Source organism: Salvia miltiorrhiza, chromosome 6 (assembly GCF_028751815.1).
Source record: "Salvia miltiorrhiza cultivar Shanhuang (shh) chromosome 6, IMPLAD_Smil_shh, whole genome shotgun sequence".
NCBI classification, from domain to species: domain Eukaryota; kingdom Viridiplantae; phylum Streptophyta; class Magnoliopsida; order Lamiales; family Lamiaceae; genus Salvia; species Salvia miltiorrhiza.
The window spans coordinates 27540563-27612651 of record NC_080392.1 but is presented as its reverse complement, the minus strand read 5'-3'; the positions used below and the strand labels follow the sequence as shown (position 1 = coordinate 27612651).

Below are 72089 nucleotides of genomic sequence, written 5' to 3'. Positions count from 1 at the left end.
TATCCTTGGGCTCTGTTGATGATAAGAAACATCTGAAGTTCTTATCTTCGTTGATGCAATTTTGGTTGATATCAAAGACGAGGTTGCACATTGATCTTCGAGTCTTGACACCGTCTGATGGTTCTCCAATGATGTTCTCCTTTGAATGGAGTTCAAACCATCTTCGATACTTCTTGATCTCTTTTGGTGATGGAGGAGGTTCTTCTGTCAGAATGGTTCTGAAGTGTTGAGCATCTTCTGGGGCAGGGGAGAGTTGAGCTGGAGCTGGTTCGGCATGTTCAACTCGTTCTCGGCAACTGGAGTTCCCCCTTGACTGATGCCATCTGCATCGGCTTCAGTCTGAGCTTCAGACCTTTGGCTGATCTTCTGATACTGAAGCTTCTCAATATCTTCATCTTTTCCTGGTCCCCACACCAAGACAGTAGATGGTTCGGTGTTGTCGATTTCAGTCTTGGAAACTTTAGTATTCTCAACACTTCTTTCAGTTTCCTGTTTCCTGAAATCATCTGCAGACTCATCAAAAACAACATGTGGTATTTCTTCAACACAAAGAGTTTGAGAATTAAACACTCGATAGGCTTTGCTGGATCGTTCTGTTCCAGAGTATCCAAGAAAAATTCCTGGATCAGCCTTGCTATCAAATGTGTTTAACCTCTTTTTATCATTGTTGTGGATGAAACACCTAGAACCGAAAACATGAAAATATGGAATTGAAGGCTTCCTGTTCTTCCATAGCTCGTACGGAGTTTTTCCATGTCTTTGAGTGAGGAAGGAGCGATTTTACGTGTAGCATGCGTTGTTGACTGCTTCGGCCCAAAACTTCAAGGGAAGTTTTGATTCCGCTAGCATCATCCTTGTTGCTTCCTTCAAAGACCTGTTTCTTCTTTCTGCAACTCCGTTTTGTTGAGGAGTCCTTGCTGCAGAAGTCTGATGACTGATTCCATGTTCCTCACAATACTCACGAATGACAGTATTAAGGAATTCAGTCCCACGATCTGATCTGATGCTGATGATGTTGACTTCCTTTTCAACGCTTAGTCTTCTCAGCAGCTTTGGAAATTATAGCAGTGTCTCTTTCTTGGTGTAGAGAAAGATAACCCAAGTATATCGTGAATAATCATCCACAACAACTAAGGTGTACTTCCTACCGTTGTAGCTTCTTGGAGAGATTGGGCCAAACAGATCCATGTGAAGTAGTTGTAAAATCCTTTCAGATGAGTGTCCTGACTTTGACTTGAATGACGTCCTTGTCTGCTTTCCTCTTTGACATGCTTCACATTCTTGCTTCTTCTGGAACACAATAGAAGGCAAACCTTCTACCAGTTGATGTTTAGCAAGCTTGTTGATCGTCTTGAAATTAAGGTGGTTGAGTCTCCTGTGCCACAACCAGTTGAGCTCCGAGCTGCTTTTGCTGATGAGACACGTTTCTGGAGGGTTGTCTTCCCATGAGATGACGTAGAGACTTCCTTATCTGAATCCTTTCAGAACCACCTTTCTTTGATTGTTTCTAACAGTGAATTCATTCTTTTTGATCTTCACTGTGAAACCGCTGTCACAAAATTGACTCACAGACAACAAATTATGTTTAAGACCAGAAACAAAGCTAACATTACTGATACTGGCGTTACCCATGTCGAGCACACCATAGCCTTTTGTTTGTCCAATTGAGTTGTCTCCGAATACAACTTTGGATCCAGCTTTCTCAACATACTGAGATAGATATTCTTTGTAGCCCGTCATGTGTTTCGAGCAGCCGCTATCCAGATACCATGTTCTGATTGGTGCTTTAATTTCTTCCTTCTTTTTATGTTTCCTATTTTTGACCCGCAAGGAAGGTTATTTTAGGTACCCAATCAAGATTTGGGTCCTTCAATGTTAGCTCGAGTTCCCTTTGGAACCCATATCTGCTTGAGAACTGGTCTTGTTGATCTTTTGCGCTTTGCTGGTCGTCTGACTGAAGTAGTTGGCGCTTCAGTTGGCACATGAGCATTCTTCTGTTGAGCTTTCCTTTTGAAGGCCTCACTCTTGTAGGAGTTCTGTCTAATGAGTTGTTGAGGTCTTCTTTGCTCGACGAAGTATCTTCCTTGAGATATTCGAGTCATTCCAGACTGATGGAGACTTGACTGATGTCGTGGGACATGAGTCATCTGATGTCCAGTCGCTTGTCGTCGTGGACGTAGCTTGACTCATCTGGACCCATCATTGCTTTGTCTCCATGGATGTTGTTCTTTCTGAAACTGAACTGATTTCAGTTTCTGACTGATGTTGTTGTTCTTCCCCCTAGACTGATGAGGAAGATTCTTCTTGATTCCTGATGTTCCTTCCCCGATCTTTGACTGAAATCTGCTTTCCAGTCTTCTCAGTGGAATGATCTGGTTAGGGGCCTCATTTGCTCGTCTGTAGCTTTATGGAGGAGGAACATTTGTTCTTGCCATCAGTTTGCATTTGCGAACTTCATCCATATCATGATCTCTTGATTCTTCTGATGTGTTGTTTTCAGAAGTATCGTCTTTTGCATTGATCATGACATTCTTTCCTTTATCAGTAGCAGCAACCTTTCCTCCAATGCTTTCAACGAGGCCTTTTGATGGAAAGTTGCTCATCATGGGAGACTTCATCATGAAGTCCTTGACTGTTTCTTCGAGTTTATGATTAAGCCTCTTGATTTCATGAGATGCTCTGTCACATTCTGAGTTGGAATTCTCTTCTTCGATTCAAGCTTTGGGGAGGTTAAGCTTTTGGCTGAGAAACTATTTTGGCAGAGTTTCAGCTTATGTCGTTGAATCGGTGAAGATTGAAGTGATCCTCGAGCACTACTTATAGGAGAGATCTTGAATAGATCTGTTGGTGGATAACGTCTTCAAGATTTCTTCCGTTGGAGAGCTTTTTGAATTTGGGCTGATGCTTCAATCTTCGAGGTTCCTTGTTTGGTGGGAACGGCTATGTTGAAGAGCAGGAGATGTGACGTCTCTGATAAAGTAGCCTCCAAATAGGAATGACCTCTGCAGAGAGAGGAAGATCCTGAGATCTCTGCATTTAATGCGGCTGTACTATGTGAGTACGTGGCTTCCTTTGAACGTTGGAAGTTCAATCCGAGGAAGAATGTTTAAATGATACTTGACTTTAGTATCAGTCCGCTAAGTCCACGCGGCACGCTTTAAATAATCAGCTCCGAACTGATTCTTCAATTGATACTTCAGTTGGTATCTTCAGTCTTCAGTCTTCAGTCCTTCGTCCTTCAGTCTTCAGAACCGCAAACTAAACTAGAAACGAACTCTAACACTTGAGTTCAAACAGTTCTAGTCTATTACAATTAAGACCTATGGATTTTGGTATCATCAAAACAAGGATTATGATATTCCACAAGGTTCCCAACACCTTCGTTACATTTGGCTATTAATACTCTTTTTTTCAAACATAATTTGCTTAACACGATTCAATACTTATTAATTTTAGATATAAGTAATTCTTTTTTGGGTAAATATCATGAAAACCCCTGAAGTATATCCGCTTTATAAAAAATACCCTGAAACTTTCAAAATGTTCTCTAAACCCTTAAACTATTAGGTTTTTACAAATATATCCCGCATCTATTTTTCGGCCACCAAAAACGTGATGTGGCTCGCCGCATGCCACAATGTAATTCATATTCTATTTTTTAAAAATGCAATGACAAAAGCGACGTCGTTTCGTACCATATCATTTTTTAAAAATTCACTTTGAAATTTAAAATTCACTCCTATCGTGTTTGAAATTCACGCTAATAACCTAGAATTAGGGATAAACACGATAGAATATGGTACGAAACGAAGTCGTTTTTTTTCATGTCATTTAAAAAAAAATAGAATATAAATTATATTGTGACATCCGGTGAGACACATCACGTTTCTGGTAACCGAAAAATAGATGCGCGATATATTTGATAAAAACCTGATAGTTTGAGAGTTTAGATAACATTTCGAAAATTTCAATATATTTTTGATAAAACGAATATACTACATGGATTTTCATGATATTTACCCTTCTTTTTTTAATAATTTTTTTTTTTTACTTGCAAATTAATAAGTCTTGAAAACACTTGATAGACATCGTCCTGATATGACCAACTGATAGAATCCCCTTTTCTTGTATTTTTGTCATGAACGGTGGGCTCCAAATTATTCCCAACCACAACGTGTCTAAATCTTCTTTGGCATTTGTGGTCCATGTATATAGTTTGACTTAAAAATGGGATTATCATATAAAATGTATTTTAATGAAATACTATAAATTCCTTATGAAATATTATGGATTCACTGTAAAATATAATGAATTCAAATAAATATGTTCTTTTGCCACTTATAAGATTTGAGCTACAAATTTATTTGACAAAATAATAAACACCGTAGATCGTGATTTAAAAAATAAAAAGGTTCATACTGTATAAAATATAATATACCTTAACTCCTTTAATCATTCCAAAAAGGTTCTAGCTAATCACAATCAATCGGAAATTTAATGATAAAACTAGTCATAAGAAACCAGCTTGATCAAATGTAATATTACGTCATCATGACATCTCAGGTGCTATAAAAAAAAAGGTAAATGTCACTTTATGTCTCATCATTTGGCCGAATTATCGATTGATTCGATTATGTCCCAACTTTTCGATAATATATAATTGGTACTCAACCTACCAACATTTTCTTAATTGTGTCCCCTTAAAATTTTCAGACGCCCTGAAGATGACGTGGAACGCCGAAAATTTATTAGGTGGATTTATTAATCCACTTGGAATTGCCATCATAATTAAACTTTAAAAAAATAAAAAACAAATATCTATATAGCACGAAAGAAGGAATTGCAGAATGAAGCACTCCAGTTGACGATTTCGCTTCATTCTATTCGAATTTCCAATAACTTCTTCAATTTGTTCTTTCTACCGGTTGCAAGCACCGAAGAGTACGAGAGTTCTTTTCAATGACTTGGGTATTTTTTCAATTGGATACATTCGGTATTAGGTTTTGTGCCTCATAGGCATTTGTTTTTTTTATTTTTTCAAAGTTTAATTATGATGGCAATTCCAAGTGGATTAATAAATCCACCTAATAAATTTTCGGCGTTCCACGTCATCTTCTGAGCGCCGAAAAATTTTAACGGGACACAATTGAAAAAATGTTCACTACTACAAAAGTTTACATACATAACAGTGCATAGATAACGGTTTTTTTCAAAAACCGTTATGTATGAGCGCACTTTTAGGAATAGATAACAGTTTTGCAAAAATCCGTTATCTATGTAATGTTGTCTATATGCATAGATAACGGTTTCAATTAATTCGTTATGTTTTTGCGTTATCTATTAGTTACATACATAACGGTATTACAAACCGTTAAGCCGACCGTTATCTATGTGCGTATTTTTGAACTCTTAGATAACGATTATTGAAACCGTTAACTAAAAGTGTTATGTATGCTATTATTTCATTTAATTTTTTATTTTCATAATTAATTTATTAATTAAATAATTTAAAAATATTGTATAATTCTATCTCTCATCTCTTCCCCAAATCTCTCTCTCTCTCTCTCTTCGCGATCTCTCCCTCTTTGAGAGATAGTCGCCCCCGCTGCCGAGGCAAGTTCCGGCGAATGGTAGCTATTCGCGCTCTTCCGGCGACATCGGTCGCCGCGACCTCGCCTCTCCATTTTTCTCTAACATATAGCTAGGGCAAAGGTTGAGCCCTAGTTCTTCTCGCTCCCACCCACCCTGCATCGCGTCGCCTCTGACGCCGCTCTTCTCACAGCAGCAGATCGGGCGGCGGAGCACCCTTCTCCCCTCCACCAAGCACGAGCAGACCACCCCTCTTCTCCACCGACGCCGCTCTTCTTGCAGCAGCAGCAGCAGCAGATCGGGCTTTTTGCTTCTCCGCCTGCCACCTACCGCACCCATCTCTCTTTATCCGTCCGTTAGCCCTAGCAGCTGCCGCCGGTCGAGCTCTCAATCGCAGACCCTAGGAGCCGCCGCTGTCGCCACCGCCTTCTACAATAGCCACCACCAAGGTAGAATCCCTAATTATACATCCCTTACGCAAATCTCATTCCAAATCCCTAATTTTTGAACTTTGTTGGTAACAATATGATTTAGATTAGGGCTTTTGCTCGAATTTTTTAAATTATCTGAAGCTATTTTGCTCAAATTTTTTAATTTTGTGAAGCTATTTTGCTCAAGTTTTTGAATTATCTCTCTGTTATTGGATTATCCTCAATTGTAAGAATGAAACACATTCTCATACATAATTCTCCAACGGTTATTGGATTATCTCTCACATTCTCTATTGTTTATTTGCTAGGGGATTATCTCTCACATTCTCTATTCAACAATATAGAATGAATTCATTCTTACGATTTGTTCTACTAGCATTGGAGTGATAAATTTCAATTTCCTGTGAATCACTTCATCAAAACTTAATGGCATATCCTTTCCAGGTTTATAGTTGATTACTATAGTTCCTCCGCGTCTTGGTTTTGAATCTTTTGATCAGTTCTTAGATTGTTGTTTGTTCTATATTTAGCTTTTATCAAAGACTCAATGAATTGGGTGTTTGTTGTTACTTCTAGTTACTTATTCGAAACTCTCTGCACAGCTAACTGTTTGATAATCAAAAGACAATTATGCTTGTTTCTTTTCCCCTTTATTTGACATTGATTGTAAGCTTCATATGGCTGAAAAGTTACTCTTAGGTCCTTACAGTGGGAGCTCTACACCAGGCTGATTCTGATGCTTTGAGGATTGCAGCTTCTGCTTGGCATGATGAGATGGCACTCTTGCCTAAACCCTTACTTGTTGTTTCCATTGGAGATCCTATAAGTAAGTTACGCATTTAATTGTTCTGGACACTTAAAACTTTTTGACAGTGTTAGTAGGAATCATTGATCCATTACCCTGATGTCAGCATGTACACCTCTTCACATATAATTTCAATAATGTACTGGCACATTTAGAAGTTATCAGAAGACTAAATGCCCATTCTTTTAGATTGTAACAGCTTCAAAGAGAAGGTCTGATTGCTGGGTCATCCGGGGCCATCTTTCCCTTCTTACTTAGATATTAATTAGAAAGTATTTCATAATTTCAGAATTTGTGAGATTCTAATTTTTTTTTGTTAATGCTTATATGCTATTCTCCTGTTGCAATGCAGCTTACAACTGATCTTGCAATGCAGCTTACAGCTGCAATGAAGAGTATTCTTTCAACTTGTGGAAGTATCAAAATATCGTTTTCTCGTCGAACTCCCAGGACTGTGCGTACTACTTTCTTCACAATTTAGGTAATTATTTATTTGAAGCTAAATTCTTAGTCATGCTGTAATGAACAGGTATCTGAAATCATTTTGACTGTAATGAACAGATCCAAATCCACATATGGGACATCTAGCTTTAGCAGATGCTTTTGTAATTACAGCCGATTCAGTAAGCATGCTGAGTGAAGCTTGCAGCATAGGGTATGTATGTAATCTCTGCATGCATGTTTTGGTAATGAAAGAATATTTTCTTGTGCTGTTTTGGTAATGATAATTTTGCTTCACAATTCTGAGTCAATTTGCAAGCAGCATGTGATGGTGTAGCTGAAAAGTATGAAAGGGCATATGTTATTCAATTGTTGAGCTCTACCAGTGTGAATGGCCGAGATGTTCTTCAATCATTTTTCTTGCTCTAGTTCCAACTTTATGCTTATGGTTGTTGGTTCATTTTTATAATTATTCATATGTTCAACAACTTATTTGAGAAAAAAAAAAACATTTTTCAAAAAGAGATATATACTACATGCACCCTTCAGCTTTTAAAGGTAAATTAACCATCAATCTATTTTCATGTACAAGCACCTCCATTTATTTTACTGCATTTGGCTTTATACTATTTGATGGAGTTCTGATAGAAAATTGTATTAATAATGCTTACTTTCACCTTTTCTTGATAGTTGATTCGCATTTGTGCTTTGATGAGTTAATTGGTGTAGTCTTGCTAGTGACTGGAGTTTTGAGGCTTGGGAGAAGACTTTAGAGAATATAAAAATACATTTAGCATGTAGACCAATTTTGACATAGTATACTAATAGAATCCATTAGAAACTTGTCTGTATCTTCAGAATTACTCAACTTAAAGAGGTAAAGGCTTTGAATTGGAAACTTGCTCGAATTGGATTATCTAATGTGATTCATTAAAATAAGATTTTATTGAAAAAGGAAAACGAAAAAACCCTTGAGAGCACAAAGAGCAAACTAAGGGCCGAGCCTCATTAAAACCCCTCTAAGGCAAACCCGCGAGGGATATCTAATGTGATTCATGATGTAGTGTGAAACAAAAGTCAACATATTGTTTGTTATCTTTTTCTCGTCCAGTTTTCTGGTTTATATATAATGCTACTGAAAAATTCTGATGCTATGTGCCACCTTTTTCTCACAAACTACTGCCACGAGCCAAAGTTAATTTGCTATGTGCTACATTTTCTCAATTGGAAACTTTTTCCAATCCTAATCTTTTAAAGACATCTATAGTTGCAAGCAGATGACCTTTCTTTCTACTTGTGGTATTAGCTACTTGAATAAGAAGTGAATTTTACTGTATCCGTTCGGTTATAGTAAAGAGCTGCATATATATACATTTATTTATTTGTGTGTGAGTATTGTGAGAAATTGTACAGAACCATGTTATACTATGTTGATACTATTCCTCACTAATTAACTTAGTAATTCTTTTGATATATGTTATTACTTAATCCTTAGTACTTTGATGGTTGCTTTTCTTTTATTTCACATATTTTATTTGGATTATTTTTCTATTGGCAGGTTGAGCTTGTGTGTCGGGTTCTCTCCTAAGTTAGTTGCTGCAAATTCATCATAGCAGGTCAACTAGTTCATGAGGACTTGGTGCTAGAACACATAATATGATAGATTTTTGTTTTAGCTATAAGATAGTTGGTACTTTCAATTTTGAATCGAAATATGCAATGATCATATGTACTTGATACTTGGTTCATTTGGATGGTAATGTATGAATATTTTGGATGATATATAATATTGTTATTGGTGATTTTATCATTTTGTTGTTTTAAAGTTATTTATTTATTTCTTGAGATAAATAACATAAAAATCGAGAAAAAAATATTAAATATGCTAGTTGTAGTTGAAATACATAACAGTATAAAAAGTACAAAAAAATCGTTATGTATTTCTATCAAAGATAACGGTAAAAACCGTTATAAAAAGTAAAAAAAAACTGTTAACTATGATAGAAAAAAAAAATACAAAACATAACGGAAAAATCCTCATACATAACGGTAATAAATCGTTATGTATAAGCATTATAGATAACGGTTTCATACCGTTATGTATAGAAAAAAAACTGTTAACTATGATAGGAAAAAAAAAACAAAAAAATACAAAACATAACGGAAAAATCCTCATACATAACGGTATAAACCGTTATGTATAATCATTATAGATAACGGTTTCATACCGTTATGTATGAGCGTCTCGTACCGTTATCTATTCTCACATACATAACGGTTTTTTAACCGTTGTCTATGATACGTATCATAGATAACACCACTATACACAACAGTTTTTTTGCTCATAGATAACGGAAAAAATCCGTTATCTATGAGCGTTTTTCTAGTAGTGTTGGTAGGTTTGGGTACCAATTAGATATTATCGAAAACTTGGGACATAGTCGATAATTCGGCCAAACGATGGGACATAAAGTAACATTTACCCTAAAAAAAACTTAGCAAAGTTAAATTAATTGTTCGATATTCGAATGAAACATATACAATATATTACACCAAGTATAACATTAAAATCGAAGCATTGGCTAATATAGGCATGCATGATCTCTTAGTATGTAAATGTTATTATATACTTTGTGTTTTCATTGTACATAAGGATTTTTTTGATATTATTTCTTTATATTGTGGGAATTTGCAATTGTTATCTTCGGTATGTTTCTGCACAAACACTTGCTCAATGCTCATGTATATTGGTTTGCAAACGTTTGGTTAGGTAGGATTCGAACTTGCAGCGTTTGGCTTATGAGTATTTATAAGATGGGTTATTTATACTTAGATACACAAACTTTCATAAAAATTTGATTGCACCCTTAAACTAAAATTCTTGCCTAAAGAACTTTCAAGTATTCTATTTTTTCACACGGTTTTCAATTGCCCCTAAATTAATGTTGAGATCGACTCCCGGCCCAAAATATCTCGCGGCTTAAACGATATAATTCGATTTCTACAAATCACTATGACATTAATTCTCATTTTAACTAAACACAATGACATTAATTGGTCGAAAAATAATAAACATGAAAAACCCGACAGTTAAAAGTTCATGCGTTTAGAGCAAATTTGTAACTTCATGTGTAAGAGCACAATTGTGGGAAATTATGGTGTATTTGGTTTGATACGTATGAAATGCATTCATAAAATAAAGTGCTAGATAGAGACATGAAAGTGAACTAAATAATTCAAAGAAATATAAAAGGCTTACACTACGCTTCTTTAATTATGTTACTTTCCGTGCATGTGTGTGTGTGTGTTTGAATATAGTAAGTACAAGTAGAAATTAAATAAATTAGTTGTGAGATTAATTTAATCCTAAGAGATCCACCAGTGCATGTGATCCATCGATCTTCTAATAATTAAAATATATGTTATAAAATTGGCCCCTAGCTTAGTAGGAACAATCAATAATGGGTCGTTAAAAAGCCTAATCCAAGTTTCTTTTCTTATCTTCGCCTTTATAATTAAAAAACATATATAGTCCAACTTTTGTTACTCGTATTAGGAATTAAGCCCTCTTACTTTAAAATTCATACGTACATAATGATCTCAAATAATCATTATATTATTACAAGAAAGATGAAGACATTGATTAAATTCTTGTTTTATCAAAGACATGCATGCATATTACAATCATGGGGGCTTGGAATAGCTGGATATGCATTATATACCTACTGTAAATAATTGAACACGCCGCTTCCGAATATAAAAAAAAAAAAAAAAATTAAAGAGAATTTTTCCGGTAATGGTTATGCAATATAATAATTAGGCATCAAATGCATATTGCAACAACCTGATATTTTCGAAGGTGTAGGCAATATCAATGGACCAAATTAAACTTGTCATGCAATATACCTAGCTTACCTTTGTTTAATCAATTATTCTTTAGTCACGATGAAGCGCAGCGCATCTCCTCTAATCAATATGTCAGGGGTTCGAGTCGCCTAGAAGGCTAGAGTGTTAGTGTGTTTTTTCTTTATTTGAGTGTAACAAATTTTTATTTTAACAAAAAACAAAATCAATTATTCTTTAGCTTTCTTTCACGCACTAGCTTAGCTAATAGATTTCCATTTGAGTGGAGAATATTTTTTGGGTTTTTATTATTTGTTCATTTTGGCCTATCATTACGTTGATTAATTCAAAATTAATACTGAATAGAAAAGTAGGGAAAATAGCCATTAATTAGTTTTTTTATTCATCAAATTAAACTGGGAAATCAAATCATAAATAAAGCTCATATTTATATAAGTGTTAACGGCAAAAAGACCGAGCCCAAAAAATACGAATTACTTAAGTAATTAAATAAAACTAACAAAATTAATTAAAAAGCTTTTGTCTCTTCAACCATAAACCCTAATAATGGTGGGAGTGTTAAATCGTACATCACATCAAAACTTTAATATCTTCTTCCCGTTGGAAATAGGGTAAACTTTAGAAGATATAGGTGAACAACATCTCGTATTTTATAATTCTCTTCAATCTCAAAGCTAAAGTTCATAATTTTTTCAAAAAGAAAAAGAAAAAAAGAAAGTGGGAATTGAAATGAAAGGTATAAGATAAGTCGAGATCGAGTGGAATCTCTATGGTGGGACATAGTCATGGGATGTGCATGCGTGTGATATAGATCGATGGAGATGGAATAATTTGTTTTTCCTTTTATAAATATATTCAAAGGAAATAACATTACTATGAAAGACTCATTTAGGTTTAATTTGGAATGGGTTACATTGTCCCATCATTTTTTTAATGATCAAATAATTTTAGGGATCGCGTTGGTGGATTCAAGTTTAATAATAGTAATTTTTTGTGGTAATATATATATCATAATAGTAATTTTTTTAAAAAATACTATTATAAATTGTGCATAATTTATATTTTAAAATTGAAATAAAATAATATAGATTTGAATTTTTCAACCCTAATCATGAATTATTAACTAATAAAAGCGAAATTAGATGATAATAAAAAATTACCCCATCCGACCCACTAAAATGGCATGTTCTATTTCGGGTTGTCTCACTATAAGTGGTACTAGTGTATTACCCGTCGAATTTCGACGGGTACATATTTTCTTGTAATTTATATATTTTATGTTATTCTTATTATAATTATATAAAATAATTTTTTATGTAAATTATTTATATAATTAATTAAATTAAATTAAATTAGTAATACATTTTAAATTATATTAATCTCAACAACTTTTAGCAATTAAATTATTAATTTTGTTGAGATCATAAAAATACCCATTAGTTTTCATATGAAATTATATAAAAAGTTGACGCGTAAGAAAAAAAAAAGAGTAGAAATACATATAAATTTGACATAGGTATGATGGAGGATTGATTTGTTGCATTTGTTGTTACAAGATTTATTAATTTTTTTCAATTTTTTTTATTTTGCCTTTTGACCATAATTTTATATGGAATTTGAAAAATCATAATTGAATTGTGAGTATCATATAATTCCGAACTTCTAAAAGCATAACTAATTATGAAAATAATATCGTCTGATATTTAAAAGACCATAACTGATTTATCGAACATCATATCATTTGGAGTTTTAAGACAAACCAAGTTGTGAGCATCATCTCGTCGCAAACTTGACAGATCCCCTCTAACTTCTGAGCATCATCTTGTCTGAAACTTGAAAGAGAATCATCTCGTCTAAAACTTGAAAGAGCATCATCTCGTCTGGAGTTTTGAGCATCATCTCATCTAGAGTTTGAGAGAGCATCATCAAATATGAAATTATATTCAACCATGACTCCAATTGTCAACTATCTAACAAACAAAACTCTAACAATTTAGATATTTTATTTATATATGTAATTTTATTAGTTCAAACTCTAGAGAGAAAAGAAAGAGAAGAGTTCTTAAAGCAGTAAAAGAGAGAGCGTGTGCTTTAATTCATCATCGTAGGTATTTATAGGCATTACAGTCGGGGTAAAGTAGTAAATTCGTCTGGTCATCTATTCCGCATGCTCGCCATTAAACTAATTAAGGCTATTATTAGATTATAACTTGTCAGGTCGTTGTCCCCCAATTACAGAGCTGGATTCTATCCTCATCATCTCGCTCTGGATTTCCTTCCTTGGGGCAGACTTCTACTCTTTGGCTCCGCTCTGCTAAGTAGCTCCGCCTTCTGGCGAATTGTCTCTGGCATGTGGCTCCGCGCTCTGGCTCCAATAGCTTAGCTCTGACTCTGGATCTGGCGATTTGGCTCTGGCTCTGACTCTAATGACTTAGCTCTGACTCTGGATCTGGCGACTTGGCTCTGGCTCCGACTTTAATGACTTAGCTCTAGCAGCTTTGCTCTGGCAGCTTTGCTCTGGCATCTCTACTCTGGCCCTCTGCTCTGGAAGCTCTGCTCTAGTTAGCTCTGGCTCTGGCAGCTCTGCTCTGGCAACTCTGCTCTGGCATCTCTGCTCTGGCAACTTGGCTCTGGCCCTCTGCTCTGGAAGCTATGCTCTGGTTAGCTCTGGCTCTGGCAGCTATGCTCTGGAAGCTCTGCTCTGGCAACTTTGCTCTGGACTTTCCCTCTGCCTATTTCTCACAGCTTCTTTGCTCCCTGCTGCTCATCTTTGGTATTCCAAGCAAAGCCACGTGTCCTGATCTTAGGACCTTGCATATTTCACCCCTCATCAGAGTTGATAAATCATATTGCTTCCATGCAACAATCACAACACGCTTGATAGCAGATGCCAACATTCTTCAAACAAAATACCATTAGTGAGAAATTAGTACCAGCAAATGAGAGAAGTCAAGCTCCTTGTGTGTGACTGAGAATTCAATATAAAATCCTACTTATATTCTTAGGCATTTATCAAACAATTGGTGAGCAATACCATATCATAGATCTTTAAATAAAAGGAAAATAAAAACACAATAGAGAGAAGAACAGTTACTTTGATGGATAGCTTTGATACGGCAACGACGACGACGACGAAAATTTCTCTCAAATTAAGCTTGTATCTGACTTGATTGTAGTAAAAAATAAACCTTTCAAACCATGTTTTAGAGTGGTTTCCTGACTTGATTGTAGTGCAACGTCTGTGAGATTGAGAGTATTTTTAGGGGAATAGATTGGTAAGGATGAAGCAAAAACACTGAATCTCTCTCAATTAACTTATCTGCACAGTCTAAATCTCTACCATCCGAAACAAAAATCACGGAGCGGGATTAGGAATACAGGAGCGGGAAGTATTACCGTGACTGAGGGCAGAAAACGCGGCTGGCTGAATTGGGAGTGATTGAGAGAGCCGAATTTTGTGTTAGATCCACGTAGGCTAAGGGATTGAAAAGCTGGGATTTGAAGCATGCCACGTAGGCTAAGGCCTTATCGTATTATAGAATAGATATTATTATTATTATTATTATTATTATTATTATTATTATTATTATTATTATTATTATTATTATTATTATTATTATTGTAGTAATGGACGAACATAAACAAATAAAGTTTGCAGAAATGAAAAATATATTTTTCTTCCCTATATAAATAAAATGTATGGATTTATTTTATAAAAAATAAAAATAAAATTTTAATTATTTTGATAGGCATAAAATAAGATTTTGTTTTAAAGTAATCAGTTTATAGAATTTGTGCATTATTATGCAAACATGTAAATCAATGATCGGACCCGTTTATAATTTACATATACGTGCATGTCTCAATTCAAACTTAATTTAAAATTAATTTTATTGAAAATTAAGAATATAAATATTATATATATATATATATATATTCATACAATATAATATATTGCAACATATATATATATATATATATATAATATGTACGCTATTGAGAAATATAAAATTAATAACAAATATACATCTAATCACTAACATTCAATTAAAATAATTTATCGTATATAGATTATAATTTTTTTCTTATCAAACATGTAAATCTAATTTTTATCTAGAAAAAATAAATAATAAAATTTATTAATTTAGATTATATGTAATGTTAATATTATTATATATATATATATATATATATATTATTAATTATATTTATTATGATTAATGAATCTTTATATATAAAATGTAATAGTTAATTAATTAATAAATGATGAAGATTATATATGGTAAATTTTGAAATGATGAGATTTTAGATATGCCACATAGGATAAGGCTTAATCCTATTATATAATAGATGTTTTCATAAATAGAAAATTTTAACCCTTAAAAAAGTGTATGCCCAACCACTTTCAATCAATTTACACATTCTCGTTAATTCCCGTGGCGAAAAATTTTGAGTCACACGGAGGGAGTATATATCTTATTTAGACGAAATAAACCCTAGCTAATAATTTACAAAACTAAAATTGAAATCAAAGACAAAAGTAGATAAAAGAAAATAAAATAAAAATAAAAGTAAGACACAAATTAAAACACGAAAGTTGATACATTAGATCTCAAGTAATTTAATTTTGCTACAATAGAATTCAAGAAATTTTTTGGAAAAGATGTATGTGGAAAAGAGGTTGACATAGAAAACCCGTGTAGTACACGGGATTCTTAATACATGAAAAAAGCTAAAGCCAATAACGAAATAAAATCATTCACACTTTGCCGAAAGATTCAACTACTTTCTACCTTTTTTTTCTTTCAATAAATCGGTGTTACAGCAGTTATTGTTGTAATAGATGTCCACAATTATGGGAATTTTTTTTGCCTAATATACGTTCCACTTTTTATCATTTATGTCGTTTGCAAAAAAATGGATGGGAATCAGGCGTTGTCGCCTTACTACTATATATTGATCATGGATAAGAAATAAAATTTGTGGTAGAAGGTCGATTCTTTCACTAACCTAAATTTCCTCATCCATCTCCAACAATAGTTGGTACATGTTTACTCATCTACATTTATGAACCGGCATAGGCAGGTGTAATCGAGACGACCTGAGTATTGTGTCAAGTTCTAGATTCACTCATTTTATTAATTATCGACTTAAATTTGAGCTTTATTAACTGAATATTTTCGAACTCGCAAACTTAATTCAGTGTAATCGAATTTAAATGAACTTTCTAGTAATAATTAAATTTAAATTTAAATACTCATCATTTCACTACTAGAAAAAACGCGTATAAACATCGAAATTAGTGACGGAAACTTTCGGCCATTAATTAACGGTCCTAACGACTGTTTAATAACCAAATAATATTTTAACAATCGAAATCTCAATCGTTAGTAATTTTTTTTTAGTTTTTTAGCGATCGAGTATATTCTTTTATTACTTATTTTGAGAATATTTTTTTGAGTGGATTTTAAAAATAGCCTATTTCTTTTAGTAAACTTAAAAATTACCCACTAAAATAAAAACTTAAGAAAATACCCAGACTTACCATTTTACCCTTGCATATAAAAATTTAAACACTACCCTTTAAAAAATTCGCGCATTTCACAACCAGTCGAATTCACTATTTTGGTTGTGAATTCATGTAATTGTGAATTTGAATTTTAAAGTTTGAATTAACAACCTAAACAACTAGTTGTGAATTCGCGCATTTCACAACCAGTCGAATTCACAACTAGGATTTATTTTAGTTGTGAATTCAAGTAGTCGTGAATTTGAATTTTAAAGTTTGAATTCACAACCAAAACAACTAGTTGTAAATTCGAGCTTTAAAACACGAATTCACAACCAACACTAATGATTCAGTTGTGAATTCATGGAGCTGGTTATAAATTCTAGTTTTAGTTGTGAATTCAAGAACATTAAGTTGTGAATTCAACTTTTAAATAAATTCACAACTATAAATAGTGTTAGTCGTAAATTCACAACTAGAAATATTTTTGGTCGTGAATTAGTTGTGAATTCAATTTTAAATGAATTCACAACTAAAAATATTTAGTCGTGAATTCGCGTGAATTCACAACAAGAAATGTTGTTAGTCGTGAATTCACAACTAGAAATATTGTTAATTGTGAATTTTAACTTTCATTATGCATTGTAATTTTAGTTGTTAATTCATAGATCTAGTGGTGAATTCAAAAATATTAAATTGTGAATTTCATATATCTAATTGTGAATTCAAAAACATAATCAATTAAAAACTTAATCCAATACATAATTACCTCGAACGACGTTTTTCTACAAAAAAATGGGATAAGCATTCAAAGACATCGTCATCTTTAAATCACATTTCAAGGTAGTGGTGAAGACGTATTAAAATCAAATATACCATTGACAAAACCTACTTTCACATTAAGGGGTGTATTCGTTCAGGATTTTAATATATTTTTGCAAACTTTTAAAATTTGGGTGTATTCGCTCAAGATTTTTAAAAGTCTATGAAAATCTAGAGGTAATCGTTCAAGAGTTTTAAAATTCTATGAAAATATAGAGGTATTTAAAAATCTATAGATTTTAAAATTAGACTGATTTTCATTGATTTCATTTAAAAAATACACATGAACAAATCCGACCTCCGACCACGAAAATTCGAAAGATTTCATATTTCAGCGCCGGCTGGGTTCCAGCGGCCGTGGCCGCTGGCACCCAACGATCGCTGGGCATGAACAAATCTAGAGTTCTTGATTGTATTTGTCGAGGAGTGAGAATCTAGCAACTTTGCTGCAATTAGTCTTCCATTGAATACACAACACAATTCAATACAAGAGCATATTGCTTGCCGGCTTCGGGAGTCCAACGATGAGATTATTTATTCGATACTCAATTATAAATGAATTACCAAAAGTTTTCATTTTTTTCAGATCATTTTTTCATGAGAATTTTCGAGAATTGTTAGCCCCGCACGAAGCCAGCGGTCGCTGGGAGTTGTTCCAACACTCAATTAACTCCAACGAGCGCTGGGATAATAGCTTTCAAATCCGTAAAAATCACGTCAAATTCTTGTTAAAATCCGTCCAAAATTCGTTCAAAATCTGTACAGATGTTAAGAATTCCAAAATACATGAAAAATCTGTGTGAAATCTGTAAATTTTTTTAAATCTCTAGATTTAAAAAATTTATAGAATTTCTGAATGAATACACCCCCTAAATTTCCCCTTTCGCTTCAATGTTTTCTTTATTCAATCTCTATCCTCTCTTACGTGAGTAGAGGTGAGGCATGTTTGGGGAGCGGATAAATGGGCGTAAAGGCACTCAATTACCAATTCGCCCAAATATCAGTAGTCGAAGGTCTGGAACTCGCCCATAACCACCTCTATTTCGCCCAAATCGGAGGTCTGGAACTCCGAGGTAGTAAGCAGAGAGGAAGCCGACGGCAGCAATGGCGAGGGGATCGGCGACATGGTGGTGGAGGCGGCATGACGGCGGACGATTTACAGAGAGAGAGATCTGAAACTCGATGGCCGCTCGCAGTCACCGGATTTCCGAAACGTCGCTGGACGTTTTACGAAGATGATTAGAGAGATAGAGAGAGAGATGAAATCTGGGGCTCCCCTGCCGCACGAAATCTGAAAGTAATTAGAGAGAGATTATTAGAGAGAGAGAGGGAAGAGAGAGACAAGCTTTGCGGATGGAAGAGTATTTTGTTTTTTTTTTTTAGGGGAGGGGGTAGTTCAGACCTTTTCCACAAAAAGTGGGTAATTTTTTATGTTTTTATCCTATAGGCTAAATTTTAAATTTGCTATATGAAATAGACTAGTTTCATGTATTGACACTATTTTTTTTAACGATCAGATTTTGGTCTTTAATATTATATTTTTATAATTTTTTTATTTTTTTAACGATCGAAAATTTGATCGTAATATTTTATTTGTTTATTATATTTCATATCTATTTGTTTATTTTTTTAACAATAAAATTCAGTAGTTAATATTAAACATATGTTGCTAATATTAATTTTTAAATATTTTTAAAAACTGATCGTTAATATTAAATGTTTAATTTTTTTAATTACTTTGTATATTTTATTTTATTTTAAAATAATTGATAATTTCTTAAAATCGATCTTATTAAAAGAATTAACGATAATATTAGACGATGAAGCGCAGTCTGTTGGTAAGACGCTTCTCCACCAACCAATAGGTCAGGAGGTTCGAGTCATCTAATAGGCTAGAGTGTGAGTGTATTTTCCTTTCTTAAGGTGTACCATTTTTTTTTAAATAACTATAATATTTATTTTTAAATTTTATAAAAATTGAAACTTTGATACTTAATAATTTTTTTTAACGATCGAAAATTTAGTCGTTAATAGTTTTTTTTATTTTTTATAGTGCTCAGTAAGAAATGAAATAAGTTTCTTTCTCAGTTTGGGATCAAGTTGTGCCCCTATCCGAACTTTGTGATCCGGATAGTCTATATTGATTTGGACTTCATCTATCTCCACATCTTCTTCTTCAACAAAGCTGGCAGACCGCTTTCGATTGTCGGGTTTGTCGGGTTGGTCTGGTTGATCATGCTGCACATGTTGCTCTAGCTGTGGTGACTGGTCCATCTTGGGGTTGGATGGACCATCTTCCTGTAATTGCTATAAAGCATGTTTTGTCTTCATGGTGGTCTAGTAGCAGGATCTGGAGTCCTTTTGTTCTCCCCTAATCTCCTTGACGCCCCACTTAGTCGGAAACTTCACCACTTGATGAAAGATGAAAGTGACTGTCTCCATGTCGAGGATCCATAGGCGATTGGGGATAACATTGAACACGGATGAGGCATCAATCACTAGGAATCTTGTTGACAAATTAACCCCTTCGGCGTAGACGGTAAGGTCGATCTCCCTAGCGGTTGTCTTGTTCTCACCGTTGAAGCCTATGAGTACTGTGGTCTTCCTAGTTATGTTGGACTCGTTCAAACCCATCTCCCTGAAAGCATTAATAAACATGATATTGGCAGAGCTGCCGTTATCGATCAACACCCGTTTTGTTAAACAATTAGCAATATAAATAGAAATAACTAAAGCATAATGATGAGGGTTAAGAAGCTTGTCTGATTCCGTAGTTTGAAAGCTGATTGTCTGGGTTGGCTGGTTTGTCCAAGCTTGACCAGTCACATTTTCTCCCGTTCTGCTAGACCTAGCTTGCCTGGTATGCCTCTTTGCAGCAGAGTGTGTAATCCCGCTGGCTTCTGATCCACTAGAAATGACATTAATTGTCCTCTCATGGTTTGGTGGGTTAGGTGGGGTGACTTCTCTGTGCTCGTCTCGTCTATCACTCCCTTGCTTTAAGGTGTGTTGGCCCTTGTCTGTTAGAAACTCGCTGGGGTACTTCTTTGAGTAAATGCGCCACTTCCAATCGTAGTGCAATGCAATCCTCTGTTCGGTGTCCATGGTCGGCATGGAATTCGCACCATTTGGATCTATCTCTCTAGTCGGCTGGTGCCCTTATCTTTTCCGGCCATTTGACTTTGTTGCAAAGATTCTTGAGAGCTAAGATTGCCTCGGCTGGCGAGATGGATAAGTTGTACTTTGGTATATTGACCCTTTCACGTGGTCGCATCTCGTAAGGTTACTCATACTGTCTCCTTCTGTATTTTTCTGTTGTGGAGGTGGGTAAGGCTCAGACCACCTATCACTTGTCCTCCTATCCACCCTGGAGCCTCTTCTAGTCTTTCTGCTTGGTGAAGATCGGTGGTGGCTGTATTGATCTTCCTCCCACTTGTTTTGTGCCCATGCTTTGGCAAGGACGTCCTCCATTGTTCTACAACGGTATTTGGTGAGGTCTTTGTAGAGGTCTGAATCGGGCAGGAGACCCTTTCTGAAGGCGGTGACCGCTGTTTGGGTGTTGCAGTTGGTGATGGACACCTTCTCTTTGTTGAATCGACTGATATAGTCTCGAGGAAACTCACCGCGCTGTTGCACCACAGCATAAAGATCCTCCGATATCTTTTCAAGTTTCCTGCTACTAGCATATTGCTGCACAAATATATTTGTTAGTTGAGCAAAACTTGAAATAGAATAATTTAGAAGGTTAGTGTACCACTGGAGGGTCGATCCTGTCAGACTAGAACCGAACCCCTTACACATGCAGGCCTGCTTCAATTCACGAGGAATTATAGCAGTGAACATCCTTTGCTTGAGCAGTCACGTGGGGTGCGTCGGGAGTTTCAGATCTGTCACGACCGTCATACATGATTGATGCTCGTAGAGATCTATGAAAAGTGCGTTGATTCACTTGATTGCTAGGGCCCCATGGTGGGTGCCAAATTGTTGGGGATAGATCCAACAATCACGAAATAGGACGTCGGGTACGTCCATTTCGGCGGGCACTAGCAACCTGAAATCACTAACACGTTAGAGCCCTTCTAGGAGCACCGATGAGGGTGTCGATGGAAGGGCCTCCGCCGCTCAAGTCAGTCAAACAATTCGAATTAATTGATAGAAATAACAAATCTAATGCGTAAAGATAAGAACGTGAGAACGTGGAGGTGGAGTGGTCGAGCAAGTGAAGAGAGTTAAGAACGTGACTAGGAGGAGTAGCTCAGAGTACGAATGAATGGATGACTTGAATGACCTAGTTGGTCTTGATTTATACCGTGGTAGCCTGACGGCTAAGGTTTTACTGGCACGTCTCCTTAAACCCTAGTCGTTCCGATATTTATGGGATCGTATCCCTAACCTAGTTTCGTACCTTCTCCCGCAAGTCGCTGCCCTTTCTAGGGTTTAGATCGATGGGCCTTAATGCCATAGAGTACGGGCTGAATTAATTCCAATTAATTCAATCTTTTGGATTGGGCTAGATGTTTGGGCCGCTAATATTTATTCAAATGGGCTATACGATTTGCCCATTACATAAATAAATATTTTATTATTTTTTTAACGATAAAAAATTTGGTCGTTAAATTTTGTTGTTAATATGAACTTTTTATTATTTTTTAAAAATTAATCGTTAATATTTATTTTGGGTAAATGTCATATTAAACCCCACACCATATCTATTTTATCAAAAATGTCCTTGACTATATGAAATATTTTTAAAAAAACCCCAAACTATTAGATTTGTATCATAAATGTCCCACATCCATTTTTCAGTTTTCGGAATCATGACGTGTCACATCGAATGTCACCGTGTAATTTATATTTTATTTCTTTAAATAACATGACACAAAACGACGTTATTTTGTGCCATATCATTTTGAAAAAATGATGACTTTTTATGCTACGTCAGTTGATTCAAATTGCGTTGAAGGTCAATTAAGAAATAATAGGAAAGTTTAAGACAAGAATAGATCCTAAAGAAATGGGCAACACCCGGTTAACAAACGCAAACTTCGCAAGGCAATCTGCAAAATCATTCCCCTCCATCGGCGTCCAGCTAAAAGTCACCTTGTGCAATCTTCTGGCCTTCTATTGTATCGCCTTGAGTGTATCACCAAGGTAGGAAAGATCCACATCTTGCTTGGACAACTTCTAGGAAATCTCTTGACAATTTATCTCAATGATAACATCCTCTCTTCCCAACTCTTCACACAGACGTAGGCCTTCGAGAATCGCTAAGGCCTCCCTCTCTATCGCTGAAAAGCACCCGGAAGTAACCCACAGCAGCAACAAACAGCATCCGCATTCCCCTCCGAAATCAGAGCCCCGAGACCTAGACTTGTTCCACCGACGCATCACATGAAATTCGAAGGTGTCCCTCCCGACTGCAAGGCACACGAGAGAGATTACCATGAGAGTCTGGTTGCCTCACTAATTTAGACCACGTCGCACTCTAAGCAATGAGAAAATGTTCCTGGTGACTTAGTTCATTTCCTTGAAGCAGCAACATTTTTCGGGCATATCAAATAGACCAGACAAGAGTAGCTAAAACTTGGTGGACCTTCTTATGTTGGATAGCTCTAATCTTGTCAATCCACATGAGAATGAGGCAGATATCCTCCACGGGAAGGGACGGAAGGCGCAACAGAGAGGCTTCCCAAAAAAATGTAGCCATTTGCAGTCACGAAGAGCATGCTCTGCCGTCTCAACATCTTTACCGCATCGTTGGCATAGAGGATCAACACCGATGGACCTACCGAGCAAAGCATGGGCAGTTGGGACCGCCCCCACAAGGCACTTCCAGATAAATAATTTCACCTTAGGAATAGCATCCATCTTCAAAATCCACTTATGCAAAATATCAAAGCCATCGGAGGACGATGCTTCATTCCTATTCTTGAAGTGGCATGCCAACACGTATCCGGACTTGACAGTGTACATATTACACTTGCCCCTCGGCCAAAAGGGGCGGTCTGGGGATGATTGGTTCGCCGTCATATGGCTGGATAGCTTCCAGAGGACACCGGGCCGAAGGATGGACTCCACCTTCTCCACATCCCACTCTCCAGTCTTAAAGAGAAGCCTTTGAGCCCGTGTGGATTTACAAGTCTCTGGGATGACTACGACATGAAATAGACCGGTTCCATCGGGGAGCCAAGCATCGTGGTCAATGTGAATCCGGGCCCCATCTCCAAAACGTCAAGCTATGCCCGCAGCTAAGAGATCACGTCCTACCAATAAACTTCTCTAAGCGAAGGATGGATTATGTGCTTTATTGGTGACTCAACTCAAAACACCTATTGAATTGACTCGCAATCGTACGAGATCAATTGCAGTGGAATAAGCTAACCCAAGTCGTCTCACAAGAAAGGCTAAGTAGGGTGTTCCCTCATGTTGCACACAGATAACAGAAAATAAACCTAAACACTCTAATCAATATTTTGGGTCTGACACTCTCTCTCTCTCTTTAACTAGCGTATAATTGAAATAAAGCATGTAAAATTATCTAGGCAAATATCAAAAATAAATCAGAAATAAAGAAATAGCATGTAAATCTACGCTAGGGTTCTTGAGGAAAAGCAGTAATTCATTAAAATAACCGCGCAACAAAATAACAATTATCTAGACAACAAATGAAATTATTAACCAGAATAAATCTAACAAGAGCATAAACGATAAATAAGAAATACTGTAAAATCATAAAATCTAGAATTTATCTAGGCAATAAATAAATGACTTACAGTAAATGGCGATAACTGAACAAGAATTTCTTACTACTAATTATTCTAGGCGTAAGAATGAAATAAGAAAACGAATAAACCCTAACTAAGAAAATGGTGTCTAGAGCTTTCTATCTAAGATCTGGACTAGCATCTGGGAAAGTGTATGTGTACCCTATGAAAATGAGAAGTCAGCCTTTTATATCCCCAAAATAAAACATGCTTCTCTTTTATCTTAAAGCTGAATGGTGTGAAAGGCGCATGCGTGAAAAACATACCCAGCGGCCGCTGGGTTTCTGAGCGGGCGCAGAGGCGAGAAGCCCCGCGGACGCTGGGTCTTCGAGCGGGCGCTGAAGGGAGTGATGGCAGCGGGCACTAGCTTTGGCTCGCGAGGGCGAGGCATGGAAGGAGTGCAGGCATGGGGTTTAGAGCGGGCGCGGAGTAGAGCCATCCCTACGGGCGCTGGAACTTCGAGCGGGCGCTGGAGAAGTGAGGTGAGCTGCCGCTGGAATGGTGCTCGGCCGCAGAGAGTTGCCCTCGGGCGCTGGAAAGGGGCCTCGGCCGCTTGGTGTGTTTGAGCGGCCGCTGGATATATTGAGCTGTCGCTAGGTTAAGGTAGACAACGCCTTGCCCGCTGGAATGACGAGCGGCCGCTGAAATTCATGAAAAATCGCGCAAGGAGCCGCGGTCCGGCCCGCGGCCGCGGGTGTCTTGGGTGCCTATGCGCGATATTTTTATTTCGGTCCATTCTCCCGTGTTACAAGTCAGAATATGGATTCGTTTTCGTCTACAAACTCGTATCGAGACGAGCTACAATTCGTTTTAAGACCAATTAGCCAAATTCGAACTCCAAATTTTGTCACTAATTAATCAATTGGAGCATCAAATCCTAAAACAACAAAATAAGTGCATAAGCTCAAATCTATTAACTACTGTGTGAACTAAATCAAAAATATAAACCCATAACGCACATAAACATCCATAGAAACATCACAAAATAGGACTAAACAATTGGTAAGGAGGATGTCTGACTGTGGGAAGTACCTTGTTTTGAGAGAACGGGCCAAGAGTGTCGTGTCATTGAGAAGAATTCTTCAAGCCTGCTTAGCCAACATTGGTTGGTTGAAGAGGCTCAAGTCTCTAAAGCGAAGTCTGCCTCTATCTTTAGGGCTACAAATTTTCTTCCAACTCTTCCAATGGATTCGTCTTTCTTTTCTTTTTTGGCCCCAAAAGAAACTCGATGCCACACTGTTGAGTCGCTGACAAATCTGATACTGTAAAGTAAAGCAACTCATGAGATAAGATGGAATAGATTGGAGGACTGCTTTGATGAAATCCTCCTTCCCAACGCCGGACAAGAAGTTGTGTTTCCAGTCCTTAGTCTTCTTCCTAGTACGATCAACCAAACATCTGAAAAATTTATGTCTTTGATAGCCCACGATACTCGGGATTTCGAGCACCTCCGAGCTGACCCGCCAGATCCTACATAAGGTCCGTTAGACTGCCCTGCTAAAAGTAACTTCATCTAGATTTGTCCAAATTAACTTTCTGCCCAGACAAACTTTCATAGAGGGTAAGGATCTCCCTGACCATCACAATATCATTTGTATTCGCCCTGCCAAAGATGATACATTCGTCTGCAAAGAGGAGATGGCTCACCCGAGGGGCAGTGAGGCAAAGGCAGGCACCATGGAGTAGATTTTGGGTTTTCGTCTGGAGGAGACCTGAAAGAGCTTCAGCACAAAACAAGAACAAGAAGGGTGAAAGAGGGTCCCCTTGCCTGAGCCCACGGCTAGGCTCGAACAACTCCCCATGGAAACCATTAACCAACACACGAAAAGAAACAGTAGAGACACAACGCATGATTAAGTTCACTACAGAAGGGTGGAAACCCAACTTTCTCATAATAACATCCAAGAAGGACCCCTCAACTGTATCATAAGCCTTAGCAATATTAAGTTTAAAGGCAAACAGCCCCCCTATTTTTGCTTTATTCACTTTCATCATGTGGAATATCTCAAAGGTTAACAAAGAATTAACAGTGATTTGGCGCCCGTGAACAAAGACAGATTGACTCTCATTAATAATAGAGGGGATGAAGGACTAAAGACGATTAGTAATAACCTTGGAAATGATTTTTATAAACCACGTTACACAAAATAAGACATATGAAGATGGAATTCAATGGTTTAGGATAGACACCATCATTAAGCACGTAAAGCAAAATAGGGATGATATCACGACTCACAGAGGACCAACAAAAAAGTATAAAAAATGATAGGTATACCATCAGGCCCCGGACCCTTATGCTGATGAATTTTCTTGAGTGTCTGGACAATCTCCATTTGAGTGTAGGGTGCAGTAAGAGCTCTATTCATATCATACATAACAAAAAGTTCAATAGCATGGAGAACTACAGAGGGATCCTGAGTAGGTCCGGCAGAGAAGAGCTCATGGAAGTGGGATCTGAAAGTATCGTCCTTCTTACTGTGCCGTCAGTTTTATGTATCTTGCGGATATGGTCCCGTTTCATTCTACCCTCAGCAATATTGTGGAAAAATCCATTGTTGTGATCTCCCTCGGCCAGCCAATCAGCCCTGGATCGTTGTTTCCACATGATTTCTTCCTTCTTGAGAAGTTCATCGAGTTCATTTTCAAGATTTCTTTGCTCCGCTTTAGTATCCGAGTCACAATTCGGTCTTTGAAGCTTTGCTAAGTCCTCCCGAATATCAGCATACCTCTTTCTCACATGATCAAATTCATGTCTCTCCCAAAGTTTAAGTTCTGATCCCATGAATTCTATCTTCAAGTGAGCTTCTGCCACTGTACATGCAACCCCACCTGAATCCCATAAGCTAGAACAAACATCAACGCATCGATTGTCCTTGAGCCACATCGCCTCAAATCTAAAGGGCCTCTCGCGGCGTTGTGTGTCCTCATCCACCTTATCTAACGAAGTAGTAGAGGGCAATGATCACTACACATCTGGAGGAGGTGAGACACCTCAAAACAGGGATACGTCTCCAACCAAGCCTCATTCCCGAACACCCTGTCAAGCCTTTTAAGGATATGGTCAGCCCACTTTGGTTGTTGGTCCATGTGAAAGGGTCCCCAGTGAAGCCAAGATCTGAAAGGCCACAAAGGTCAACCACTGTTCTAAACGCCAAAAGCTATGCATCAGATCTAGGGCTACCGCCCCTCTTCTCATAATGATACAAAATCTCATTCAAATCACCACAACAAATCCATTTCTATGCCAAATGAGGAAGTAAAGACAGCATAAGAGCCCAAGTGAGGTGGTGGTCCTCGCTTCTGCTCCATCCATAAACACCACAGAAGTTCCAAATAGGGTGGCTGCCATCGTCCACAGAAGCTAAAATATGATGAGAAGAAGAGGACTTAAAGCTAACGGTCACATCATCCGACTATAGCAAGAACGGTCCCCCCTTTCGGCCTTCCGTAGAACAATCACACTCTTCCACTAACAGGTTGTTAAAACCCATTTTTGCCATATCTGAAAGTCCATTCATTAGTCAATAACTTAGTCTCCATAAGGAACACTAAGTCGGGCTTCTTTTGTTTGGTTAACAAAACTAGCTGTCGAATTGTCGATTGGTTCCCAAGCCCTCGACAATTCCAAACAATGCAATTCATTGTGCCTGGCGGGATTGCTCCGAAGCCATCTCCGCCGATAGTGCATTCGAGGGAGTTTCTTCATCAAGTAGGGTGCTTTTGAGCCTTTTTTGCACAAGCTCGACTGCATCATCCCTGAAAGGGAAATGGGCATTCTCTTTCTCATGCAAATGTCGGTTCCAGGTGGGCTTTTGGTGGCAGGAAATGGGGTAGGGGTGTTCGGGGAGCGGGCATGGCAGATCCATTTAGACTGTTTTGGAGGGGGTTTGAAACCAGATTGGGGGGGAGGGTTTGTGATGAGTGAAAGTTGTAGTTTAGCTAGGAGGTTCGGGATGGGGGTATAGGATGTCAACCCCTCACTGTAGCTTTCAGTTTTCGATATTGTGATAGTGAGGGAGGCCTGCGGGTAGGTAAGAGGGGTAGGTGTTTGGAGGGGAGAGTGTCAGTATGGAAAGGTATAAATGTGTGGAGGTGTTTGTCAAGTTGGCGAGGTGAGTTTGCATTTCTAAGTATGTGGAAATCAATATTGGTAGGTGGGGACTAGGCCATGGGTATATGATTAGGCATGGCAGGGAATATGTTCCCTTGAGGGTTATAGGATAGAGGTGGCATCCGGGGTTTTTGGAGAGGTAATTTGGGGGCTAGAGGTGTATTGTTGTCAGAGGCCGGATCTAGGAGTTTGGGGGTTTTCTGGTTAGGCTTTTCGTACTGCCCAATAGGGCATAGGCTTTGAGTGGTGAGACTTTCAAGGTGGGGCTAAACATGAGGTCCTCAAAATATTTGTCATAGTCGTCTTCCTCGTATTCCCTTTCACATGCACGGGTTTGATGTCCCATAATCCCACACTTATAGCAATAGATGGAGAGGTTCTCATATTTTACAGGAATCCAAAGTTTCTGTCCATTGAACATAATGGTTATGCCACAGAGAATAGGGATAGTAACATCAATATTTGCATTGAACTGGGCAAAGCACCCCAAGTAGTTATCTTCAGTGTCTATGTCTTCCACAATACCGATTTGACTAGCAATACTCTTGAGAATAATGGGGTGCATACACTTCATGGAAAGGTCATAGGCTTTGATCCAAAAGCTACATTCGTTGATCTTGATATTTGAGGGTTGGGTTGAGTCATCAAGACCCGAGATAGCAAAGAGGTGACCGTCAAAATGTCACGGCTGCCATTGAATGACTCAGTCATGGTCATCCAGTGATTCAAAGGTGAAAAGGTAAAGGTTATTTCAGGGGTGGAAATTCGGATTGTCGGGTACCAGGATACCCAATACCCGACATTTTATGGGTCCGAGGCGGTACCGGGTAGATAAGGTTATTATTTTCCGGGTAATGGGTATACCAGGCTAATCATCGGGTATATCCGATTACCCGCATATTTGTTTTAATGTCATATTTTTAAGGTTTTATATATTAATTAATGGTCATAAATACTATCTCAATTTGAATAAAATATAGTAAATAGTCGCTGACTTTTATGACATTATATATTGCTTTTTTCTCTGACAAATGCCTAGTACCCATCGTTTATTTTTTATTTTTCATTTTGTAAATTTCATCCTTCATGAATCATAATCAATGAAATAAAAACTATTTGGGATAAAAGAAACTCATTAACAAATAAAAAGTATCAATTTTGAAATGTTGAAATGTCCATCAATCCATTTATCCTTTTACTTAAACATGCTACTTGAGCTATATAAATTAGGACTTATAATGAATCAATAATTTTAATAGCTAGACCGAATAATTGGGTACACGAATACCCAGATCGTATATCCGCACCCCGGGTATTAGGGTACCCGATTTCATATGACGGTACGGGTACGAGTGTTACTTTTGATTTATTTTCAAGTCAGGTATTCGGCCAAACTCGACCCAAATTTCCACCCCTAGGTTCTTTCGTCATTCACAAGCTAAAAAATCATTTTGAGTTTTCCAGGACTTCTTCATTATCTCAAGTAGGTGGCAGCCATTAGAAGAGCACTGGCAAATGAAGAGCCCCACCAAGCAGTGGAAAGTTCGTTTGTCTTGGGAGCCATCGCTGGTTATACCAGAGATTTCGCTAACTTCAGTCTCACGATCAGTCCGCCCTCGGATGCTCCAGCAAACCCAAAGGATCCCTCGACGAGCCGCCACGCTTCATATTTGCAGTCATAGAGATTTTAAAAAAAAACCATCAACACCTTTCGTGAACAAGCCAGAGCCGAACAGATCCACCGCCGAAAGACACAGGTTGATGGGGGTAGGGAGAAAGGTAGGGGGAAAAAGGACGAAGGGGGTTGGGGATGGCGGAGAAGCCGCCGATAATAATAGGGCAACCCTAGACGGAAAACTCAAGAAGATGACGGAAACCCTAGAGAACAAAAACCCTAAAGAGGTAGGGAACCCATATTTGTGTTTGAAATTTTGAAAACAATGTTTGGTTCTATTTATTTAAGAGTTGATTGATTTGAGTTGATTTGCTAATTTTATTGTTTTATGATTTTATGCTCGAATTGATTAATGAATGGGCAAAAATGTAGTCATATTTGAATTGAATGGTTTGAAGAAGAATTGAAGCCTGTCTCGATACGAGTTCGTGGACAAAAACGGATCTAAAATCAGACTTGAAATGAGGAAGAACGGACCAAAACAAAAACTGTCACGACCGGACTTAATTAAGGATAATCAAACCGGGAAACCATGACTAAGGGAAGGAGATAAGAAGCGGGAGTAGAAAAAGGGAGTGAATAAATAGAGAAGGAGCGTACTTTTCATTGATAATGAAGGAAACATATATATATATATATATATATAAATATATATATATATATATATATAGGGTTGAGTTCAACAGAGAATTATCTTTTTATTCATCATAAACAAATCTATATATTTTATGAACAGATCAACATAACTATGAACAGACGTATTTAGTAAAAATATAGAAAAACTCGCCACCAACAGGATTCGAACCCGGGGCAAATTATTGTTCATGCGGTACATTGATCTGTTCATTAAAATTATAGATCTGTTCGTTTTTATTTCACGAATTCTCTATTCTCCACAATATTTAGCTTCTCTGTATATATATATATATATATCGAAGGTTTAGTTGCAATGATTCAATAAAACTAGTAAGTTCGGATATCTCCGGCTTAGTCAGAATAACATAAGACTTCTTTAAGTACGCAGCGGAATAGGGGTCTGATTACATATATGAAGACACATACCCAAGAGCTTTTCAAAACATAAGACATTGAGACAAAAGAAGATCCCGCTCGTCACTTCATCACCATCGGCTACTACTCAACCTACACATTTAGAAATATATGCAGGGCTGAGTACAAAGGTACTCTCAGTGGGCACATATGCCTAATATGAAAAATAACATGCTTCGTAAAGTTGTATATTGTCATGCCATCATAAACAGTACAGCGAGGGGGGTTTTCGCTAAAAAGGCCCAAGCTTACTAAATTCATTTGTGATTCTTAAAGTTCGACTGCAGTCTAAGTTCTCTCGTAATCTACCATATCTGGAATTTCGTGCCGGAGAGGTGGTCACCTCTCACGGACACCTGACCGGCCAACCCGCTCGATGACTCACGGTCACACGTGTACACTAGCCTTGCCAGGATAGCTATCAACTGCTCAGGACCCGAATTCGATTACATAACTGGCAAAGCCACATCAGATAGATATCATACTAAAATTGAAACATTTATGGCAAGACAACAATTGAAATAATTTTCAGTTCAAAGATTTTGTAACGAAATAACTTGTTCAAGCGTAACATTAAACTCATTTGATATATATGAAAGTAATGCCCACCTGATAGAAGCTTTCTGTGGTATAGTAGCTCTTGACTGATTAATAATCTCACGCTTGACCTTTATTACGAAAATATAAATAAGATACTGCTCGAGCAAAATCATCAAATAATGAGAATACGAAATTAACGATGCATGATCCTCTTATGCATGAATTATCATTATGAGATAATAATTGGGAAAGTTATGCTATTAATTCAGACTGTCAGACTTAATATATAAACCATCTAGGTTTCGTCTCATGAGGTCAGGTAATTAACCGTAATAGCCCGTTCTCGTCAGGGTGTTCTAATTTGTCAATTAGATAAATCTCACTCGAGGTGATTGATAATAGTAAATAACTAATTTGGTCTATTCGCTGTATAACCTCGTAAATTCCTCGGGCTAATAAGTAGGAACAATAGTAACATTATAAGTTCGAATAATTAGAAGACCCAACGTAAGGCAACCTAATAATTAATTCAGTAGAAGTGGGCCTGAATAATTAATATGAAAGGCCCAATTGAAATAATTCATTGGCTTAGGTAATTAAATAAATCTTGTCCCAAATGAATAGATAAATGAATAGTTGGGCTAAGTTAAACAAGGTATGCAAGGCCCAGCTGCAATTAAATAAGCCTCGGCCCAAAGAAAAATAAAATAAGTTCGGCCCAACTTTGAGTTAAATGGGAAAAGCCCAAAAGAATTCAAATACATAGCCCAACTATCCCTCACGTTCGGTCCTGAGTCTCTCTCATTTCAAAATCAGTCGAGAACTCTCTCCTCTCTCTCAAAATCAGTCGAGGTTTCCTCTTTCAAGAACAGTCGGCCTCCCTCAAAAATCAGTCGAGGTTTCAGCCGCTGTCTCTGCTCCGACCGGTGTCGGCTGCCGCCGAGTCTAGGTCGGACGTCCAACCGTTGACCGCACTGCCTCCTCTCGTCTCGCTTCTTCCTCATTCCACCATTCCAGCGAAGACCTGGTCGAGCCCTAACCTTCTTCTTCGCCCAAATGCCGCCGCCGTACTCTCCGTCGGAGTCGCTGCCCAGATTCCTCTCCATCAAGCTCGGCGTCTACCTCTTCCAATCTGCCTCTGGAAAAGCCCTAATCTCGGCCTACAACTATCGTCGCCGCCGCCACGGTTCTCTGGCCATCAATCGGCAAAGCCGGCGTCGTCTCAGCTTCTCCTCCGAGCCGTTCAGGTCTCGATTCAGTTGTCAAGGTGGGCAGGGAGTCGAGCCCTGATTCCTTTCCACCTCCGCCGCCATGGTTCTGCCGCCACTTCTGTTGTCTGTGGACAACTGGTGATTCAGCGTTGTTGCTCCATTCACGCCGCCGCCGTTGCTGTTACACCCTTCCCTCCGGGGCAGCAAGAGTCACCGCCGTCGTTGTCGTTGTCTTGGTGTAGACAATTAAATTGTCGTCGAATTAAATCGTGCCACGTGTAAATTCATGAATTAAATATTCAATTATATTTTCTATTTTATTAAATGAGATTTTATTCCTAATTAAATAGATATATGATTAATATTTAATATAATGAATTAATGGGCTTATTTGCCACTTAAGGCCCTAAGGCCCATGCATGGAGGCCCAAAGCTCATAAAAGCCCATGAAATAGGGGTGTTGGGAGCTCATAAATCACAACTTGAAGGAGTGGAAGATTGGAGAGCTCAAAGTATTCTCTCTACCTACAAGTGAAAGTGGAGGAGAATTGGAGAGCTAAGAAGAATTCTACCAAGTGTAGTCTTGCAAGAATTCAACTCAAGATCTTCAAGTGTCTTCAAATCTTCAAAAGTTCAAGAGTTCAAGAATTCCATTCAAGCCTTCAAATCTTCAAAGCTTCAAGAGTTCAAGAGTTCTTCAAGTGTTCAAGTATTCAAACCTTCAAGTGTTGAAGCATTTTCAAGATCTTCAAGGAAACAACATCCTTCAAATCTTCAAGATCAAAAGCTTCAAGGCGTTCTTACAAATTTTAAGGACGTTCTTCTTCAAATCAAATCAACTCCGACGTTCAAATTCAAAATCATGGCTTGAGCCCTTTGGATTTATCGTCATCAAATCAAATGCTCCAAGAACCTTCGAGATTGTTCAAGAATCAAATGGAAGAGAAGAATCAGAGGATCACCTAGAGATTGCAACCCGCAAAACTCTATCAAATTTTATCAAATTATCTTTGTAACGCATTTTGTATTTTATCAAATTGAAATACAAAAATTTGTGTTTACAAATTTTGGCACGCCCGGTGGGACATCTCTACCTCTCATCTCTACTCTTCACCAAAAATCTTGAACGATGTCTACTAAATCAAATGCGACTGCCCCAGCTTTATCCAAAGCTTCTTCGGCAAGCGTTGGTATGATCACGCGAAGCAAAGCAAAATCAATGCAAGGAGTGTCCAAGCCGAGCTTCCATCTTCCATCTATCCATGCAACTCTGAGAGAAGCTTCACATTCCCCATCGAAAATTACCAACTCCATGCAAGTGTCATGATGACAAACACTTCCACCATGGAGGAACAACTCTTGAACTTGACAAAGATGGTTGAGTCTCTAACCAAGCACATCCAAGAGCAAGATGCCCAGATTGCAAAGCTCAAGGGAGAAAAGGGAGATTCAAGCCACGCCAACAACGATGGAGAAGGCGAAGAAAGTGAAGAAGATGAGCAGAATAACGATGAAGAAGCCTCCAAGGACAAATCGAAGAGTGATGGAAAAAAACCTTCAGGAAATGATACTCTCTTCTCGTCTGGTGGCCTCATTCCCATCGACCAACTCAAAGAGTTCATCGAAGCAACAATGAAGAATAACTCCGGTGGAAGCTCCAAGTCATCATTAACTTACTCCAAGCCATATACTCGGCGAATTGACAGCATGAGGATGCCTCTTGGCTATCAACCACCAAAATTTCAACAGTTTGATGGCAAAGGAAATCCAAGACAACATGTGGCTCACTTCATCGAGACGTGCAACAACGCTGGTACTTATGGAGATCACCTAGCAAAGCAGTTTGTTCGCTCATTGAAGGGTAATGCTTTTGATTGGTACACCGACTTGGAGCCAAACTCAATTGACAGCTGGGAGCAACTGGATCATGAATTCCTCAACCGTTTCTACAGCACTAGAAGAACTATCAGCATGGTAGAACTCACAAGCTCGCACCAATTTAAAGAAGAGCCAGTTATTGACTACATTAACCGGTGGAGAAACCTTTGCCTCAACTGCAAGGATCGGTTGTCTGAGTCATCTGCTATCGAAATGTGTATCCAAGGAATGCACTGGGGATTGCAATATATTCTGCGAGGAATCCAGCCAAAAACATTCGAGGAACTGGCCACTAGAGCTCATGATATGGAGTTGAGCATGATGGCAAGCGGGATCGAAGGACCACCCATCCGAGAACCTCGCAAATTCAAGCCAGAATTCAAGAAAGGAAGCAAACCATCCGATGAAACACCAAAGAAAGAATCCATGGCGATTAAGGCAACTTCGGTGAAATAATTAAATAGAGAAGCTGGACAAGAAGGAAACCAGAACACTCCACGAGACAATCAGAACTCTTCCCGAGACTTAGGGCAAAGAAGACCTACCTTGAAAGAAATGCAACAAAAACAATATCCATTCTTAGACTCTGATGTTTCAGGAATTTTTGATGACCTGCTCAAAGAAAAGCTTATCAAGTTGCCAGAAATGAAGCGACCAAATGAAGCAGGGAGGACAGACGATCCAAGTTACTGCAAATACCATCGTCTGGTTGGGCACCCCATACATGATTGCTTTATCTTCAAAGACAGGGTCATGCGGTTAGCTCGAGAAGGGAAAATATCTCTTGAAGAAGACGCTACTGCTGTAAATATGGTTTCCACCGACTTGAATGACATAATAGAAGGTATTGGAGCTCTGTATGATACATCCCATCAAGTAGATGAAGAACCTGAGCTAAATATGGATGAAGACGATGATGCATTGGCAATCACATTCTCCAATGAAGACTTGCAGCTTGGATCTGAACCTCATAATAGGCCATTGTTCGTGAGTTGTTATACACAGGAGCAGAAGGTCAATCGAATTCTCATCGATGGAGGCTCGGCGGTCAATATTTTGCCACTAAGGGCTTTGAAGCAATTGGAAATCCAAGTAGATGAGCTGTCGAACAGTCGATTGATGATCCAAGGTTTCAACCATGAAGGGCAAAGAGCTCTTGGAACTATAAGGCTGTGATTGTTGATGCAGGACATGGATTCGACGGCGTTGCTTCATGTTATCGATGCTAAGCCGTCCTACAATATGCTTCTGGGTCGACCATGGCTTCATGAAAATGGCGTCATTCCTTCTACATTGCACCAATGCTTCAAGTACTATCAAAATGGCATCGTGAGAAAAGTGGTTGGTGATCACAAACCTTTCACAGAAGCAGAGTCACATTTCGCCGATGCTAAATTCTATTTGGAAAGAACTAAAGTGCCAATGGTAGAAATGGTTGTGCCACAGGAGGAGTCAGGATCCCGCCAAGAGAAAAAAATTCGCCCAAAAAAGGAAGGTTTCACCGTCCCTTTAACTAAGATTGACGCTAAAAAGCCAATTCCCCAGCCACTCAAAGGTTTTGTCCGACCAAAGCAAAGTGGCGCCACAGAACATGGAGATCTCTCAGACAAAGAACTCTCAAAACACTTTGGTCCGAAGGCATATAAACTCCTTGTGAATGCTGGATACAATCCCCAAGAAAGCTCCACGTCAAAGTCTCATGTGAGAAAAACTGCTAACACAAGCCAAAATCCCAAGGCAGGCTTGGGATACATGGTGCAAAGCCCCATTCGAATTGCCATCAAGAGAGCCACTGCTAACTATGCTAGCACCAAGCAAATCCTGGAATCTTCAAGCAATCGGAGAACCCAAAGGGTTTCTGTTTTCAATAGGCTGGGTAAAAAAGAGGCTCAACGGGTCTCTGTCTTTAAAAGACTTGGCAAAGACAAATCATGGAAAAAAGACATGACGAAAGGGATTGATGAATTGAACACGACAGGAAAGCTGAGGAGCTCGATTCATTCTCGTATGAAAAGGTGTACCACTTTGCTCGTGTCATGCGAAAAAGAATTGAAGGCCAAGATGAAAACGGTCGTCTTTACACAGGATGCCAAAAACGATGAAGATAGAGAAAGCGTGGGTTCATCTTACTATATTGTTAGTGATGCTAGCAATCCAGTTCCTTATACTACTCAAAGTCAAGTGCGCCGTGAACTTGCAAGTCTTGTTAGAAGTGGCGTTATCACAACAAGCGTTGAAGAGAGTATAGCCTTCATACGCCAGAGAAATGAAAGCATAAAGACGTGTTTTGATTGCAAAGATCCTCGCCGAAAAGATGAAGACGTTGTCACAGCAAACCATATCACCTCTTGCGAGAAAATGGTCGTTGGAGAAGAGAATTTGCACTTGAGCCCCAACGAACTGGAAACTCTGGATGAAGAGAGACTAGAAGTCCAGCAAAATTGGAATACTATCAAGCTCTTCCTTCAAAATCCTTCAATAAAGCAGTGTGAGCGCCCTCTTTTCAAGTTGGAGACATGGCCTTCGCTGCAAGGAGGCCAATTGTTATCACTCTCAGCGGAAAGTTCTTGAAGTACTACTATCCTTGAAGGGTGGTAGAAGTTGAAGCATGTACATATGTATATAGTTCAAAAAAAAAAAAAGCAGAAAAAGCCAAAAAAATAGAAAAGCAGAAAAGCCAAAAAAAATAGAAAAGCAGAAAAAGTCAAAAAAAATAATAGAAAAGCAGAAAAGGCAAAAAAATGGAAAGCAGAAAAAAGCCAAAAAAATAGAAAAGCAAAAAAGCCAAAAGGATAAGTCAGATGAGAAACCAGAAATGAAGAAAAACAACAAAATGGAGTGTATGAAGAAAGCTCCTTGACGCACGAGCCTAAACTGCATGTTACTCCTGGCCCGCATGAGTATAAACTGTGCACGACACCCAATCTCAAAGCACCTGATCTTATGAACTACGTTTTGACTTGATCCCTTTCAAAAGGGTACGTAGGCAGCTTAGATAATTTCTAGGTTCAGTCATAAGTTGTGTTTGACTCTTTTCGATTTATATCATCAAGTTATGATTTAAGTTGATTATGTGAAGCCAAATACGTTTCATTCCAAAATAGCAAAGAAATCAAGTCATCAAAAGAAGCACAAACATTTGGAGAAGATGTCAAAATATCCATCACAAACTAAATGAGAATCATCAAAAGAAAAATGATAGAAACTATGGTTTGCACCAATACTACGCAAATGGTCTTGATCCTCCAAAGCTCTCTGAGCAGAGATCAAAAGTGATTCTGAAGCCTTCAAATTCCTCAGCATTTCCTCATCAATAGGCGCAGCTTTATGTTTGTCAAACTCTCTTTTGAATTCTTGGATTGCACCTCGAACAATATGAAAGAAGGCACTATCTTGCTTGAAGAACAACTTCATCTCCGTCTTCCACATCTTTATCATAGCAAAGCTCTTCCTTGATCAAAGCAATTCAGACGATGGCTTCATTCTCCTTGGCTTAAGCGTCAAGAAGAGAAGACTTAATCTTCTCGAGCCACTGTGCAGAATTCTCCCAACTTCGTGAGATGCCAAACATAACAACAACAACCTCACTCAAACCAGAGTCGAACAATCCTAGGTCCGAGCGCACCCAAGACCTGTCAAAGAATTGAGTCATCTGGCATTGAGGTCAGCTGTGCACCGCTAACTTCCCTTCTCTCCCCAAAATTCCGCTGCTGCCCGCTGAAAGAGCACCGCCGCCGTTGACTTTCTTTGTCGACAGCAAGAGCTTCAACAACAGCCCTTCCCTCCTTTATTCGAGAACTGCTGCTGCCGCTTCGAAGACTTGGATCTTCTGCGAAACGCCACCGCTGAAATTATGGACGTCCACAAGGCTACCACTCTTCATGGACTCGAATCCACGACGTCGCCGCTGCTAGATGTCGCACTGCTGCCATGGTTTGCCATCGTGCTTTCTCCGCTTCGGTCCCCACATCCTGAAATCCGACGAGAAGCTTCTCAACTCCACTCCTTCTGTGCCCCAAGCCGGTTCCGACTGCTGCTACGCCCGCTGAGAAGAAGCTAGAGACTGCTGCAAAGCCAAAGCCAAATACCGCCATCACGCTCCAAGCCGGTTCCAGTAGCTGCTGCGCCCGCTAAGAAGAAGCCGAAAATTGCCACAAAACCAAAGCAAAAGGCGACAATGCTCCTCGCTGAAATTGCTCCTCATGGGAAGAAGCTGCTACCTTCAAAGATAAGACCAGTGAGGCAAATTCAGATGCACACCTAAAAAGCAAAGGAAACACATGCAAAGGAATAAGCCAAATAGCTGAGTGGTGCTCTCAGAAAATGCAAGAGGCAGACACGAAACCTCAACATGGATAAAATTGCAGGAACTTGCTCTTAATAAAGAGATAGGCAGTTTAATTGAATATTTTGAGCTAAGCATAACATCAGCATTGTAATTAAAAATATTAACTGGATGACAAAGCAACCAAGATTCAGGAGACTACGGAAGACTATGTTGGATGGAGCACATTGAAGCAGATAGCATTGAAGAAATAAGAAAAGGCACATGTCACCTCTGACTAACAGCTAAAGAGACCAACTCAAAACCTTTTCTCATAATAGACATGAAGACAAAGGCTCAAAATAATAAAAGAGGTGTTGTAAGGAAACTTTACCTCGATGAAGCACAGTCCCTTCGCCGCCTCATCCTGCTGTAGAAGAGACTCCGATATCTCCACCTCAGCCGAAGCACCCCCGCCTTCAAAAATCAGTAAGGCCAGTGCCTCAACCCCACCATCGATCTGCCATTTGCTTCCTTTTTAGGACATCAACGGGGAGTTATCTCCTTCTGTTGAAAGTCATGAAAACTGCACTTTCATATCTCTTGCTGGAAGCACGACCACCTTTCAAACCGCTGCTGGTCCAAAATTAGCAAGAACTGACACAGCCCACCCACCACCTCTTGCTGGAGCGTGAACTGTTGCTGGGGAAGTTTCAACGTGTCGTTGATCCCCAAAGGCGCCGGTTTCCTCTCCATCGGCTCATCGGAGTGGCTGACCTGCGGGATCAAAGAAAGCGATCTGGTTCTCGATTGCTGGATCGCTAATATATCATCTCAAGTGAACTACAATCCGCTAGTGCAGCTCCGCAGCCCGGGATTGTGCAGAGCCGGCGGCTGCGGCGAGGGGATGTTCGGCTTCAACGTCTGCCTGCTCAACGAGCCGGATTTGACGAGCTTGTGTGTGAGGAAGGATATCAGCATCTGCTCCCTTTGTGACTTCAACTACACCCAAGGCTTCTTCCCTTCCAGTCTCTACAGCTCCGATGCCGATAGAGTCTGCACGCCTTGCTCTCTCTGCCAGAACAGCACCTGCGAGGATGTCTGCAAGCTCAAGTCATCACCGCAGTCGCATGGGGATGAGCTGCGTCAGCTGCTTCTCATCATTGGCTCCTCCGCGTCCAAGAAATCATGGCAAAGCAAGCTGGTTGAAAACACACATGCAAAGATCAGAAGCGAGAAAAGAGATGCATTCTGAGAATAGCTCAACAGAGATGTTAATCCAAAACTTTGATTATTGCTGTGGCATATAACTAGTCGAGGTCAGCGTCGGATGATGCTTCTCCAATGTTTTCAAACGGCTTCAAAACTCCATCCTCTCCGAGCACCGAGTCGCAGCCGCTGGATGTTCGACACAAGTTACTCACTGCAAGGCATAACAAAAGCAGTTCGCCATCATTGGGTAACAAAGTGAAAGCGAAGAAAGAAGCGAAAGCTCGAAAACGCTGCACAAATGACCAAATGTAAAAGAGAAACGAAAACGAAAGGTGCTGACTGAGAATGCAAACATTGTTAAAATGAACTCAGCTCAGTAAGAAGATTAAGAAAAATCATGGGGCATGGAACAGCTAGCCACAAACCTGCACCATCGCCTTTTCTCGCCGTCTCAGACCTTCGTCCAGACGTTGAATGCCAAGCAACGGGCAGCAAGCTGCGTGACTGTGCTACGTCTCGTCCAACATTGCCATCGCCATTATCACAGCACTTATAAGAAAAAGCTGGCAGACCACAACTTAGACAAGATTTCTTCGCCAGATAATGTAGAAAAGGTTGTGAGCATATGAAACAAGAAAGAAAGAGAGCGGTTTTTACCTTGATAAAGTATCTCCTCGTCACCACTAACTGTTAAAGTTCACCTCTTCGAAAGGACCGGCTGTAGCTCGGTCTCTGCTACTTCGTCTGAACAAGGCTGCCGACGCTAGATAAGCGCCGCCGTCATGGCATCGTGTCTCCTCTGTTGACTGCCGCCTCGCCGTCGTGCCTTCTTTATCAAAGAGAAGTTGTGGGAATAGCAATGTGAGCGTTGGCAAATAGAAATCGACGGGCTTGCAAGAAAGAAAGCAAATAGCGCATTCGTTTGGAGCTTAAACATGAATAGAAATGCAGCGGCAGAATAAATGCATGATGAAGGTTAAAACATGAATAGAGATGCAGCAGCGGTAATAAGCATGGCATGAAGCAAAACGCAGCAGCAATGAGTATATTATGGAAGTTCTTCCGATACTTGGATAAGTAAGATATCAAAATTTCGAGGAATGGAAAGCTCACAAAACAGCCAATGTACTTCAAAAGAATGCCAAATGTTGTTGAAAAGCTAGAAGTCTACTACAAATGAAGAGTTTTCTACTGTTCTAAACAAGAAAGTGCAAGTATGCTAAGTCACGTACACAGACACCAAAATGAGAGGCTTCGCTGAACTCCCAAGTTTTAAAAGTTCTAAAATATAAATGCTGATATATAAAAGGTGGGAAGAAAGGTTTCTATTGAATGTCGAAGACTGGAAAGCTAAGAAGAAATCCAGTGTTTGAGTATCGACAATAGGTGAAGCTTGGAAAACTTATTTCATGCACATTTAGGACATATGTTCGGCAATTGCTTTGATCAAATAAACAAGAAATGAGAAGCATGCTAAACATTTTCAAACAAAAACAGATTATACACAAAGTTAAGAGGGAATGTGCCTTGCATGATTTAAAGTTGAAAGGAGAGTTAAAAGTTGGAGGAAAGTTTTACTTCGAAGCCTCTACTGTCGAAGCTCGATCTCTCCTTTTCGCCGGAACTTCGGAACAGCACACGTCATCGTTGGCGCTCGGCGAAGTCCTGTGATACATCAAGGAAAACACCATAAGTACTCAACGGCGTGAGCTAAAGAGAAATGGCGTAAAAGCAGCGAGCCTTGACAAACCACGGCTTCTCCATTGTCGAAGTAGCTCTTTCACCGTTGTGAGAAATGTGTAGACGTCGACAGTCTCTTCTCGTCTTCGCTCCCCACAGCAGCAGCCACTAGAAGCTACTCGCGGTATACCCACTGCACCAAGCAAAACAGCCTTCAACCATTCAACAATAGAAAGGAGCAACGCAAGAAGTAAAATATGGAGTCAAAAGCCTAAAATGAGCACAGCAAATATGCTCAAAACATACCGCATTTTCGCTGTCAAAACTCCTCCCTTCGGTCAAAAAATTCCTTCCGTCTGTCGGAACTCATCACCACGCCTTCGGTTGCTTTCAGTGCTCGCCGTCGACAAAGAGAAGTGAAGCGATAGGGTTCGACTTCTAATATATGGAGAAGAAATCCTAATGCAAGGACATAGCTAGCAAGAGAAAGGTGAAAGGCGAGAAAATAGAGTAACAATGGTGCTCTTTGTTTACATCTGTAACTAGCTAAGAAAGAACCGAGATGGAGGGGAGAAATAGGAAAGAAAAAGGAAGAGATTTCCTACTGCTAGTCTCGGAAATGTGAATGGAGAAGAGTGGCAATGTTGTCTCTATTTATAGATGAGAAAAGTAAAACCCTAGCTGCAAACCCTAGTCGCTAGTATGTGGGTTACAAGCTGCCAAGATGTTCAAACAAACTACATTTAATGGCTGAGGGTACTCCTTCTGTACTGATACGCAGGAGACTAACCAAAATGGGGAGTTGGGCTGTGGTCCAAATTTGGCAGCAAGAAACCTTGGTTTGAAAGGAAATATACGTGCTGCCATAAGTTGAGAGTGTGAGGAACGCATATTTGCTGTCAGTTAAAGCAAAACAGATATGCTTAAGGTTTGTAAACGGCTGAGATTGGACAACAAAAGCAAGGTGAACGGTCCAGATGAGAGAGTCTCGGCATATTCGACTGGCTAATCGTACACAGCTGAGAGTTAAAAGTTGATTGAATGGAGTCATAAATGGGCCTAAGTAAAGTAAGAGTAATTGGGCCTAATTTGGTCGACTAATGGAACTTCAAAGTCATGATTCTTTTTCGCAAATGGTCTTTATTAAATAAGATCAGCACCTAAATCATTTAATTGTTGAAGTTCAATTCCTTGGGAAAAATGCAAAGATCGACCTTTGTGGAGTTATGAATAGGATGGAACGGCCAAATCAAGAGAAGAAAGGTCATTCTTAAATCAAACCAAATTCAAATGAAACACTCCTAAATACAAGTATAAACTATTTGAAAATTCAAATTCAAATTGAAGAACTCCTAAATACGAGTATAAACTATTTATAAGTTTGAAGAAATTCAAGAACTCCTAAATACGAGTATAAACTATTTATACATTCAAATAAATTCAAGAACTCCTAAATACGAGTATAAACTATTTGCAAATTCAAATTCAAATTGAAGAACTCCTAAATACGAGTATAAACTATTTATAAATTCAAAGAAATTGAAGAACTCCTAAATACGAGTATAAACTATTTACAAAATTCAAAGAAATTCAAGAACTCCTAAATACGAGTATAAACTATTTACAAAATTCAAAGAAATTCAAGAACTCCTAAATACGAGTATAAACTATTTACAAATTCGAAAAAATTAAATTCAAGTCAAGAACTCCTCGATAAGAGTTTAAACTATCAAGATAAATTTCGAGACTTGTCTATTACCAAAGACATTTCGTCCATAAACAAGTCTCGATGGGGCAATTTGTAGACAATTAAATTGTCGTCGAATTAAATCGTGCCACGTGTAAATTCATGAATTAAATATTCAATTATATTTTCTATTTTATTAAATGAGATTTTATTCCTAATTAAATAGATATATGATTAATATTTAATATAATGAATTAATGGGCTTATTTGCCACTTAAGGCCCTAAGGCCCATGCATGGAGGCCCAAAGCTCATAAAAGCCCATGAAATAGGGGTGTTGGGAGCTCATAAATCACAACTTGAAGGAGTGGAAGATTGGAGAGCTCAAAGTATTCTCTCTACCTACAAGTGAAAGTGGAGGAGAATTGGAGAGCTAAGAAGAATTCTACCAAGTGTAGTCTTGCAAGAATTCAACTCAAGATCTTCAAGTGTCTTCAAATCTTCAAAAGTTCAAGAGTTCAAGAATTCCATTCAAGCCTTCAAATCTTCAAAGCTTCAAGAGTTCAAGAGTTCTTCAAGTGTTCAAGTATTCAAACCTTCAAGTGTTGAAGCATTTTCAAGATCTTCAAGGAAACAACATCCTTCAAATCTTCAAGATCAAAAGCTTCAAGGCGTTCTTACAAATTTTAAGGACGTTCTTCTTCAAATCAAATCAACTCCGACGTTCAAATTCAAAATCATGGCTTGAGCCCTTTGGATTTATCGTCATCAAATCAAATGCTCCAAGAACCTTCGAGATTGTTCAAGAATCAAATGGAAGAGAAGAATCAGAGGATCACCTAGAGATTGCAACCCGCAAAACTCTATCAAATTCTATCAAATTATCTTTGTAACGCATTTTGTATTTTATCAAATTGAAATGCAAAAATTTGTGTTTACACTTGGCTCGACCGAACAGGCAGCCGACCCTATTTCTTAAAGCTAAGTTCTGTAGTCTCATTTGTTTTCTATTCCGTGACGGAGTGTCGATGAGTATGCAAAATGAATCTCGAAACAATAATGTTGGGGCTAAGTCGGTGTCTTTGTTATATCTATCATGCTTATGTGAGTCCTATATCATCTGGAACTGATTATGCTCTGGTACGAATGCTTACTAGAATGGATATCTGAAATAGAATTAATACCTTGGGAATGAATGTTGGTTGGCTGTTTGTCGTTGGGTTTAACGAACTGGAATGATTGAACTGAAAAGATCGAACTTGTTCATTTCAATAAATGCAAGTTGCAATTTGAAGGAGATGATGAATCAAAGCTACTCTTACCTTCAAGTTTCTGGCGAGAAGTGAATGAGTGGTTTGTCTTGCCTTTCGGATATGGCGTATTGAATGAACTCGAACTGAAATTAATTGGTGTTGTTGCCTCAGTAATTGCAGGTGATTAATGGAAGGAGATGGAGTATTAAAGCAAGGCTTACCTTGAGGACTTGGCTGAACGAAAGGAAGACTACTCTGCTCTTTGGAAAGAACTCTTGGTGACAGAGAAATGATAGAGAATGCTGTGTTCTCCGCTGGAGTTGAGACTAAGTGGAGGAGGAGTTGTTGCTGCATACTTGAGTATGCTAGCTAAAAAGGTGCAGAGATAGGGTGGCTGGTGTATGGGTTAGATGGGATGGGGGCAACCATAGGGGTGGCTGAATGACTCCTGCTGTACTTGGCAACAGAGGAGAAGGGTGGATAGAGGCTGCCCTCGTGCAGCTCACGTTCCCACTTCCTTTTTTTTTTGTTTACTCGGTGTTGGTGTAATTAGGAAGATAGAAATGAAAGTTGATTATGAGCAAAAGGTTGCAAAGTTTGAGAATGAGATTGTGCTGAATAAATGAAGTATATTCTTATGTCTCGGTGATTTTGTACTTGTATATGAATTGCGTGCTCGTATCTGCTTGATACTGCCTATTTAATAAATCTCGTATTTTGACACATGATTTCCTACCTCGCCATAATCGATAGATTGTAAAGTGAATCTAAATTAAACCCGCAGATTTAATTAACTTCACGAGTCGGAAATAGTCCACGACTTAGGTAATTATGAATAATAGAATCGATAGTCCCAACTCGCTTAATAAATAACATGACTTTGCTAAGTTAGTTATAGCTTTTGAAATAATATCATTGACTGCTTTAACAATATAAATTCAGGATCATAAGCTGAATTCATATCAGGATAATAATCGGGTTTCATTCACTGATGATAATTTAATAATCATGCATTACTGGATCTAATATATATATATATATATATATATATATATATATATATATATGGTGTGGTTATAATGAGAACCACACTTATCGTGAGAACATAAGAACCATTAAAATCAATGCATCTACTATATAAATTAATGCATTCGCTATTAAATTTAATGCATCCGAAAATAATAAATTTTTTGCTCCCTTCAGGATTCGAACCCAGGATCTGCATTCATCCACCAAGATGATGCATCCACCGTAGATCTTGATGATCGAATGGTTTAAAATGGTTCTCTGTTCTAATTTTATTTAGTGGTTCTTATTTGAACCTCTCCATATATATATATATATATATATATATATATATATATATATATATATATATATATATAAGAGCGGGTCATTACAAAAACACTGCATAGTGTAGTGGCTTGCGCCCGACTCCAATCTGCGAAGGAGCGGAAATGGCCGCCGTGGCCCATTTTCGCCAATTGCGGCTAGGGCTGTATTTTTTATATCTTTCAATTTTCAGCTATTAGAACTCTCTCCACCAGAGGTGGATGTACATGGGTGCAAGGGGGTACAACTGTACCCACAATTTTTTTTTATTTTTTTTTACTATATATATATATATATATATATATATATATACCAGAAAAAATATACTACACTGTTTTAATAATTATATTATCCACGATAATTATTTTACATTTTACAGTTATTTATTCTATTAGTTTGTTAAATTTGTGTTATTTTTGTCTCATGTTTCTTTTTAATTAATTAATTTTTAATATTGAATTTGAGTCAATCCTCGAGTTAAAGTAAATTATGAACTATTAATAATGAAATTAGTTTATTTCTTTAGAAGATAAAATAATTTTTCAAAAAAAAATGCATAGAAATAGGTCTTTGTATGCATTTAATGTACTTCCCATTGAATTAATGAAATTGCGAACAATTATGTATTATATTAAGTGATCGATTCAAATTCTAAACTCATTACGATTCTACTTGGACATAATAATTAACTGTACAGAATGTTAAAAAAAATTGGCTCGGGGGCTCCCGCCCCCGAAGCCTCGTATAAATATTTTCAGGCATCGTACTTCAATAACTTTCATCCACCCTAATATAACATCTTAGATCTGCCACTGCTCTCCACTCCATATTTTGCTACCTTGGACTTATCATATGAAGGGTTGTATACTGAAAGCAAGACTTTATGCTTGTATACATTGATTCCTTAGTTCACTGTAATTATTCTATCTGAAATATTGTTATTGCATAATCCTATTATAGTCCAATTTATCTCATACTATAGATTATATGGTGTGTTGTAGATCACAGAAGATCATACAATTGGAAAACGTTGAGATATAAATTAAGTTCACAATCGAGGCAACTATGGACGAGTTGCTGGTTTTAGGGCTGGTAAACCGGTCGGTTCGGTTAAAACCGAACCGGTTTACCGGTTAACCGGAACCGGATAAGGCCCAATCGCCTAACCGATAACCGAACCGGTTAATGGATCGGTTAACCGAATAACCGGTCCGGTTAACCGGACCGGTTATTCGGTTAACCGAATTAACCGGTTAATTTCCAAAAAATTCGAATTAATAAATTTTCAAAATCACACTCTATCACAATTCACAGCAACTATTTACAGCAGCTATGCACACAAAAATTTACACCAATCAGCAGCTATTTTCACAAAATCTAGTAATTTACAGCAGCTATTTACAGGCTACAGCAGCTAACTGATTTGCTTGATGAGCTATTGACACAAAATTTACAATTACAATAGCTATTTACACAAAACTATGAGCAATTGAACACCCAAACTCCAATCAGCATTTAGCAGACAACAGTAGTATTTCATCTCTAACACCAAGTCACCACCTCCAAAAACCAAATTGGACGATGCCTAAAAAAGAAAGTAAAGAAGAGATTGTTATTCGTTAATACCTGAATGCACAGCAGCGACGCCGGCGGAGAGGGCGACGCTGGTCGCTGGCGGAGGGAGCAACGCCGGCGGAATGAGTTATCGCCGAGAAGAAGAAGAACAAGGAGGGAGTGGCGCCGGCAGAGTGCGGTGAACGAGGTGACGCAGCTGGGGTGGCGGGCGGCGGGCGGCGGTTGGTGATGGCAAATGCAGCGGGCCAGCGGCGGACCTGGGACTGGGAGAGCGTCGGCGACTCGGCGGAGTGCAGGCTGACTGGCTGAGCACCGGGGGAGGCAGCGGCGCCGGTGCCGGTGGGAGGCAAGGGAGGCGCCGGTGGGAATGGGAAGCAAGCAAGGGGAGGCGGGAGTGACAGACTCAATTTCAAAGTCTCAAACCCTAACTATTTGTGGGGTTTTTTAAATTTTAATATAATATAATATTAATTAATTAATTTAATTTAAAAACCGGTTAATCGGTTTAAACGGTTAACCGACCGGTTAAACCGATTAACCGGTTTACAGCTGAAATACTAACCGGTAATCGAACCGAACCGGAAAAAACCGGTTTTCGGTTAACCGATAACCGGTTTTTTCGGTTCGGTTACGGTTTTAACCGAAAAACCGGCACCGGTTTACCAGCCCTAGCTGGTTTAGATTGTAGCATAAATGGATAAATAGTTTGTCTTGGCTATTTATTTATGCTAGTACCTTTGTGTATTGAACATGATTACAGTGAGATGAATTCTTATATTCTGACTAATTAAGAATCAAGATCTCGGCGACTTAAATAGTCTTAACCTTAGTTGGATTAATCGGTGTGAATAATAGATTGACTATTGCTTTGATTTATCATGAGTGAGAGTTCTCTTGAAGCTCAATATACTCGATACTTTGGGTGATAGCAATTATTATTTTACATGCGATTATATTGCAATAAGGATCCGTGTCCTGCTAATAACATGATGATAATATCCTCTCGAGGAACTTAATAAGTTTATCGTATTAAACCCTGCAGGTGGAATTAGTTCCGATACGATAATAAGTTTAAGTGGTAGCACTCGAGATGTCGTTTATAATTAAACGACTAATTAATTAATTAATTGATCGTGAGAGGAATTAATTAATTAATGGATATTGTATATCTTAAACACGGGGATTAATTAAGTCTAATACTAGCCCCGACTCACCTAAAGAATAAAGAGGTAATTCAGTATTAATTTTCTAATGGAATAAATTAATACTTGTGTCTCGATTTTATTCTGGGCTGAATAGGAAAATCGAGCACTGGGAGGCCAAACTTTATTCAAGCTAGTAGATCCCCGCTTGGCCCAATAAAGGCTTCACTCCATATGGGGCGTCCGTCCATCTATTTCTCACTTAAGCCTTTGGGTTTTGTTTTAGTTTAATTAGATGATGGGCTTATTATTTAGGGTTTTAATACCCAGTATAAATAATAGGTACAACCCTAATTCTAATTACTTGTGACATTACCTGAGATAAAATAGAGAGAAATCTGTGAGAGCACAGAAAAGGAGAGGCGGCGCGCTTCCCTAGGGAAATGAGAGGACTTGAAGATCGTTGCCACCCAACGTCAAGTCTTGCCGTGGGAACAAGTTGGAAGATCAACACTGGAGTCGATCATTGCCGGATTTGCAAGTAAGATTCTATCCTCTTGCTATGGGCACATGTTTTCTGTATGTATTCGTTTGATATCCGAAATGGATCACGGGCACGTGAATCATATGTCAAAATATGGTTCCTTCAATTGGTATCAGAGCCGTGGTTCCAGAATTTCGGCTCTGTCGGATAAACGAATAGTAAAACCATTAAGTTTTTTTTGTTTTTCCTGTTGTTGTTCTTCGCGGCTTGTTGATTCGTGGGATACGTCGGTTTGACGTTGTAATTGTTTTTCCACCACGAGAAAATCCATGGATAGACTAGATTTTCGAATTCTGTATTTTGTTTTCGTATGTAATCTGTTACTGCAAAGAACGAGGCGGAGAACAAGAGTTTTTAGGATCGGATGCCGATTCAGACAAGGGCACCGGAAACCGGCAGGGTCTGCTACACTTGGAACGCCCAAAGGGACAGCCGCATCCGGTGAGCACAGTCGACTGCTGCAACCTCACACATCAACGTCAAGGGCGGCGGTCGCTCCGGCGACTACCGTCTGCTCAACGTTTGTGCGACGTGTGGAGGTGGTTGGCGGAGGTTGCGGCGGATCTGGTCAGACGGCGAGATGGACGCCAGCCTGCGCTCGATGGCGTCGAGGGCTAGAGTTGCTCCGGCAACCTCTGCCTGCTCGACAGCCGTGTCTAGCGTAGCGGTTCTCTGGCGGCGTTTCACGGCTGGAAATCGCAAGCGGATGAGGTCGCGGTTGCAGGTTCCGGGCTGGCGGCTGAGAGCTGGAGATTGTAGGTGGCGGGGCTGGTGGCCGGGAGCCGACTGCGCGCGGCGGTGGTGGTGTGCAGCGCCGCTCTGCGGCGCGAAACCCTAGGCGTAAAGCTGGTGTGCGGCGTAGAAACCGAGAAATTACAATTGGGTCTGAAAACCCTATTTTTGACCGGGTCAAACGCGGGTCAGAGGGTCAGCGGATCCGGGTTTGGGCTGCTGAACGGGCCTGGGCGGCTGGGCCGCGCGTTTTGGGCCCAAACAAGGGCTGGAACGTTTTTTTCAGCCTGTTTAGGCATTTTTTTGGGCATTTTATTGTCCATTTTTTTTATTTCTTTTCTATTGTTTTATTGTAATAGATTAGAAATGGGTTTTATTTGCTTTATGTGAATATAAATGCGCATAGAATATCATGCTAGGTTCTATCACATTTTCACTAAGCACGTTTTGAATTTTAAGCGAGCATGTTTTATTACATGTGTTCTAGAAATGCATGCTTAGGTTTTCCGTGTCAACGTGATTTAACCTGTAAACCTTTTGAAGTAAAAGACTAAGCGGAAAATTCAATTTTTAAAATAAAATTGATATAGACCTCCACAGTTGGTTTAAGACAAAGTAAATTGATAATTGGTGTAAACGTCCACACGAACGTGGCTTGCACTCGTTATTAATTTGCAGCTTTTGTTGGTTAAACTTCTAAATTAAAAATATTTTAATCTTGTGAATAAGTGGGAGTTTTGCATGTAAACGTTCACACTATTGTGACTTGCATGTATTAATTTCTGTGAGTTATTCTGGAAAGGATTAAAATTAATTATTTTAACCTTGAGAATAGTGGGAGCTTCTCGTATAAACGTCCACACGAACGTGGCTTGCACGGGTTAGTTTTTCATGAATTATTCTAGGAGGGGTTAAAATAAAAGATAGTCATAAAGTTGACTAAACTGTGGTCATAGCTTAGGAGTTTATTTCAAGTACAACTCCCCAACGGAGTCCCTTCTTGAAATTGCGTGGTCTAGTCAAGGTCCGTTTATTGGTCCCATTTTGTCATAAGGATAAGTTGGCAATGGTATGAGACCAAAGACTGGGTGTCTGGTCAAACGAAGAGCACGTAAACGTCCACACGAATGTGGCTTGCGTGTAATTCGATTGAGCTAACGGAGGTTTCAATAATATTGTTTTATCAAAAGGTTACAATATTATTGCTACGAATCTTTATGTAATAACGTGTTTTCTAATGTGCGCTTGTTTGTTTATATTTCAGATATGACTGTTACCCCGCTTCTGAATGTTTTATCTGCTAAGCCGCTTACTGGTTCGAATTTTTCGGAATGGAAGCGCAATTTGGGATTTGTCCTAGACGCGGAGGAGTATAAGTTTGTACTTACTACTCCCGCTCCCGCGAACCTTCATACTCGGTCTTCCGAAGAGCAAAGGGAGGCCCATAAGCGGTGGCATAGGGCGAATAATATGGCGAAAGCTTATATTATGACCACTATGTCTTCTGCGTTGCAGCTGCAACATCAGTCGTTGGAGACTGCGGCTGCAATTATGAGGAACCTCGAGGAGCTCTTTGGGGAATCGGACCGATCAGTCCGTTTTGAACTCATGAGGAAACTCATGTCTTCAAAGATGACGGAAGGTTCGTCTGTGCGCGAGCACGTGCTTGGAATGATTAATCATTTCAATGAGCTGGACGTGCTCGGTGGAGGAATCGAGGATGCTACTAAAGTAGACATGGTTCTCCACACTCTACCCAAATCCTACGAAAACTTTCGACTCAATGCCGTAATGGGCAAGAAAAAGTTCACTCTAAATGAACTGCTTAATGAGTTGGTTGCGGCCGAGGGGGTCATGGGAAAGAATCCACAGGCTTTGGCCACTGCCACATGACCCAGTTTTCCACCGAAAGGTAGGAAGAAGAAAGGGCCCAATGGCAAGAAAGGCCAAGCAAAAGGTGGGAGCAAGAAGAAGCTAGGCCCGACCGGAGGCGTTGGCAAGCCAAAGGGGAAAGGGAAATGCTTCAAGTGTCAACAAGTAGGACATTGGAAGTCTGACTGTCCCATGATGAAGAAAGCTCAAGGTATTTCTACTGTTCTTGTAACAGGAACATACTCAGTTTCGAGATCTTCCCATCAATGGGTTGTTGACTCGCGTGCAACTGACCATGTTTGTTACACCTTGCAGGGGTTCCTGCGGACAAGGGAGCTTAGTGGAGGCGAGCTGGAACTCTCCATGGGAAATGAAGCAAGCTTACCTGTTGTTTCAATTGGAGATGTGAATTTATTGATTGATGGACATGTTTTGGTTTTGAGAGATGTACTCTATGTTCAGAGTTTTCGGAAAAACTTAATTTCGACTATTCAATTACAAAAGTATGGATATTCTGTTCTTTTAGAAGATAGTGCAGTATTCATCAAAGATGGTCAAGTTTTATTTAAAAGTGCGGCTGATTCTCTTTGTACTTTTTCATGTCCATTCGATTATTCTTCATCTGCTTATACTTTGACTACAAACCAAAAGAAGAGAAAGGCTTCTTCTCTGGAGAACCAAACTCTTCTTTGGCACCTAAGATTGGGTCACATCAATCTAAGGAGGATCCAAAGACTGGTTTCCGATGGTATCTTGGAGTCTCTCCAAGTAGAACCAATCCCAGTCTGCGAATCCTTCATAGAGGGAAAGATGACGACTCGGCCTTTCAAGGCCAAGGGGTATAGGGCCAAAGAAGTGTTGGAACTGGTTCATTCTGACTTGTGTGGACCCATGTCCACTCAAGCTCGTGGAGGGTACGAGTATTTTGTCACTTTCATTGACGATTACTCAAGGTACGGATACATTTACTTGTTGCGCTACAAGTCTGAATGTTTTGACAGGTTTCAAACATTCAAGGCGGAAGTAGAGAAGCGACATGGTAAAAGTATCAAGTCACTGCGATCTGACCGCGGTGGCGAATACCTCAGTAACGAGTTTAGAGCATACTTGTTAGAATCTGGGATTACAACTCAGTTGACTACACCGGGTACACCCCAACAGAATGGTGTAGCAGAGAGAAGAAATAGGACTCTTCTAGAAATGGTTCGTTCGATGATGAGTTTCGCTACTTTACCTATTTCGTTATGGGGATATGCCTTAGAAACAGCCGGTTACATTCTAAACTTAGTGCCTTCTAAGTCGGTTGCAAAGACCCCGTCCGAGCTGTGGTCAGGGCGCAAGCCTTCTCTTAACCACATCCGGGTTTGGGGCAGTCCAGCACACGTGCTGAACAAGGATGCCGATAAGTTGAGCCCTAGAACTGAAGTAAAGCTGTTTATAGGATATCCTAGAGGAACGAAAGGTGGTTATTTTTATTGTCCTAAGGATCAGAAAGTCGTTATTAGCACTAACGCAAGATTCTTGGAAGAGGACTATGTAAATAACCACAAAAGTAGGAGCGAAATCATCCTCGGTGAGATCAAAGACATTGGCACGACAAGTCAACCAACTCGGCCAATTGTGCAAGATGTAGTACCCCAAGTCTCATCAGAAAATGCACAAGCTGTCGATACTGAATCTGCAATAGTGCCACGTCATAGTGAGAGGGCATCAAAGGGCAAACTGCCCAATCAATATACGTTTGTCAATGAATCTACGGATTCAGTTGATGATGGGCATGTCGAAGAAGATCCCTGGACTTACTCAGAAGCACTAGCAGATCCAGATGCTCTTGAATGGGAAACATGTATGGTTTCTGAATATGAATCCATAACTGCCATGGATGTATACGAGAAATGTTTGCTACCTGTTGGTTGTGAGGCCATTGGCTGCAAATGGGTATACAAACGCAAGATAGGACCAAACGGGAAGGTTACGGACTTCAAAGTGAGACTAGTGGCGAAGGGTTATACTCAACGACCTGGTATCGATTATGAGGAAACTTTTTCGCCAGTAGCCATGCTTAAGTCTATTCGAGCTCTCTTGGCCATGGCTGCCCATATGAACCTAGAGGTGTGGCAAATGGATGTCAAGACCGCATTCTTGAATGGGTATCTTGAGGAAGATAGAGACATCTATATGCTACAACCAGAGGGGTTCATCAAGGAAGGTGACGAGCATCTAGTGTGGAAGCTCAAGAAGTCCATTTATGGACTTACGCAAGCTTCACGATCCTGGAACAAACGTTTTGATGACGTGGTCAAAACTTATGGTTTTGAGCAGTGTGTCAACGATAGTTGCGTTTATAGGGTTTGTATCGATGGGAGTTTGGTATTCCTTATACTCTATGTAGATGACATACTTCTCATTAGCGATAATGTGAATGTATTGTCTGGCATTAAGGAGTGGTTATCCCAACAGTTTCAAATGAAGGATTTGGGAGAGGCAGCATATATTCTCGGAATAAAGATTGGTCGTGACCGATCTAAGAGAATGTTGAGTTTGTCTCAAACATCCTACATTGACACTATTTTGGCGTGGTTCAGCATGCAGAATGCCAAGAAAGGTTTTCTACCTTTCAGACATGGTGTTCCGCTATCTAAGGCAACGTGTCCCACAACGCCTGAGGAGATAGCGAGCATGAAGATAATTCCCTATGCCTCGGCTGTGGAAAGTCTCATGTATGCGATGCAGTGTACCAGGCCTGATATCTATTTTGCCGTTGGCATTGCAGCAAGATATCAGGCGAATCCAGGTCAAGCTCATTGGACTGCTGTAAAGCACATACTCAAGTACCTTAAACGGACTAAGGAGTATGCGCTAGTTTACCAGTCTGATGATCTGACACCGGTAGGGTATGTGGACGCCGATTATCAAGGTGATAAGGACAAGAGGCGGTCTACTACTGGCTATGTGTTTAAGTTTGGGGGTGGAGCCATTGTATGGAGAAGTGTAAAGCAGAAATGCAATTCACTATCCACCATGGAAGCCGAGTATGTAGCTGCTTGTGAAGCTGCTAAAGAGGCTGTATGGCTCAGGAACTTCCTAACTGAGATTGATGTGATTCCTAGTTTGCCGAAGTGCATCACAATTTATTGTGATAACGAGGCTGCTATTGCGAATAGCAAGGATTCAAGATGTCATCAATCCATGAAACACATTGATGGCAAGTATCATTACATTCGGTCTGTGGTCAAGCATGGTGATGTAGCTTTGATGCATATTGCGGGAGTTGATAATCTGGCTGATCCCTTCACGAAGAGTCTTCCTGGTGCGGTGTTCAACAAGCATGTTGAAGGCCTTGGAGTTCGTGGCCTCCCTATACTAAATTAAACTTTAGTATACGTGGGAGATTTTGTAATAGCTAGAGGATATTATCAGTTTTTCAGTCACATTGTATACTAAAAGTTTGCTTTAGTATAAGTGGGAGAATTGAAGGGTTGTATACTGAAAGCAAGACTTTATGCTTGTATACATTGATTCCTTAGTTCACTGTAATTCTTCTATCTGAAATATTGTTATTGCATAATCCTATTATAGTCCAATTTATCTCATACTATAGATTATATGGTGTGTTGTAGATCACATAAGATCATATAATTGGAAAAAGTTGAGATATAAATTGAGTTCACAATCGAGGCAACCATGGACGAGTTGCTGGTTTAGATTGTAGCATAAATGGATAAATAGTTTGTCTTGGCTATTTATTTATGCTAGTACCTTCATGTATTGAACAGGATCACAGTGAGATGAATTCTTATATTCTAACTAATTAAGAATCAAGATCTCGGCGACTTAAATAGTCTTAACCTTAGTTGGATTAATCGGTGTGAATAATAGATTGACTATTGCTTTGATTTATCATGAGTGAGAGTTCTCTTGAAGCTCAATATACTCGATACTTTGGGTGATAGCAATTATTATTTGACATGCGATTATATTGCAATAAGGATCCGTGTCCTGCTAATAACAGGATGATAATATCCTCTCGAGGAACTTAATAAGTTTATCGTATTAAACCCTGCAGGTGGAATTAGTTCCGATACGATAATAAGTTTAAGTGGTAGCACTCGAGATGTCGTTTATAATTAAACGACTAATTAATTAATTGATCGTCAGAGGAATTAATTAATTAATGGATGTTGGATATCTTAAACACGGGGATTAATTAAGTATAATACTAGCCCCGACTCACCTAAAGAATAAAGAGGTAATTCAGTATTAATTTTCTAGTGGAATAAATTAATACTTGTGTCTCGATTTTATTCTGGGCTGAATAGGAAAATCGAGCACTGGGAGGCCAAACTTTATTCAAGCTAGTAGATCCCCGCTTGGCCCAATAAAGGCTTCACTCCATATGGGGCGTCCGTCCATCTATTTCTCACTTAAGCCTTTGGGTTTTGTTTTAGTTTAATTAGATGATGGGCTTATTATTTAGGGTTTTAATACCCAGTATAAATAATAGGTACAGCCCTAATTCTAATTACTTGTGACATTACGTGAGATAAAATAGAGAGAAATTTGTGAGAGCACAGAAAAGGAGAGGCGGCGCGTTTCCCTAGGAAAAGGAGAGGACTTGAAGATCGTTGCCACCCAACGTCAAGTCTTGCCGTGGGAACAAGTTGGAAGATCAACACTGGAGTCGATCATTGCCGGATTTGCAAGTAAGATTCTATCCTCTTGCTATAGGCACATGATTTTTGTATGTATTCGTTTGATATCCGAAATGGATCACGGGCACGTGAATCATATGTCAAAATATGGTTCCTTCATCATATTATTCATATGTAAGTTTACCTTCTTCTTGCTCTAGATTAATCTATGATTTTATAGCTTAATAATAATAATAATAATAATAATAATAATAATAATAATAATAATAATAATAATAATAATAATAATAATAATAATAGATTATTCATACTTTCAATTCTTGTTCCGTGAAGTGGGCTGTTGGGTTCGCTGAGGACTTTGAGCGAGCACCCGGTGCCTGTTGTTCGGCTTTCGCTGTTTTAGGGGTTGTGCTTTGTTTTTCGCTGGCCTATTCACTTTCTGGTGTTATGGTTGGGATCATGGTGTTTGTAATGGAGTATCTACCTGATTCTTTATCACCTTTTGGGTGCGATCGAAGCTGGGATCCGGGGGGTTGGGCTCTGCTGGTAGCTTCGTGATTGGGGAGGCTTTGCGGCTTTCTCAGATCAACGTTGTGGTAGTTTTTTTTTTTTTTGCATCATCTGGTCGACTTCTGTTTTGCCTTGCTCTAGTCTTTTGGTCTGCGTTGTTGGGATATTTGTTTTGAATTTCCTGATGGTGAGGGCCGGGGTTTCTTTAGGACGATGGTTAGGCCGGAGTTCTAGAAGTTACCTCAACTCAGCTCTCGCATCTTTTGGTTTTTTATATTTTTTGATAGGCGAGTACTATTTTTCCTCTTTAAGGGTTTTCCTTCGAGTTTTCCTTAAAGAGGTTTTAATGAGTCTCAGCCCTTAGTCTGCTCTTTGTGCTTTCAAGGGTTTCATTAGTTCTTTTTTTTGTTTCCTTTTTAATAAAGTCGCATTTTAATAATTCTTGTTCCTTGCCTAGACAATTGTGTTTTTTATTATTAATTTATGTTCTTGGATTTATGTGCTTTTTCTATTGCTTTATTTTATCTACTTTATCCCATTTCCTAGTTAAATTTAGGGATAATTGCGTGAAAATACACAAACTTTGCCAAAAATCCATATTTGACGCGAAGTTAGAATTTTACATTTTACTACACCAACTTTCGTTGTTGTCCAAATTTGACACGACTTAATTCTTAAATATTCAAAAACAACCTCTTTTTGTAAATAATTATACAAAGACCCACTTATGTTATTATTTGGGACATTTAAACCGAAACAAGATTCTTCCTTATGATGTTTTCTTTTAATCTTTGATCCGCGCCTAAAATGGTTTAAAAGAAAACATCATAAGGAAATATCTTGTTTTGGTTTAAATGTCCCAAATTATAACATAAGTGGGTCTTTGTATAATTATTTACAAAAAGGGGTTGTTTTTTGAATTTTTAAGAATTAAGTCGTGTCAAATTTGGACAACAACGAAAGTTGGTATATTAAAATGTAAAATCCTAACTTCGCGTCAAATATGAATTTTTGGAAAAGTTTGTGTATTTAGGTGCAATTTTCCCTTAAATTTATATGTTTCTTTCAATTACCCATTAGTTTTATCGATGTGGAGTGACAGACATGATCGATGTTTAAAATGATTAGAATTTCTTTTTCGTTTAATGTGTGTAGCATAAACATAGTCCTACTTAGCCTTCTTCCTTGAGAATACGACTTGGGTTGATTTGCTACCTTAAGATGACGTCAAACTATTGTGAGCAACCTTAGGTGTTAGTTTGGTCGAAACAAATTTTGGCGTCGTCACCGGGGAAGACTTTAGACGATTGTTTGTGTTGCTTTATTTTTCATGATTATTTTTCTTTTTGTTTTGGTTTCTTTTCCTCCCACAGGTGCGCTTGATTGATTTTGTGTTTTTATTTGCGCAACGATTAGCACATCATGGGAATGGTTTATGAGATTCATGCCTACAACCGTATTTCTAAGGTTTGATTTGAGAAATGACATCGTAACAAGGCAACATGTGAGGTTAACTTACCCTGCAATTGATGAGGCTCCTGACCATGAAGTTTGCTTGATAACAATATTGACTCGCGTCACCCACGCAATTAGCATACCACAGAAGAAGAGCAACACCCACTGCCAAGATGAACTTGCGTAGTTTGCGAGGAGTATTGGCACTTCTCTTTCACTTGCTCGACACATGTGGAAATTGAAGATGAACCAGTCCAAGTGATGGAGTGACTCAAGCTTGAGGCTAATTTTGGATAACACCTTCTCAATCGGGCATGTGACTTTAAAACTAGCGGTTTATAGGAGGCAACCCATATTTTCTTGCTTCTCTTTGTTTCTTTTTTTTTTCTATTTGTTTTGGTGTTCGTCTGATGTTTGATGTTGGGTGCAGAATCTGAGCTTTGGAGATTGATGTTTTTTAGAGGATGAGAGGTGTACACGCCATTTTTGGTCGAAACCGGCAAACCACCTTACTTTTTTTTCAGGGATGTTTGGTTTCTTACCCCTTATTTTTGTGTGCACTGCGAACAGTGCTTGGTTTTAAGTGTGGGAGAGCATTGATTGTCTTGGTTTTGATGTATGCGGGTGGGGTTACTTATGTGGGGCGAATTGTCCCCTTGCATTAGTTTGATATTTGGAATTGGGCATTTTTTTGTGATTATCTTATGAAGTTGGTTCATTTGATTGATTTTTTGGTTGTGTTGTTGAATGGTTGCTCCTATTTTCCCTGTGTTGCATGTCTCTTGTTGGCGTGTTAGTTAAGGGTTTTGTCGCAACACTTTTATGAGAATTTTTTTATGTGATTTGTCTGGTAGATGCTAGAGGGAGTGTTGTCATTGTGGTGCCTACGATCTTATCTTCTTGTTTTAGTTTGTTGTAACTGGGGCAACTTGTTGAATTGAATGTCCTCGTGTCACGACCGGCCCTAATTAGGGATAATTAAGCCGGGGAAACCGTGACTAAGGGAGGGAGATTAGAAGCGGGGTAGAAAGGGGAATAATTGAACAAGGAAGGATAGTATTTAATCATTGTTAACAAAAGGAATATTTTTATAATATAATGGAGGTTTAGTCATATTGACTCAAATAAACTAGTAAGTTCGGATAACTCCAACTTAGCCAAAATAACATAATACTTTTGAGTACGCAGCGGAATAAGGTTCTGATTACATGTATGAAGACATGTATCCCCAGAGTTCATTAATACATAATAAGACAAAAGAGTCCCGCTCGTCACTTCATCACCATCGGCAGCTACTCAACCTGCACATTTAGAAATATATGCAGGGCTGAGTACAAAAGTACTCAGTGGGCACGTATGCCTAAGTATAAAAATACATGCTTCAAAACTGTAAATTGTCATGCCATCAATAACAGTACAGCAAGGGAGTTTTTCGCTAAAAAGGCCCAAGCTTACTAAGTTCATTTGTGATTCTTAAAGTTCGACTGCAGTCTAAGTTCTCTTGTAATCTATCATATCTGGAACTGTGTGCCGGAGAGGTGGCCACCTCTCACGGTCACTTGACCGGCCAACCCGCTAGATGACTCACGGTCACTGGTGTACACTAGCCCTGGCAGGATAGCTATCAACTGCTCAGGACCCGAATTCGATTGCATCATTGGCAAAGCCAAAGCAGATAGATATCATACTAAAATTTAAACATTTTATGGCAAGACAGTATTTGAAATAACTTCAATTAATTTAGTCATGAAATAACTTGCTTGAACGTAACATTTAAACTCATTTGATATATATGAAAGTAATGCCCACCTGATAGGATAATTCTGTGATACGGTGGCTCCTTAATCGCTTGTTATTCCCGACCTTGACCTTTATTACGAGAATGGACATAAGATATTGCTCGATGAAAATCCTCAAATGAGAATGCGCATTTAACTATGCATGAACTTATTATTCTGAACGATATTAGGGAACTTCTATTAGTAGTCTCTCCACCTAGGACTAAGCAATGAAATTAATAATCTCTCTTCTATTGCGGTCAAATAGTTAACTATAAATATTCTGCTCATCTCAGGGTATTCTAACCCTCCCAATGAATAAATCCAAAATGGAGATAATTGAATCGAATCAACCGACTAATCGAGGTTAATCAATATTCGAGTCAAAGAAATAATAATGGTAATTCAATAATTATAAGGCTCAAACATAAGACAGTCTAATAATTAATCAAGAATTACTTGAACGGAAACGAAGCAATCGGGTTGGAATAATATAATGACGAGGTACAAATAATATAATAATTATCTTGAACTCAAATAATTAAAGGAATAATTAGTTGTGTTCAACTGAAATAATTCATTGGTTCGGTAATTAAAATAAATTGGCCCAAATGAATAAATAATCTAATAGTTGGGCTCAAATAAATGGAGTATTCTAGGCCCAGCTGCAATTAATAATTCAGCCCAATTGAAATGAAATAATAAAGGCTCAACTGAATAAATAGAACAGGGCCCAAATTAATAACAAAGCAAGGCCCATTTCTATCTCAATTTAATCGGCCCATACGAATATCTCTCTCTCATAATAGTCGGTCCTCTTCTCTCTCTCAACAATCAGTCGAGCTTTCCCTCTTCTCATAACAGTCGAGTCTCCTTCAACATCAGTCCAAGCTCCAATGGCCGTCTCTGCTCCGACCGGCGTCGGCTGCCGCCGAGCCTAGGTCCGACGCGGCCGTACCTGCCTTTCTCTCTTATCTTCTCTCTCACTGATAGTACATTTGAGGCGAAAAGGGCGAGCCCTAATTTTCCTGAAATCGAAATCGCCGCCGCCGCAACTCCCGGCCGTTCGAGCTGCCGGCGTCCAATTGTTGACCGCGCCGCCTCCTTTCCCTAAAACCCATCTTCTCAACTTTCAAAATCAGTCAAGGATTCCTCTTTCCAGAACAGTCGACCTCTCTCGATTTGTCTTCCGTCGAGGAGCCCGCCGCCGCCGCTCTGGAATCCGGCGACCGTCGACCGCCATGCCATCTCTTATCCCAACATCAGCTCCAAAACCTTCCTCCGTTGCCCAAAATTCCAAACGAGGGAAGCCCTAATTTCCTCCGAATCTGGAAGCGTTGCCGTCGCGGTTCTCTGGCCACAAATCGACGGAGCCGGTGTCGTCTCGCCTTCTCCTCTTGGCCGTTCAGGTCCTGTTTCAGACGTCAAGGAGGGCAGGGGATCGAGCTTTGATTCTTTTCCACCTCCGCAGCCATTAGCGACGCTGCTGCTGTTATCACACGATTTGCGCCGAAGCAGCAGGAGCTGCCGCCGTCGTCGTCGTCTTGGCTTGACCGAACAGGCAGCCTGCCCTATTTCTTAAAGCTAAGTTATCTACTCTCATTCTTCTTCTACTTCAATATCTAGTTGTTAAGGGCAGAATACTCATGGTTTGTCGTTCTAAAGCGTAAAGTAACTGTGAATGAATCGACATAGTTGTAATGCCATAGCTTGAACATGTTGACATGAATGCTTGATTGGATTGAAATTCGAGATAGTATAATACCTTGAATGCTTTGCGAATGTTTGGTGCATGGTTGGCTGCTGCTGTTGTTGAATCCAGAGGATAGGAACTGAAATAAACTGTGGATTGCTTTCATTCTGAATGCAGGTTGAAAATTCAAGAAGGAAGTTTGCAGCTGAATTGTTACAGGCGTGAATTTGGTAGTTATACTTGAGTATCTAGTCATCTATGCCATGTGAAAGCCTTGAGAGAGAATAGGTAGAGTTGCGGCTGATTGACAGCTTCTCTCATTTTTCTCTCCCGCATGCTTGTAGGTATGTAGCTGTAGTGTTTTGTGATAGTGATAGGTTTTGATTGCAAGTAGGGAATAGTGGTGATGTAAATAATTCTCTACAGTCATTGTGTAAAGCTATATCTGCAAATCTAATTTTTTTGTATCATTGCATATCTATAAAATTGATTCTAGGTTTTGCTGAATAACTATGCTTCGATATAACATCTCTACGAATTAAATAACTAATTTAACTCGTTCTCATTAGTCTGAACCAAATCACGACTTTCAAGTAACTAATAGAAATAAAATCTCTATCGCATATAAAATAACAACTTTAAGTTGACTTTGCTAAGTCAGTTATAAATTTGAAAATATAAATTATTAACTGGCTCAATAATTTATATCCCGATTCTCTCACGCGAAGCTAACAAGCATAACTAAAATAATAATAGGCAAAGAATACATATAATTTATAATCGTAGTTGAATTCTAAATATAAATAATTATTGGACTTTTCAATTACTGAAAGATGCAATAATAATTATCGATTTACTGGTCTTAATCATAAATAAAAGAGCGGGCTACTACATACTACCCCTCTTAACAAAAATTTCGTCCCGAAATTTGCATATCATCGTAAAAGTTTTGGTAAGTTCTCTCATCTTGCTTTCGAGTTCTCACGTTGCTTTTTCTTATCCATGGTGTCTCCATTGGACTTTTACTAAAGTGATAGACTTGCTCCTGGGTTGTTTCACTTTTTGATCCCAGATGGCTTTTGGCCTTTCTTTATAGCTCAATCTGGGCTAAGGATCATCTTCTTTTGGTAGATCACGTGCTTTGGATCGAAAACATACTTCCTAAGTTGGGATGTGTGGAAACATTGGGCATTCCCATAAATTGGCGGTAACGCCAATCCTAAGCCACTAGGCTTATTTTGATCTAGAATCTCCTAAGGTTCTAGAAATCGTGACATAAGCTTACTTTTGACACCAAACCTAATTATTCATTTGGAGGGAGATGGCTTTTAGGAAGACCTTGTCTCCTACTAAAGATGTAACTCAGGTCGGCGCGTATCAAAGTAAAAATTTTGTCTATCGCCTCTTTTATTCTTTCTCTGACAATCGAACTATCTCGATCATCTCGCTGAGCATTTTTGGTCCTAAGATTCTCCTTCACCTACTTTGCCCAATAAAGTAACGATCTGCATTTTCTTTCATATACTGCCTCATAAGGCGTCATATCGATGGTTGCCTGCTAATTATTATCATATGCAAACTAAATCAATGACAGCACTGATTCCTCACTTCAACCTCTGTCTAGTACTATTACTCTTAACACTTCTTCGAGAGTTTGAATCGTTCTCTCAAACTGTCCATCCGTTTGTAAGTGGAAGACAACACTAAAATTTGACCTCGTGCCTGATTCCTTCTACAAGTTCATCCAAAACCTGGATGTAAACTTCGAATCTCCGATAGCCTGAATTTTTCTCTTAAACATCCATAAGTGATTGTCACGGGCACACCGTGTAACGCACAATTTCTCGGGTATACAACTAGGCTAGCTTGTTCGATTAGTATCTAATTGGTATTGTTATACAATGAGCGCATTTCGTGAGTCACTACACTATTACGCAAATGGCGGTGTTCCCTCATTTCGACTTTGTAAACTAGCCACGAAATCTGTTGCAAAGTGCTCTAACTCCCATTATGAGATCTCCAATGGTTGTAATTTTTCATATGGTCTATGGTGCAAAGCATTCACTCGTTGGCATGCTAGGCATCTCTCTACAAGTGTAGCTATATCTTTCCATCGAAATTATTCTTTCAAATCTTTGTACATTTTATGCTTCCCGGGTGGCCAGTATATGGCGTGTCATGAGCTTCGCTCATTATCTCATCTCTGAATTGTTCATCGTGTGAACACACACAATCTTTCCTTAAACACCACAACATTACCTGATGCTTTGTAACAACCTCTAGGTGTGCCTGATCTTATTGCTATACGTAAATTCCCAAGGTCTCATCATTTGTTTGCGCCTCTAAAATCTTTCTTTCCAAATCGAGCGCTACTACCTTCGTTGCGATAATCCCTTCTACAGATTCTGGTGGTTAAACAACTTCTAAACTTATTCTACAAAAATCCTTCATGAGTCCCTCATCCCGAGTGAGGAGAGATCCCAACTTAAATTGAGTCTTATGACTCAAGGCATCAACTACCATGTTAGCTTTGTCTGGGTGGTAGTTATTAGCACCGCCATAGTCTTTCTCTAGTTCGAGCCATCTCATCTATCTCATGTTAAGATTCATTTGCTCGAAAAAAAATATTTCAAACTTTTATGGTTTGTGAACATCTCACCTCTAAATCCATATAGGTGGTTTCTCTACTACAACTAGTTCTAGATCATGAGTTGGATAGTTCAATTCATGTGGTCTAAGCTTTCATGATGCGTATGCTATCACTCTTCCTTCTTGTGTTAACACGCAATCGAGTACTTTCTTGGACGTGTATACATAATCCACCTATTCTTTGTCAGTCGTTGGAACAGCTAACGCTGATGCAATGGTTAACTTCTCCTTGAGCTCTTAAAATCTTTTCTCACATCCTTCTGTCCAAGAAAATTTGATTCACTTCTTGAGTAGTTGCGTCGTTAGTCATTCTATTTGAAAAAAAATCCTTCTACGAACCTCCTATAGTAACTTGATAATCCCAAGAAATTTCTGATCTCATTGGAGTTAGTAAACGGTCTCTGTTTGTGTACAGCTCGTACCTTCTCATGGTCCACTTTGTCCCCTTTTGATGATACGATGTGCCCCAAAATCGTGACTTGATGAGGCCAAAATTTCCACTTGCTAAACTTGGCATAAGGATGCTTTGTCCTCCACATTATGTAAGAAAGTTTTCAAGTGTTTCTCATGATCTTTCTCGTTCTTCGAGTAAATCAAGACATCGTCTATGAAAACTAAGACAAAGTTGTCTAAGTATGGGTGGAACACTCGGTTCATGAGGTCCATGAACTCGGTTGGTGCATTGGTCAATCCAAATGACACCACTATGAACTCATATTGTCTATATCTGGTTCGGAAGACTGTCTTAGGTACATCTTCTTGTCAAATCTTTAGTTGATGGTACCTAGACCTTAAATCAATCTTTAAGAACACACCCGCTCCTCTGAGCTGTTCGAAAAAGTCGCCTATTCTCGGCAGAGGATACATGTTCTTGAGTGTCACCTTGTTCAACTTTCTCTATAGTCTATACACATTCTCAATGTGCCATCCTTATTCTTTACAAAATGAATCGGTGTACCTCGGAGAAATGTCCAGAAAACATTTGGAAATTCTCATATGATTGTCAAGTCTCTTATACCTTTCTTGGTTCCTGATTCCCCGTGTAAATACACAGGGTAGGCTGGGCACCCTTTTCTCGTCATCTTTGTTGCTTGAGGGGCGGAGATGATCGTCTTTCTCCTACCCATGCTGATCCCATGAAAACGTGTCGGTTTCTTCCCCGTGGTCGAAAAGAAATTTGACTTTCATTGCAAATGATGGTGACATAGTTCTCAACTAGCCATTTCATTCCTAAAATTATGTATATGTCTCTCATCGGCATAACATACGAGTTATTCACTCCAACTTTGAATAATTTTTATGCTCAGCTCTAAATTCAAGCACACATGTGCTATTATTGTTGTTGTTGCTATCGCTGGCGTGGTTACTGCTCTTGGTATAGTTGGGCAAAGCTTGGATTGCTCAAATGCAGAGTCTGAACAGGCGAGTTTAGCCTGAGACCCGCCCTTTGTTGCTTATTCGGGTAACGATTTGTATAATGTTCATTCCAGTTACTATGCAACAACCTTCATTACCAGTCCTGGAGAGTTTCCCATGGTTCTTGTTCCACTTTGGGCAGGGTGGAGTCCCATACTTGTTATCCCCCATCTATTTTGATGTGTCGTAGCCACGTTGTTGGGACGTCTGCCCCTGCCATGGCCCTTTTCTTAGCTTGGCTAGGATTACTATATCCCATTCTCTCTTTCTTTCTCAAAAGTTTTGAGCTCGAGTCTGTGGAGGTGCGGACGTAGGCGCAGTTGCTGGTCTCTCTCCCAGCATTGCTGCCTCAATGCCTAACGTTTTGCTAAGCGACTCCATATAAGACGATCCACCATGGCTTGCCAAAGCCATTCTAATCTCATGCCTCAGTCCGTCACATAATTCTTTTAACCATCTTTTCATATGTGTCTACTTGCTCTAGCGCATATCTTGACGTATCGCAGGACATCATGTCGTATGGAGTAATTGTTGTTCTTCCCTGCTTCGGATTGTAAAATTCCATTCCTTTCTTTTTGCGATAGCTTTTGGGTGTATACTTGTCATATATTCCAGTCTTAAACTATTCCCACGTTAAATTCCCTAACTGCTTAGGTGTCATTGTCTTCCTCCTTGCTTCCCACCATAAGTCAGCTGAAAGGATACGCGAGACGTTCCTGCACAAGAAATTAAAGATGCGCTCACTAGCTTCTCCGCCTTCGTTGGATCTCCTATCTTATCGAAGACAAGTGGGTTTTCTCGTAGAAATAGTTATTCTATTCTATATTTTTGTTGTATGATTAGTGGGGCTTGTTCTGGCCCCGGTACTGGGCCTCTTCCATTATCTCGGGGAATTCTTCCCCCTCCTCTCGGACACCCTCATTTGGTGGCACACTGATGAGTTGACATATAGTCATTAACGCATTGTAAAATATACAGATGCATATCATCACTTCTGTAAATTGTTTCTTGATTCTCAAATCTTGTTCGGACTCTTTCTCATGCAAGCATATAAGTAACACGTGGCAGAAGTGACTTGCCGCAAAAGACCAAATAGGTTGCTAAATAGACAATAGGAAATTTACATCAATAAAGACTATTTCATTAACATTTGGATATAGATCTACTCATCTATCCAAGTACTACACGTGGTGGACTGGTTGTCTAGCAGTCATCACAAAAGAACTTAGTCACATTACGCCCTGTGGACTAGCGTTTCAATACTAGTACTAGTCAAACAACTAAGCCAACATAAGGGCATAAAAAGCATCAGAACAATCAACGTTTCTGAAAAACACAAATAACGTTCTACTAAATCCATAAGAGATGGTCTAGTTGGATCACGTGCTTGACCCTTCGGTCGAAGCATACGTGTCAGATGGATTTAATCTGGTGAATACTTGTTTGTCTTTAGGTCACCGGAAATCTACTAACAACTAATAAACCACAATGATTGAAATCACAAAAGACAATTAGGCAAAGTGTTTCAACAATTTTGTCAAGTGATTGAAAAGGAATGACCTTAGGGTAGAAATGAATTGACTAGAAGGTCGAAACGAAATGACCTAATAATCTGAACCCATTTGGCTTTTCAGATGAAAGTTTAAATATATAGGTTTAGAGACCCATTTATGACGACTACTGAGATTTTGGTCATGTGGACTGGCCAGGTCCAACACAATTACTTCTCAGTCACACGAAAATTCTTTTTCGAACTTGGTAAGTCTTGATCATTGGTTGCAAAAGGTACCTCTGTTCTAGGATATCCACTTTTTCTTTAACATCTAAAATCTATCCTTGAGAATGTTCTGGAGATCCTCAAGCTTAAAGTCCTTCCTTAAAACCTTCTATAAGAACTTTCAACTGAATTTCAACTTCCTCAACACTTTTCCTCTAAACGATCTTAGTATATCATTTCTAATACGTAACATTCACTCGCATGGCGCTTGAAATGCGACCAAGTAATTGAAGCACTCTCGTGTCCTTGCGGAGGACCTTCTAAATCATGACATCTTCCATAATGAAATAGATTTTGCTTCTCCGAGCACCTTATAAAGTATGTGTCACCACACATAATACTAAGTTATGGAACGACTTTAGTCAACGTTTCAAGCTCTTATTAAACTCGCAACTATTTTTGGAACTTATCTCATTTTATGCACTTGCATAGATTTTTCTTTTATCAATCATAATGGTTGGTAACTGCTAGTACTCATGTCACATCTTGTCTTTTCGATTCGTAGCAGGTGATCATAATCAATAGGGGTTCTAAATCATGCTCGTGTGTAATGTAATTGGTAACTGTAGTAAAAAGGTTCCGAATATCTGAAATTGCAAGGTGACAGTTCTAATTGCAACACTATAACATCTTTACACAAAGCTTTATGACTCTATGTGAGTCTAATTCTGAAGTTCAATCATAAATCATGAAGGTTCTCTTCACGCCATAACTGGTGATAATTGAGGGGTTTGAAATGAGGCTTAGCTCATTACGCAACTGCTAGTTACTCATCACTATGAGCAATGTCTCAAGTAAGTTCTTGTCGGGTCAAGCAATAGTTGGTTCGGTATTTTATCACGGGCGAATAGTTCGAATAAGGAACTATGCCCGTATCACAAACTCATGCGTGACACTCTTCTTTTCGTCTCATTGCATTTTTCTCATTGAATTCTCGTGTCTCGTCAAGTGACATTTGATGTTCTTCCTCTTGCTTAGCTCTTCACTATGGCTATAGTGAAAGATAACTGAATTTCTACCTTCTACTGTTCTTTCGTAACAGTGATCATGCATTCTTAATATTTCTAAGTTTATTGAGATATCTAATCAATCAATAAGACATAAAACTTAAATATAAGCATCTGTATGTTCGCATGAAACGTGAACTTTTCAACGTTTGATAAAAAAAAATCATTACCTCTTTCTTTCTTGTTGAGCGTGACGATGTGATGAAGTGATGAGCTTTTGTTGACTGACTCTTTTATACTAATATCAAATTTAGGACTAATTGGGTAACTCCTGGATTCAGAGCAAACGAACTGCTCTGATACCACTCTGTCACGACCGGCCCTAATTAGGGATAATTAAGCCGGGGAAACCGTGACTAAGGGAGGGAGATTAGAAGCGGGGTAGAAAGGGGAATAATTGAACAAGGAAGGATAGTATTTAATCATTGTTAACAAAAGGAATATTTTTATAATATAATGGAGGTTTAGTCATATTGACTCAAATAAACTAGTAAGTTCGGATAACTCCAACTTAGCCAAAATAACATAATACTTTTGAGTACGCAGCGGAATAAGGTTCTGATTACATGTATGAAGACATGTATCCCCAGAGTTCATTAATACATAATAAGACAAAAGAGTCCCGCTCGTCACTTCATCACCATCGGCAGCTACTCAACCTGCACATTTAGAAATATATGCAGGGCTGAGTACAAAAGTACTCAGTGGGCACGTATGCCTAAGTATAAAAATACATGCTTCAAAACTGTAAATTGTCATGCCATCAATAACAGTACAGCAAGGGAGTTTTTCGCTAAAAAGGCCCAAGCTTACTAAGTTCATTTGTGATTCTTAAAGTTCGACTGCAGTCTAAGTTCTCTTGTAATCTATCATATCTGGAACTGTGTGCCGGAGAGGTGGCCACCTCTCACGGTCACTTGACCGGCCAACCCGCTAGATGACTCACGGTCACTGGTGTACACTAGCCCTGGCAGGATAGCTATCAACTGCTCAGGACCCGAATTCGATTGCATCATTGGCAAAGCCAAAGCAGATAGATATCATACTAAAATTTAAACATTTTATGGCAAGACAGTATTTGAAATAACTTCAATTAATTTAGTCATGAAATAACTTGCTTGAACGTAACATTTAAACTCATTTGATATATATGAAAGTAATGCCCACCTGATAGGATAATTCTGTGATACGGTGGCTCCTTAATCGCTTGTTATTCCCGACCTTGACCTTTATTACGAGAATGGACATAAGATATTGCTCGATGAAAATCCTCAAATGAGAATGCGCATTTAACTATGCATGAACTTATTATTCTGAACGATATTAGGGAACTTCTATTAGTAGTCTCTCCACCTAGGACTAAGCAATGAAATTAATAATCTCTCTTCTATTGCGGTCAAATAGTTAACTATAAATATTCTGCTCATCTCAGGGTATTCTAACCCTCCCAATGAATAAATCCAAAATGGAGATAATTGAATCGAATCAACCGACTAATCGAGGTTAATCAATATTCGAGTCAAAGAAATAATAATGGTAATTCAATAATTATAAGGCTCAAACATAAGACAGCCTAATAATTAATCAAGAATTACTTGAACGGAAACGAAGCAATCGGGTTGGAATAATATAATGACGAGGTACAAATAATATAATAATTATCTTGAACTCAAATAATTAAAGGAATAATTAGTTGGGTTCAACTGAAATAATTCATTGGTTCGGTAATTAAAATAAATTGGCCCAAATGAATAAATAATCTAATAGTTTGGCTCAAATAAATGGAGTATGCTAGGCCCAGCTGCAATTAATAATTCAGCCCAATTGAAATGAAATAATAAAGGCTCAACTGAATAAATAGAACAGGGCCCAAATTAATAACAAAGCAAGGCCCATTTCTATCTCAATTTAATCGGCCCATACGAATATCTCTCTCTCATAATAGTCGGTCCTCTTCTCTCTCTCAACAATCAGTCGAGCTTTCCCTCTTCTCATAACAGTCGAGTCTCCTTCAACATCAGTCCAAGCTCCAATGGCCGTCTCTGCTCCGACCGGCGTCGGCTGCCGCCGAGCCTAGGTCCGACGCGGCCGTACCTGCCTTTCTCTCTTATCTTCTCTCTCACTGATAGTACATTTGAGGCGAAAAGGGCGAGCCCTAATTTTCCTGAAATCGAAATCGCCGCCGCCGCAACTCCCGGCCGTTCGAGCTGCCGGCGTCCAATTGTTGACCGCGCCGCCTCCTTTCCCTAAAACCCATCTTCTCCACTTTCAAAATCAGTCAAGGATTCCTCTTTCCAGAACAGTCGACCTCTCTCGATTTGTCTTCCGTCGAGGAGCCCGCCGCCGCCGCTCTGGAATCCGGCGACCGTCGACCGCCATGCCATCTCTTATCCCAACATCAGCTCCAAAACCTTCCTCCGTTGCCCAAAATTCCAAACGAGGGAAGCCCTAATTTCCTCCGAATCTGGAAGCGTTGCCGTCGCGGTTCTCTGGCCACAAATCGACGGAGCCGGTGTCGTCTCGCCTTCTCCTCTTGGCCGTTCAGGTCCTGTTTCAGACGTCAAGGAGGGCAGGGGATCGAGCTTTGATTCTTTTCCACCTCCGCCGCCATTAGCGACGCTGCTGCTGTTATCACACGATTTGCGCCGAAGCAGCAGGAGCTGCCGCCGTCGTCGTCGTCTTGGCTTGACCGAACAGGCAGCCTGCCCTATTTCTTAAAGCTAAGTTATCTACTCTCATTCTTCTTCTACTTCAATATCTAGTTGTTAAGGGCAGAATACTCATGGTTTGTCGTTCTAAAGCGTAAAGTAACTGTGAATGAATCGACATAGTTGTAATGCCATAGCTTGAACATGTTGACATGAATGCTTGATTGGATTGAAATTCGAGATAGTATAATACCTTGAATGCTTTGCGAATGTTTGGTGCATGGTTGGCTGCTGCTGTTGTTGAATCCAGAGGATAGGAACTGAAATAAACTGTGGATTGCTTTCATTCTGAATGCAGGTTGAAAATTCAAGAAGGAAGTTTGCAGCTGAATTGTTACAGGCGTGAATTTGGTAGTTATACTTGAGTATCTAGTCATCTATGCCATGTGAAAGCCTTGAGAGAGAATAGGTAGAGTTGCGGCTGATTGACAGCTTCTCTCATTTTTCTCTCCCGCATGCTTGTAG

General features: G+C 39.1%; 1 protein-coding gene and 1 long non-coding RNA gene across 3 annotated transcripts; both read right to left on the bottom strand.

The window, feature by feature from the left end:
* Positions 1-20662: 20662 nt before the first annotated feature.
* On the bottom strand, positions 20663-21301 carry LOC130990711 (uncharacterized). Its single transcript, XM_057914940.1, has one exon. The coding sequence runs from the start codon at positions 21299-21301 to the stop codon at positions 20663-20665; it is 639 nt and encodes a 212-aa protein (XP_057770923.1).
* Positions 21302-37738: 16437 nt separating this feature from the next.
* On the bottom strand, positions 37739-41828 carry LOC130988990 (uncharacterized). Of its 2 annotated transcripts, none has more exons than XR_009090355.1 (5): positions 41742-41828; positions 40821-40989; positions 40589-40712; positions 39346-40374; positions 37739-38947 (listed from the first exon to the last, which is right to left on the bottom strand). It is a non-coding gene; the product is annotated as an uncharacterized LOC130988990 (long non-coding RNA). The 2 variants fall into 2 exon arrangements; XR_009090354.1 differs by having other exon boundaries at positions 37740-38947; positions 40821-40992.
* Positions 41829-72089: the final 30261 nt, after the last annotated feature.

Bases quoted from the DNA above. Each gene is read 5' to 3' on its own strand.
- LOC130990711 (XM_057914940.1), bottom strand. From the start codon at position 21,301: ATGTTCACTGCTATAATTCCTCGTGAATTGAAGCAGGCCTGCATGTGT.